The sequence below is a fragment of the Saccopteryx leptura genome, chromosome 3 (assembly GCF_036850995.1).
Source record: "Saccopteryx leptura isolate mSacLep1 chromosome 3, mSacLep1_pri_phased_curated, whole genome shotgun sequence".
NCBI lineage: Eukaryota > Metazoa > Chordata > Mammalia > Chiroptera > Emballonuridae > Saccopteryx > Saccopteryx leptura.
Genome location: NC_089505.1, coordinates 296,278,709 through 296,348,018, shown reverse-complemented (window position 1 = coordinate 296,348,018; position 69,310 = coordinate 296,278,709). Strand labels below are relative to the sequence as shown.

The 69,310-nt window shown below is 41.5% G+C and overlaps 1 protein-coding gene across 2 annotated transcripts; it reads right to left on the bottom strand.

The window, feature by feature from the left end:
• Window positions 1-8,630: 8,630 nt before the first annotated feature.
• On the bottom strand, window positions 8,631-37,745 carry SNX16 (sorting nexin 16). 2 transcript variants are annotated; one of them, XM_066378812.1, is made up of 8 exons: window positions 37,541-37,745; window positions 35,318-35,792; window positions 30,562-30,648; window positions 27,404-27,552; window positions 21,378-21,447; window positions 15,289-15,425; window positions 11,201-11,250; window positions 8,631-10,442 (listed from the first exon to the last, which is right to left on the bottom strand). In XM_066378812.1, exons 2-8 carry the CDS (start codon window positions 35,690-35,692, stop codon window positions 10,384-10,386), a joined length of 927 nt encoding a protein of 308 aa, XP_066234909.1. In that variant the 5' UTR covers window positions 35,693-35,792; window positions 37,541-37,745; the 3' UTR covers window positions 8,631-10,383. The 2 variants fall into 2 exon arrangements, with proteins under 2 accessions (XP_066234909.1, XP_066234908.1); XM_066378811.1 differs by having other exon boundaries at window positions 11,131-11,250; window positions 37,541-37,743.
• Between the last annotated feature and the right edge of the window lie 31,565 nt (window positions 37,746-69,310).

Sequence of the window (69,310 nt, the reverse complement as noted above, 5' to 3'; positions counted from 1 at the left end):
AGCTCTGGTCATCTCCCAGATGTGTGACTGTCACCGGGGGGTCTCCTGGGAAGCAGACTCGGATGGAGAGTCACGTACAGAAGACTCATTAGGAGCGTTGTGGACATTGACCCCCAAGGAAAGAGAGGAACGCTGAATAGGAGAAGCTGAGCTTAGCGGACTCAAGAGATACTCTGAGGTGATGTCTGAGAGGAGGCATCGCCCTGGGGACCCATCATTGAATGTGGCTGCCCTGGAAACAGGGCCTCGTCTTGGGGGAGGAGTGCCCCAGGCCATGGTCCAAGCAGACGAGGAAGTACGTCCCCCCGCGGAAGGGGTGTAGAAGGTACTCGACAGCTTCCACCAACGGCAACCTTAGGTAATTGTTGAACTTTGTTGACCATCATTTTCTTCATTTGTAAAGTATTAAAAAAATATTTATAGGGTCAACAGGAGGATTAAATCTAATGATATCTGGAGTCAGCAAATTGCAGCCGTAGAGGGAAGGGGTCGGCTGATGTTGGCTTGGTGGAAATTGCAGCTGAGAAAGAAGGGATAAAGAACAACAAAAAAATGCAGGTTTTCTGGCTTCTATGACGTGTTTTGACAACAGGGACGAATGTCCCATTCCCATCCAGTTAAGCAGCAGCTTTTCTAAGTTACCCGACAAAGCCCCTTCTCTCAGAAAGTAAAAGTGTCCCTCGAAAGGAGTAAAGGTAAAAAAGTTTTCATTGTTTTGCAAAATAATGTGACACAAAATTACAAAACCTACCACCTTTAGAAAACTAGCTGAAGTCAAACAAAATGAAGTTAAAGAATAAGAACACTTTAGGTAAAGGAAGACGGAGTACACGGGAATATGAAAAGCGTACCACAGGGAGCAGCTCAGCAGAACTACTCATGCTTTTTAGGAACAGGGACTTCCAATGCTGCGTGCCTGACATCCTCGTGAAGAACAGGTAAAATAATAGAAATGAAGGCATTGAAAACTTTGTTGCAATTCAAAAACAGTTGTTGCTGACACTTGGCCTTTCAGCTATAAAAATGGGTCAGGCAAGGAGGGTCATTTTCATGTTCCTCCCTTATGAAGGTAAAGGGGGAAATTGACCAAAATCCAATAAATGAAACACATGCCTTTTCACACTGTTTTGAGAGATACCCTACTTCAGCTGGGACACTTTCTTACATGAGACACTCACTCAAGAGACATCTCTTCGGGATAGATCTCTTCTGCGTCTGGCGAGCCTGTAAACCAGCCACCTGTTTCTTGAGACCTTGGGACTTGCACTGTGTGGCCTGACATCCCCCTGGTGGCCTTTCCCGGCACAGGACATGTCATCACGTGCTAACACCCACCGCGGCCACTAGGGAGAGCTGGAAGCTCACCGTAAATGCAAGTCCATGCAGCCTCTAAAAGATGCCAGAACAGTTTGGATTTCACTCATTGACGTTTTAAAATGGGACACTAGGCAACCAGGCAGTTCCACACGGTTTCACAGAGCCTGGAAGTCAGGTGTCTTTGGAATTCTGGCTTCTGCTTGATCTCATTACTCCCTGATACCAGTTGTGGGCCAGAAAGGCGAGGCTGCCTATGACAAGGCGAGGGTTGCCATGGCCCCTGGCTAGCCCGGCCTTCCTGAGTGCAGGTGCCATTCTGGGAGTACAGGTAACTAACTGGAGGTGCGTTGGTCTACTCTGGAGCCTACCGCTATTTGTCAAGGGATTTATAGGACCCAGAAATACTGCTCAGTCACTTGTGGGCAACAAATGTCTGCTGAGCCCCTGGTGTGAAAGGGCAGCACCACAGTGAAGGGCTGCTTAAAGTCTATAGGATGGGACTTAGAACAAGTGAGTGCAGCGCTGAGTAGTAAGTCGTCTACCAGGGCAGCAATTTTCAACCGTGTTCATCTCATAGCACACATAAAGTGAGATTACTCATAGCACAATTACTGAGATTCTGTGGCATACCAAAAATATTCATTTTCTGCTGATCTGACAAATAATATAGGCATAATTTTGACTCATTTGCTTCTGATGGCTATTGTTGTGGGGGCTATTGTCATCTTTTCATTTGACAATCTAAGGGAAAAGAGGTCAGTGCCCCTGACTACATAGTCAGGTATTGCATGTTTTTTATGTTTGTTTTTTTGGGGTTTTTTTTTTTGTGTGTGTGTATTTTTCTTAAGTGAGAAGTGGGGAGGCAGAGACAGACTCCCACATGTGCCTGACCGAGATACACCTGGCAAGCCCACTAGGGGGCGATGCTCTGCCCATCTGGGGCCCTTTCTCTGTTTCAACCCAAGCCATTTTAGCATCTGAGACAGAGGCCATGGAGCCATCCTCAGCGCCTGGCCAACTTGCTCCAGTGGATCCTTGGCTATGGAAGGGGAAGAGAGAGATAGAGAGAAGGGAGAGGGGGAGGGGTGGAGAAGCAGGGCACTTCTCCTGTGTGCCCTGACTAGGAATCAAACCCGGGACATCCACACGCCAGGCTGACGCTGTACCACTGAGCCAAGTGGTCAGGGCTAGGTATTGCATGTTTTAAAAATTCTTGCAGCATGCCAATTGAAAATTGCTGCACTAGTGGTATGTACACAGTGCTGTGGGTCTCAATTTCTGGGTGTCCCAAAGGAAATACCACACCCAGATATTGGGACACAGCATGTCTGTAGTTTAGGGCTCGTGGTGGCATCCAAGAGCAGCTATGTCGTGAAGGGCCTTGTTTGTTGCAGCACCCATCGAACACATGTCCTACCACTCAGGAGCTGGCTGATGTTTACAGACCGAATGCCTGATGTGTATGGAGTAGGAAGCATTGGGTCACTGAAAGCGATGCCTAAGGCTTCTGCACTCTTTCTGCAGATAGAGTCCAAGGCCAGCATAGACTGCTTTGTTGCCATTATTTTTCCAGAAACTTCATGGCCATGGGCAGGAATCTCAGCATGGACAGGAATATTGATTGAAGTTAAAGAAATTCTTATTCTGATATCTCAAAATGTATCTCTAGTGTATTCCTTTCTACACTTCAGCAAAAGCTTGTAAAAAGAAATGGAATAAAGTTACTCAAGTAATGTTTACTTTTAAACATTTCTAAGTGCAATTGAAGGAGGAGCCAAGCCACAGGGTGCATGGTATGTTTAGTCACAGTAAAAATAAATGTAGGAAGCGAATTCACATCACCTTCTATTCCTTGACAGCACCATCAATCAATATTATTTCTTTGACATATCTGAAAGGTGAAATGATCAGTTAAAATAAAGATGTTTCCAAGAACAAGTTTAAGGGAATTTGATGTCTGACCACAACGAGTTCAACTTCCTCGATTTCTCTATTTCTTTGTGCCCTTAGATAACACGTTTATTTTATGCATTTACGCTGGGAGTTCCATTTTTGACTTCCAGTGTTTATAAAACGATTTGCAAGCATCACCAATGAAACAAGACTTATTGGAAAGACTGCAGGAGCAGGCAGCTGAGACTTCCCTAATTAGGTTTGGCTTTGTTGTTCTAGTGAGAGAAGATGCAGGGGATATGTCATTTGCAGGCTGTGAGGTGGGAAAGGATTCAGAACATCCAACGAACCAAAAAGGCCAGTGTGGCTACTGAATGATAAGAGGAGTGAAGGATGAGGGCGAAGAGGCAAGCTCCAATTATGGTCAGTGTGGGTACATTAAACATATATTTCCATGAAAAATTCAAACAGGTTCCGCCCTCACTGAGTAAGGCTACACAAGGTAGGGCTATGAGTAGTTCAGAACTGCAGTCTCCCGACTGTGGCAGAATTATCACCTTTGGAGAACAGAGTATGGAGGGCATCTTCCCTTGTGCACAGAGAACTGCACATGGCCTCACTCAGGGCCTGCACACCCACGCTGACCCACGGCCATGGCGCTATTTCCAGGTCACAGGAGACACCAAACCCTCCGCTGAGCAAGTCACACGGCCTTTCTCACACACTCATTCCATGAACTGAGCTGGTGAGCAGCACTTTTACTATCCCCTCTTGAAATGAGCACTGAGGCCCTGAGGGGTGACGCGACCTCGCGAGGTGAGAAGCAGAGCCCAAATTCACACTCAGGTTTGTTCAATTTAAAAGTATATTCTCAGAACCGGATTAAGAGGCAAGTGAGCTTGGAAGGTTCCGCGGCTCCAAGAGTTGGAGAAAATGAGGAGACGGACAGGGGCTGTGGCAGGACGGGAGGCGGAAGACCTTGCCGGACTCATGGAGCAGAAGGTGGCCCCATGGCTGGCCTCACAGAGAGCAGCTGGCTGGGCGAAATCATGTGGAGAGGCCAAGTAACAAAGTCTGAGTTTTCAAATATGCAGAATTAGGAGTTATTAAGCAGAGGAAAAAACATGATATGATTTTGTATTTCCCCAAAAGAACACCATAGCTACTAGCATGGGGGACTGGAACACAGGGTGGCAAGATAGGGGCAGAGACATCGGTCAATGGACAGTTACAGCGGCTCCTTGGACAGATTTGGTTATTTGGACCAGGATGGTGGTGATGGTGACGGTGATGAAGACAATGAGAGAGATTCAAGGTGTACAGAAAGCCATCCCCTACCCTAGACTCCCACCCTCAGAATGCACACTGCGTTGGCCTGCCACAGTCTTCTATGTTCCCTGGGCGGCACACATGACACTATGGCGTCTGAGCGCTTGGGTTGGGTAGTCCTTCACAAAACATCCACACACCCCTGGGCCCCATGTCCCCCCTCCCAACCAGGAGAGCTGTATGGTCTCCAAGTGCATGCTTTGTTTCTGAATCTGTATACCAGCTCTAGTAAAATGAGTTCTTATGTAAGTTTACTGGGAGCACAGGAAACAATGAAGTGTGAGAACAAACAAACCATCATTTCTGTCCAGGTCAGATGTTTGGACAGACTTGGTAAAAACAATGGTGAGAGAGCAGTATAGAATTGAAACTGTGCTTTCTGTCGCCTCTCTACAGAAACCAAAGCGCAGAACCAGGAAAAGCACGTGGGTACGGTTAGCTAGAGCCACAAATTCTCATTAGTGAGGTGACACCTAATAGAGGCCTTGCCCTCTGTCAGAGCACTGCCACACAAACACGCACATCTGTTCCCTGAGGTACAGTTAAGTGCTAGAGGCATGTACCAGGGTGTCCACGGAGTTTGCAGCACTTTGGAGTTGGAGTTGACACACCAGGTGTGGGAGAAGGACCAAGGGTAACAGCACGCCACGTCACTCGTCGTGGCGGGAGTGGGATCTCCTGCTCAGCACGCCTGGATAGTCCACTTTTAAGCAGCAGTGAGAGCACCAGACTCCCACTTCTTTTTTTTTTTTAAAGATTTTATTAATTCATTATAGAGAGGGGGGAGAGAAAGAGAGAGAGAGAGAGAGAGAGAGAGAGAGAGAGAGAGAAGGGGGGAGGAGCAGGAAGCATCAACTCCCGTATGTGCCTTGACCAGGCAAGCCCAGGGTTTTGAACCGGCGACCTCAGCATTTCCAGGTTGACGCTTTATCCACTGCGCCACCACAGGTCAGGCCAGACTCCCACTTCTTACCACCTTCCCCTCCTTTGCATCCCTCTCATCTCTGTAAGTGTGAGGGACACCTGTCACATTCCCCACAGCGCTGCCCCCATGAAGCGACCAGCCTGTGTAGGAGCCACACCACCCAGCTCCCTGAAGGGCCTCTGAGCTTCTCAGGGACTTCCACTACCCAGGGCGGCGCACAGGGGGTGGTCGATGTTTCCTGAACAGGTGAAGGAATACGCTCTCCACTTCAGTCTTCCAAACTGAGAGACATCTGTGTACACATTGAAGGACGTTACATCTATCCTAGGCTGTGAGAGATGGAGTGTTTGTGTTCCCCCCAGACTCACACAGAAGCCCTGAACCCTCAATGGATTTGGAAACAGGGACTCTAAGGAAGCAACTGAAGGTAAATGAGGTCTCCGGGGGGTGCTGATCCAAGAGGGCTGGGGTCCTCCTGAGCTTGCTCCGCCCATGTGCCCTGGGAAAGCCCTCCCCCCACAGACAGCAGCCCTGCTGCCACCTTCATCTTGGACTTCCAGCCTCCAGAACTGTGAGAAAACAAACTTCTGCTGTTTAAGCCCCCCAGCCTGTGGCATTTCCTTAGAGCAGTCTGACTAGCCTACCACATAGAACAACAGATGGGTTTCTCTTTCCCGTCTGGTTTGCCAAAAGGAGCCCCAGAAGTAAGCAGTGACAGGCACGTAAAACAGACACTTCTGTGCCCTTTAGCTTTCCAGAAAAGAAACGTTCTCCTTTAACTTTGTTCTTTGCTAACACAACATACACTATCGTCATGGGGGGCGGGGGCACACAACCTGCCACCCTGATGCAGGGAGCTCTGTGTGGGCACAGCTAACACGACACCACCGGAGGCTGCAGTCCGGATTCCGTCCTCCCTCACCTGTCACACCCGTCTGCCAGGTGGCTGCTGCAGGCCCCCTGCACCGCACTGGAGATCAGGGCCAGAGAGCGGAGGCTCACAGTAGCATGCCAACCTTCCCATGGAAAAGCAAGTTGTTCCAGAAGTTTTCAGCCGACTCTGTCTCCCCAAGGTCACATCACAGGCTCAACCCTGGCTGCAGGGGCTGAGCCAAGTGCGGTTGACCGTGAACTGCGCGGGTCCACTTCCGTGCGGGGTTTTGTCCATAGCAGACCCTCCCTAGCCGTGTTTCACACGTGCAGATTCAACCAACTGCAGGACAGAAACGGTGCTTTCTGTCCAACCTTGCGCACCTGCAATTGGAAATGTGACAATACTTGTGACTCTTGGTTGTTTGAATCCGCAGATACGAAGGGCCCGCTGCAGACTCAGAAGTCACACATGCACTTCCGCCTCACTGGGTTTGAAGCACTGCATTGTCCAAGGGTCAAACTGTACTTACTGTCTCCAATTCGATTTTGGGGGCAATGTGAACATCTGCAGGGGTCGTCCTTGAGTCGGCTGTGTAGGATCTGGAGGCCTGGACCCACTATTGAGCCAATTCTAGAGTGTCTTTCAGTTATGGCTGTGGTCACCCCAAGGCAGGCTTACATTTCACACTTTATTTAGCAAAGGACTTGAGCCGCCATCTAACACTAATACCTCTTTGATTGCAGTTAGCTAGGCTGCGAACCTTATGTGAGGGTATTTTAAAGTCCTACCTATCCTTCTTGTATCTACAATACAGGCCTTCCATCTGTTGAGACTATATAGGCTGTGCTGTTTTTATTGTCATTTGTTTTGTGTGGGGACAGTGAGACTGTTCCACTCTGTCAGTAAGCAAGTGTGCAAGGGAGGTCTGTTCTAATATGCAGCTATGGTTAAAACCATCATCCGAGTTCCTCATGACTGTGTTCTGGCCAAGGACTTCTCCAGAGCTTCTGCTAGCTAGCATTTCCTACAGTGAGATCCACAGACAGATCTCACGGAAAGCCATCTTTTAAAAGAATAATTTAGCTTGGTGTGATCACTGGCATCGCCTATGGTGCAGTAAGCAAGTCAGTACACGCTATTACGATTTCTCACCTCAGTCTAAAATATGCAAATCCGGGCTTTTATCAGAACAAATATATTAGAACTTAAATAGGGAGGGAAACTGAAGTTAGGAGAAAACAAGATGGTAAAATAGTCACGTTTACTGCACAAAGCTATGTAACTCAGATGTTACAAAGAGCAGGCTACAGGTGGACTGTAATTGGTGTAGACCTGCCCAAAGAACACAAGTAGAGAAGACAGGAATGGAGTCTTTAACGTTTAAAAAGAAAAAAAGCCAATAGTTTAGGAGAAGCATGAGTTTCCCAGAGCTGAGACCTACGGGATTTTTTTCCTGTGCGATGTAGCCACCAGTCTTAAAAAACTCACCAGCTGGAAACAAAGCTCTGATGGCTGTTTTTGCTAATAGAAGCTGACAACATAGAAGAAAAGGTAATTAATTCTACTACCAGTCAAAACGTGGGTTGGAAGTGACCTCCTGGAGGGTAGGATTTGCATTTCTTCTGTTTCCTAGTTGGGAATAGAAATTGTTTTAACACAATCCAAAACCCCTCTGTTCCCCTAAATTACAAAATCCACTTCACAAATTATCCTTAGACCTAATGCTATTGTTCCCCGTGATGTCAGACCGCTGATGCAGACTACGTAGATACTTACCTGAGCAACATTTCCTAAGTAAGCGTGCTTTAAACAGCTAATATCAGTCTGGCAGACAGATAACAAAGTTTAAAATGCTAAGTTTTTTTTTTTAAAAAAGCTAAGTTTTATGGTTGTACTCCCTATAAGTAAACTTAATTTTAGAAAGGTTAAAAAATTACGCACAAATTTTTGTTTTAGTTCTGTTCAGTTTTTTTATTAATGTTGGTTACATTTGAAGCACACTGCATGTTTTCACAAAGTCTTAATATAAAGTGTCAACTTAAAAACTCATTCCACATCTGAGAGACGCAGCTGTCACCTACAACCAGATTTATAGTGATCGTGGGGATGGGGAGAATGTAGGACTTGCAGGGCTGGTACACAGCATCTCAACAACATGGCCACTGGTGTACTGAAAAAATAATTTATTACATGAAAATAATACTGGGAAAAATGCATTATAAAAGTAAAAAAGTAAATTCTAACTATAAATAATGGTGACTTTACCTAATTAACAAGAGTTTTTCTCCACCAATCCCAAACTTTAAATACCATCTTCTGAAAGGCCAGATTTTGAAAGTATATGGTTCACCTTAAAACAGCTATGTAGCATTATAATATCTGGACTCTAGCATATATAATCATGGTTTATTAAAAATTCTATTGATTAGAATGATTGTTCTTTTTAAAACTAGAATAATATTTTAGAAGAGACAGGATGACTAGTGTGCTGTGTCCCTCTGTCTCCCAGGACAGTTAGCCCATTGCTCGTACACTCTGTGGAAAGTATTCTGAGACAGAGCATACCTGTGGCATTTTGATGAAAATATAAAATTTTTGGTACTTTGGTAAATGCAGTCTTCTTTGTAGATCACAAGTTAACAGCCGTTAGATCTGTCAGTTTATGTGAGGAGCAGAATCTTAAATAAGCTCATCTTAACATGTTCATCAAGATACAGACACATGTTTAGATAGTGAAGAAAAAAAGTGGTGTTTTCTATTTTTCCAGCAAGTCCCCCTCAATTTTTAGAAAGTACATGTAGTTCAATATGCCAACTGGGATCTCAAAATGATAGCATGATTACGATGCTCATTAACAGCAATATGCAAAACAGCAGACATAGAAACAAAGAACATCACAATAGAAAACAGAGACAAGGCACTTCGATGCCTGGACACAAAGCTGAAACGAACACGCTCACGAAGCTGACTCGGAACCCAGGAGACGTCTGTAGAAAGTCACAGAGCAGAGGCACTACTTAATTCTTCCTAACTCTACTCACTAAAGATATTCACCAATTAAACTTGGCACAAAAGAGTTTAATTACCATAAAGTGCATCACTTGGCTAAATATATTAAAAAGAAAATCAGCCAGGAATAGATAATAACAACGTATTTATACATATAGAAATAAAAATGCAATGCCAGGAGTCAACATAGCTAGGAACTTTGTAGTATATATATATATATATATATGGCTTTTTATTTTTATTTTTTTGTGTAACTTCCTATTTGTTTATAATCTATAATATATATTCAAAAGAGTATGCCTTCATTAGCAAAAAGAGGTAGTATTCTGGAAAAGGCAAACTCACTGATTCTACAGGAAGAGGTTTAAGATAAATATTATGTGGAAAATAAACTGTAACAATAAACTGGGATATAGTATTTTTGTACTAATGAATTAGCTTTTAAAATAAAGGCTATTTTTTCACTTTCACTGTTATTATAGCTTTTTCAAATAGTTTTCCTTTGGTACTAGAAAGTTTTCTACTTTTAAATAGCAGTAACATCCTAAACAAACAATTTTTATTTACAGATGGTAAGTATGTCAATATTTAAAACTCAATTCTTTACCTCTGATTTAAGCTGTTAGTGAAACTCTATCATGTCAGAGGTTCAAAGAAGTATCTACAACCAGAAAGCAACATGCAGATTATTTCCATTTGACTGGTATAACTGGTGATTTAAACACACATTCATTTGGATCAATATACTGGTAAAACACCAAAATAATTTATGCACAGTAATTAAGAACGTGGGTCTCGATAACAGAACTCTAACAATGATTTTTTAGTGTACTAAATCCAAAGGTGAAAAAGATCATTAAAGCATTAACGAATCTATTTCCTAACCCAATAACTTAGAAAACGTTTCTCCATGTAAACTGTGACACGTGCATCCTCGCTGTCTCCCTCTCGCTGCCTGCTGCCTTTGCGCATCTGGCGACGCAGAGGTGAAGGCGAGGCTAGTCCCTGTCGGCGCTGTAGGCCACTTCTGCCACCTCTACCTCCGACAGGGGGCTTTCGGGCTCACCGGAACACAGGCATGGCTTGTCCTCAGCTCTGCAGGGAAGGAGAAACACAGAACTTTCAAGAATGGATGCACGCATTTAAAAAGCTTCTATGTTACGTAAAGAATAAATATTAAATGGGAAAATATTTGAATATTTGGTCAGAAATATTTTTCACTTGTCACTGTCAGAGAACTTTTAGAGATATATTTTTAATTCTTTCAGCTCTCCCAACAACCATTTGTCAATAAAAATCTAATTTATAACTACCCTTACGAACATAAAATCTATTGTCATGATTATAGCTTCACCATTACCACTAAAGTATTAATAATTAACTTGGACTTATATGCAATAAAAATTCTATGGGCTTTTACAAATACTATTTTCCATCATTCCTATCACATAGGCAGGGTGGTGGCTATTATAGTGTCCCACATTTTGAATGAAAAAAGAGTGACATTATGGGAGATTAAAGTAATTGTCAAGATTTACAAAATTAATTAATTGACTCAAGGCCCAGTTAATTCAGTCACAGTTTTAAATTAAGTATTAAGAGAACTCATAACCTAGATGCCAAAGGTTTGTTTTCAGGACAGCCTAGAATGCCTACAGCCCTTCTCTGTTGCTCGGCAGACTCATGATGCAATGAGTTAAGTTCATTAAGATCCTCTGAGTATTATAATAATTCCCCTGCAATTACTCAGATGACTAGACCACAATAGACTAAACCTACAAACCTGGATTCTTCATCCACAACTCCTTGCTCAGTCTCACACACAGGAGACAGCCCCTGCAGGACCTGCTCACCTTCCGTCCCTGACAAGGGCAGTGACTCGTCAGGTTCCAAGCACAGCGCTCTACAAGTAAATTACAGCAATAAGTTATTTTCTCACCAAATATCTTCCCGAATAAAAAAGCATGTTTACTGCTATGAATACATGTGGCCTTCGGAGTCTTCAGCTGTGAAGTCTCAGAGTAGTCACATAGCTAATCAATTGCTCACTGGGACTCAACAGAAACATTAGTATTTATGATTAATTTAAAATGATTTTAGCATCAATTTGATATATGCTGACAAGCAGGCAATACTAGAATTTTTGTTTGAAAATCTGGCATAAATGCGTAGGAATAAAGATAGCATTTAGGGATGACAAGATGGCTGCAGAGCAGGTGAACACTTCATTCACCTGTTCCCGGACCAAACCAGTTAAGACAGCCAATTATAGTACAACCAACCTGAATACCCAACTGAGGGCTAGCTGGACTGAGACATCACAGCCAAGGATTGGCGAAGCCGTGTGGAGACATGAAGGAAGGGTGAAGACACAGCAAGGGCTGGCGAGAGCAGGACTCCCTCCCTGAGGACCAGGGCTCTCAACCCTAAGCAGGGGTCCTGGCCCAGAGCAGTGCAGGCGGGAAGATGGGCCCGCAAAGCAATTGTTGGTGAAAACCAGAGGACACTGAGGTGGCCCAGGTGCCACCTACGCAGGTACGAGCCCTCCCGTTGTTCCAGTCTCAGCACGGGGAGAGCACTCTTCCCTCCATCACCGCTGCTGCTGGCGCAGCCCCTCTGCCGTGCTTGGTCCTGCAGAGAGGTCTGCAGGCTGCAACCAGCAGTGACTCTTGAGATGCTCAGGGGAGCTTCTGGGGGAAAAACCGACAGTGACTGGGCAGGAAGGCTTTGGAAAGAAAACTTGTCTCCCACATCTTGAGCTCACAACTGGCGCCCTCCCCTGCCCCAGGGGCACTTGGCTGAGTGCTCCTCATCAGAGAGACGGGAGAACGGCGCAGAGCCAGGACTACTTGGAAGTCTGGAAGGAGGGCCGCTCTCCACCGCCTCCTACCCTGTCCCGACCTGTTGGGACACTGGGCCCACAGGTGCGGCTGGATTTGCCACATGCAGAAAGACAGGAGAACAACCCAGAGCTGGGACTTTCTTCTGTGGTTCTGCAAGGAGAGCCACTCGACTAGAGGTGCATGGGGGGACTCTGGGGTTACGGCTCTGGTGAAAGACAGGGGAAGGGGAAGGGGACAGTCACTAGAGTTCTGTGCCGAGTCGTTCTCCAGTGCTGTGGTCACCATCTTTCCTGGGTGGAGCAGTCCCCTCTGAACGGCACCAGCCTGGGGGAAGCCAACTGCCCCACCCCGACTCCCTCTCACCCCACCCTACAGGAATTAGGCCCTGCTGCGGTCACAAGCCAGGGCCAGAGAGTGGAGGTTTGGACAGTCAGGGGGTGACAGTGACTTAGTCACCTGGCATTTCCTGTGAATATGACTGGCGTTTCCCCTTCACGGAGATTCAGCAGAACCACCCTCTGGGTGGCAAAGGGGCAGGTTGAGAATGGAGGCTCTGGAGTGGGGACCACACCCACAACCTTCTCTGAAGCCTGACAGGCATCTTCCCCTTCGGGGAGAGCCACCGGCCCCACCCTCCTGGCTCCACTAGAGGCACGAGCAGGCAGAGGCAGCTAGAGGCAGAGCTGGAGGTGCCTGAGGTCTTTTGCTGACCTGCGCCCAGGCCCAGTGCTGGCTAAAGCCAACCTCAGTGTGCAGCTTGGTCCTTCCTCTGCACCTAAGCCCAGGAGAGGCAGCCACAAACTGTGGATCGCTTGTAGCTCCAAACAGGTTGTGGAGGGCCAGTCACGGGCAGTGTCTCAAATTGGCCTGTGCCAGGCTCCCTCCCATGTGGCCCAGAACCATCACACCCAATGGCTAGATTCAGACAACATCAGAGCAGGATCCAATTAGTTTTATAAGCACATATCCAATGGGAGATCTCATCCGATGCCAAACCCACCTCCTGTGGTCAGCACCTGTGCTGCAGCTCACACGCTTTGATAGAGGTAGAGCCTCACAGTCAGCCAGCTTGAGGCTTAACTGATGCACAGCAGGCCAAAGCAATCAAGTCTCAATTACAACAGGAGGGTTCACAGAACCCATGCAAGGGTCATTTCTGGAACACCCAGCTTAAGTGATCAAGGAGTCTGTACCACTGGACCCAACAGAACAGTTACTATATAAGGCCACCCCACAAATACTGGGAATAATAACAGATCTGTCTAATATACAGAAACAAACACAAAGAGGCAGCCAAAATGGGGAGAAAAAGAAACAGGTCCAAATGACAGAAGAAATCTCCAGAAAAAGAGCTAAATGAAATGGAGATAAGCAATTTATCAGAGATAGAATTCAAAGTAATGGTTATACAGATGCTCAAAGAACAAAGTAGAAACTTCAACAAAGAGATAGCAGGCATAAAAAAGGACACAGAAATCATAAAAAGAAACCAGTCAGAAATGAAGAATACAATATCCAACATCCAGAATACAATGGAAGGAATAAACAGTTGGCTAGATAAAGCCAAGGACTGAATGGCAATTTGGAAGACAAGGTAGAAAAAGAAAAACCCAATCAGAGCAGCAAAAAGAAAAAAGAATTAAAAAGAATGAGGAGAGTTTAAGGGACCTCTAAGACAACACGAAGTACAAAAACACACATCACAGGAGTACTAGAAGGAGAGTAAGGGATCAAGAACCTCTTTGAAGAAATGGCTGAAAACTTCCCTAATCTGAAGAAAAAAGACAACCCCCTGAATGGGAGAACAAATTCCCAATATATCTGATAAGGAATTAATATACAAAATTTATAGCACTCAACACCAAAAAACAAACAAACAACCAACAAAACCACACAATCCAATTAAAAAAATGGAGAAACGACCTGAATAGACACTTTTCTTAAAGAGGACACACAGATATGGCCAAAAGAACATATGAAAAGTCACTGACCATCAGAGAAATGCAAATTAAAACCACAACAAGATATCTATCACCTTGCACCTGTCAGAATGGCTATCATCAGTAAACCAACAAACAAGTGCTGGCGAGGGTGTGGAGAAAAGGGAGCCCTTGTGCACTGTTGGCGGGAATGCAGATTGGTGCAGCCACTGTGAAAAATAGTATGTATAGGGTTATTGCAAAAAAATTAAAAATTGAACTGGCTTATGACCCAGAGATCCCACTTCTGGGAATATATCCTAAGAATCTTGAAACACTAATTTGAAAGAATATATACATCCCTATGTTCACTGCAGCATCATTTACAATAGCCAAGATCTAGAAACAGTCCAAGTGCCCATCAGTAAAGGAGTTAATAAAACATCTGTGGTACATTTACACAATGTAATACTATGTGTCCATAAAAAAGGAAATCTTACTTTTTATGACAGCAACCTAGAGATCATTATGGTAAGTGAAACATGCCAGTCAGAGAAAGACAAGCACCATATGATTTCACTCATATGTGGAATCTAATGAACAAAATAAACTAACAAGCAAAACAAAGACAGACTCATACATAGAGAGGAGGCTGACAGCTGTGGTGAAGGAGGGGGTGGAGGGATAGAACAAAAAAGAAAAAAAAACTACGGACACAGACAACAGTGCGGTGACTGTCAGAAGGGATGGGGAACAGAGGGAATAGGGGAGCTCACTGATGATGGATGAAGATATGATTTGGGGGTGGTGAATGCACAATATGGTATAGAGATGTGCTGTAGAATTGGCACCTGAAATCTGTATAATTATATTAACTAGTCTCCTGCTAATAAATTCAATTAAAAAATTAGGATGTTAAAAAAGAAGATACACCACTAAAATAGGTTAAGATAAATGTTTATCCTGTTGAACAGCTATAGGTTTATTATCCTGATGTTTCCCATCCTTCAAATAGTTAGTCTCCTAAATAGTCAAAAGACAATCTTAATCTACCAGCAAGTACGCCAAGAGTCTATGACTTCTGGAAATAGGAATTCCTAAATCTCATTAGAGCAGAAGGGGCGCTCGTCCCAGAGCACTGAGAGTGGACTGGCCTGGAAGCGCAGGGACCACACACACCTGAGCCTGCTCTCCAGCGCGTCTATGCGAAGTTGCTTCTCACTGAGCAGCTTCTTCAGTGACTCCACCTCTTTCTGTTTTTCAAGTAATTCTTTCTGAAAACGATAGTTTGTCTCCTCTAAAGTTTCACAGAAAGCCTTAAAACAAACAAGCAAAAATCATAGTCAGATAAAAGAATAAAATTAATTCCATATACAGTATCTTTCTCAAGATAGTTACAGAGGAGTCAAGGAACGTGAACAATCAAGATAACAAGTTTGCAACCTACATGCAAACACCCTTGTTTGTTTTCTGGTCTCTGGCATCCTGGCTTTTCGTCCCCACCCATTATCAGTGTATCTGAGGTGAACATGAGATGTGTCCCAGTGCAGAACAAAAAATTGCTAACAATCACTCTATGAGTTTCTATTCTCCTCAGTCTATTTCTGCCCAGTCCTTAACACCCTTTTGAAAAACTGAGGCTACTATTCCCTATGTATTAGTTAAGTAATAGTGGACAGAAATAGTAAATCCAAAAGAATCTACAAACTAATGTGAGATTTTACCAAGGAAGTGACATATTCAATAAACATACCAAAATCAATACTATAAGATATTAGAATATAATAAAAATAACTATTATGATACAAAAATATAAGAATGAATCCTATAGCTTTCCTTTGAAGTTTAAGGAAAAAAATTAAACCTTTATTAAAGGGCTTTAAAAAAAAGACCTAAGTAAGCAACATAGAAGGATTCATTACTATAAAGACAGTGGTCTTCAAAATTAATAAATTTATTATAATTCCAAACAAAATGCCAATAGGATTTTTCATAAAACTCGCAAGTTGATTCTAAAATCTATATGTAAGGGCATATAGCCAGCTTAAAGAAGAGTAAGGCAGGGAACTCTTACCATAGCAGATACAAAAATTATAAAGTTATAGTAATTGCCTGACCAGGGCATGGCACAGTGAATAGATCATCAGATTGGGATGCAGAGGACCTAGGTTCAAAACCCTGAGGTCACTGGCTTGAGTCCAAAGGTCGCTGGCTTGAAGTCCAAGGTTGCTGGCTTGAGCAAGGGGTCACTCGCTCTGCTGTAGCCCCTGGTCAAGGCACATATGAGAAAGCAATTGAACAACTAAGGAGATTAAGGAGCTGCAACAAAGAATTGATGCTTCTCATCTCTCCCTGTATGTCCCTATCTGTCCCTCTCTCTGTCTCTGTCACCAAAAAAAGCTATAGTAATGAACAAAGTATGAACTCAACAAACAGAGAATCTCAGTTACAAAAACAAAATGACACACACACACAAAAATAAATAAAAGAGAAATTCTGGATTTGAAAAGTGCAGTAATTGAAATGAGAAATTAACAAGAGGGGCTCAACAGCAGACCTGAGATGTCAGAAAAATAAATCACTGAGCTTGAAGATAGATCAATTCAGAAACTATACAACTTGAAGAACAGAGGAAAAAGTGATGAAGAAAAATGACTAGGACATCCAAAACATGTATGACAATAAATACAAGTATAAGGTCTACCGGAAAGTTCTGTCCATTTCTATCACAACAAGTTTCGACACATAAGCACGTTTATTTGGTGCATGTGTGCCTATTTTTATCACTTAATGTATACATACTGACGTAGCAAATTAACTAAAACAAAGTTGATTCACGTTAGTCTTATGTGTGAAGCGATAGTGTACCCATGGCTACTGATAAAGTTCATTTATGCCACTATATTGTATACGAATTTCAACAAGGAAGAAATGCTACAGAAGCATGTAGAAATTTATTGAAAGTGTTTGGTGAAGGTACAGTTTCTGATAGGACATGCAGAAGATGGTTAGAAAAATTCGAAACAGGTGATTTCGACCTTTCTGATAAGCCACGTTCTGGGCGACCATCTTTGATGGATGACGATGTTGTTAAGACCATGTTGGAGCAAGATCCTTTTCTGACAACATCGGAGATCGCAGAAAGGCTTAATTCAGCTCGGCAAACCATTTCGGACCATATTCAAAACATAGGATTGGTGTGGAAATATATCATTTAATAAAGTTTATTGATGGTAAGAAAAATTTGTATTTTGTTTTATTCCAAAAACAGACAGAACTTTCCGGTAGACCTTATATGTAAGTGTACAAACATATAGGTAATAGAAATCCTAGAAGGGTGGAAGAACAAAAATTATTTGAATAAATAATGGTCAACAACTTCCCAGGCCTGGTTCATCAAGCATTAATCTGCCAAATCCAGGAAGCTCAATTAGCCCAAGTATGATAAACACAAAGAGATCCATACCTCACTACATCATAATCAAACTGCTGAAAGTCAGAGCAAAAGCAACCTGGAAAGTAGCAAGGGCAAAACGACTCATCACGTACATGAGAACAACATGACTGATGGCTGACTCTGACCAAAAACAACGTAATCTGGAAGACAATGGAATGACACAAAATACTGAAAGAGAAAAACCTGTTAGCCAAACTACACTTCAAAATTTCTCAGTAAAACAAAGACTGAGAATTTACTGTCAGCAGACCTGCCTACAAGAGATACTACATGAAGATCCTGAAGCTGAAAGGATGTGATACCAGACGATAACCCAGGCCAGAGAGAAAACAGTAAATACAATATATGTACAAATATAGAAGATTGTATAAAATATTTTTCTCACTTCTCCTAAGTTCTTTAAAACAGTGGTCCCCAACCTTTTTTGGGCCATGGACCGATTTAATGTCAGAAAATATTTTCACGGACCGGCCTTTAGGGTGGGATGGATAAATGTATCACGTGACTGAGACAAGTGTCAAGAGTGAGTCTTAGACGGATGTAACAGAGGGAATCTGGTCATTTTAAAAAAATAAAACATCGTTCAGACTTAAATATAAATAAAATAAAAATAATGTAAGTTATTTATTCTTTCTCTGTGGACCTGTACCAAATGGCCCACGGACCGGGGGTTGGGGACCACTGCTTTAAAAGACAAACAATTGTACAAAGAAATAATTCCTATGCTATATGTTTATAACATATATAGATAAAAAACATGTAATAGCAGCAACACAGAGGGGAAAGGAAAAGAAGATACACTGGAGCCAAGCGTACAATTCATTGGAATTAAGTTTTATTCAGAAGTAGACTGTGTTACGATGCACACTAATACCTCAAGCAAACACTAAAATTTTAAACTAGAAAAATTTCCACAGAGGAACCAAAATGGCACACTTATTTATTTCACACAATATTAGGCAGTTAAGACCCAAGCAGATAAGACAGATAGAAAGCAAACTGCAAAATGGCAGATGTAAAAGGCAGATATGTCAGACTGAATAACAGACCAACACTGAGCGGAACTAGGTAGTAGCACAATTAAATATCTACAGGAACTTAACTAACAGACAATAGATAGACTTTAGACTGAAAGGCACAAACAGACCGAAAGGACGGGAAAAGATACAGCACTTAAACAGGGGTCAGGAGAGAGCAGTGAACAGGACTGTGTGGTGCTGACACGAGATCAATGGAGAACCTTAAAAGTCCAGAAGCAAACCCTTCTTTTTATGTTCATTTGACTTTTGGTAAAGGTATCAACACAAATCAATAAAGGGTAGTAGCACAATTAAATATCTACAGGAACTTAACTATTACCTCATATCTTACAAAAAAATTAGCTTGGGATGGGTCAGAGACCTAAATGTAGGAGCTTAAGTTATAACACTTCTGGGAAAAAAAGTAGAAAAAAAATCTTTGTGACCCTGTATTAGACAATGAGTTCTTAAGATACAACATTTAAAGGATAAGCCATAAAGTGATAAATTGAACTGCATTAAAATTTTAAAAATTAGCACTTCAAAAGACTATTAAGATGATGAAAGGACACATAAAGACTGAGAGAAAATATTTGTAAATCATGTACCTGATAAAGAACTTGTATCCAAAATAAAGAACTCTTTAAACTCAATGAAACAAACAGTCCAATTTAAAAAAAAGGGCAAAAAGCTTAAAAAGACAAAGAAAACATGAATGGCTAGAAAGCCCATGAAAAAGAGATCAACATAAAAAATCATTAAGGAAATGCAAATTAAAACTATAATGAAATACCACTACTCACCGACGGGAATGGCTCTAATCCAGAAGACAGAAAATATATTACATCAGTGCTCTAGGTTAGTGATTTTCAACCTTTTTACACTTGGGGACTGGTGAAAATATAATTATTTCAGGGATTGCTAAGGCAAAAAATCACCGAGCATAAGCGAATTCAACTAAGATCACTGAGTCTATAATCTTCATACGTCAGGATGTTTAACTTTCTCACAGACCAGCATGAAATTTCTGGCAGACCAGTCCCTGGACCAGTGGTTGAAAAACGCTGCTCTCAGTCATGCTCTGCAGCCTTATTATCTTCCACCACTCTCTGCATATACTGGGTGGAGGCCCAATGAAGGACAATAGGGAGTGGTAGGGATTGAAGAATGTTTGCTCTGGCCCTGGCTACCTGGCTCAGTGGATAGTGTTGGCCCAGTGTTTGGACGTCCTAGGTTTGATTCCTGGTCAGGGCACACAGCAGAAACAACCATTTGCTTCTCTCCCCCTCCATCTCCCTCTTCCCCTCATGCAGCCAGAGGCTTGATGGTTCCAGCGTTGGCCCCAGGCACTGAGGATAGCTCGTTGGTCCGATGGTCAGCCTCAGACACTAAAAATAGCTCGGCTGATTCGAGCATTGGGCCCAGACAGGGGTTGCCAAGTGGATCCCAGTTGGGGCACAAGTGGGAGTTTGTCTCACTATCTCCCCTCCTCTCATTTAGAAAAAAAAAAAGAATGCTTGATCTGTTGAAAAGGGCAAACTTAGCTCTCATCTTGAGACACTTGTGGCCTGGGAAGGGAGACTCAGTGACACCAGCTCTACCAATCTTTTAAGAGGAACTGGGATGTAAATTTTAAATGTAAGATCACCATAATTTTTCAAGCCTAGAAAAACAGAAAAAATATTTGTTGGGAAACTGGAACTATCATCATTAATGGGAATGTAAAATGATAGTCATTTTAGAAAGGTTTATAAGTTTGTTTAAAAAGTTAACATGATTTGCCATATAACCTAATATTTCACTCCCAGAGGTCAACCCAAGAGAAATGAAGACACAGGTCCACACAAAGCCCTCTAAAAGACTGTTCCTAACAGCACGTTTACAAGAGCACAAAACTGGAAGCAAGCTACCGTCCCTCACTGGTAATGGGGTGCAGAAAATGTGGCCTATGTGTACGATGACAACCATTCAGTAACAAGGAGTAATAAAATACTGACCGGTAGCTGTCGGGTGAGGAGTGTGGACCGACTACAAAATAGCTGTAGGATTTTTATCAAGGTGATGGGAATTTCTAACACTCGATTATGGCACAGCTCTATAAATTTAGTAAAATTATTGAACTGTACATTTATAATGGAATAGCAAATAGCAAATTTCATGAAGATTTTACTTCAATAAAGCTGTTTTGTTTTTTACACTATAGTATTCATTCTAACTCAGTTTAATTGAAAACATTACAAACCTAAATCTGTTCCATTTAAAGATCATTAAACATTTGGGAAAATAAAACTTACAAAGAATCCTAGCTAAGCTATTATTATCAAATCTGTTTTGATAATCTAGCCAACTGCTTCACGAAACAGGCCACTTTAACACGTCAATTAGTGTAATCTGAGCAGCATCAGGCTCGAGCTGAACTGATGACAAGACAGTAACTTCCACCTCTGAAAGTAAGTCTTCAACTTGATTATAACTGTAGGGTCTTTTAAATGTAGGAAAATAAATTCGCAAATAATTTTTTTTAAACAGTACAAATAAAGAGAACAAAATGCAGGATTTAATTTTAGTTTAACTGACTACATGACATCTATGAATTTTTACTTTTCACTGAACTAGGTAATGTATTTCACTGAAAGAAACCTTTAACTCAAACGTTAAAAACTTTCTGTACAAAACAACCACAGTCTGCAATTATTATATTTTGCTATGCACTATTTTGTTCAAGGAACAACGCAGTTATTGTACTGAATTATTTGTCCCCCTTTCCATCTGACATATAATACAGCACTCACCCTGCTTTCTTCCAGGCTATCAAATGGACCTGGTGGATCGTCCAGACAAAGAAATTCTCTCACTGCCAGGCTTTTCAAAGGAAAAAAAAATTAGCTGTGGTACAAGTAAGTTTACAAGAGATTGCAAAAAGCAAAAGTTACCTTGAAGCTATACAGTGTTTTAGGCAAGTTGGCTGCTGATCTGGCAAAATAAGTTGATTTATGTGGATTCATACAAGTTACCAAATAGAAACATAAAATACATAGAAGACACAAAGATTTTAAATTATTTTCTTAAGATCCTATAAACATTAGAGATGGAAAATTTGTATTACATAAAAACTACAAGACATACAATAATTCAGAATAATGGTACAGAGACCAATCTAAATGGCAAACAGACACTTTATGTTTCAGTGTTAAACTAGTCTAAAAATGTCCTTATCACGAAGAAATACTACTTCTAACTTCTACTTCATTTGTTTCTTCTTTAAGAGATGCAGCCAAAGTAACTGAAGAGTATTTACTCTGAAAAAATTTAAAGATTTTTCTTGCCAACTTTTTTATTATATTAATTTACTTAAATATTTTCCCTGGAGAGATCAAGGGAAAACTCTTGACTATCCCATTCCTGAATTACCATAGATTTTGAAGTAATGATATTGTTATGGTTATTACTTGCAATTATCAGAAATAGGTTAGTAGAAAATTAAACTCCCTTTTTACAAAAATACTCCACTCTCTAAAAGCAATTTTGGACAGAAACAACTCTATGTGCATGTTAAAACATAAATGTGGATATTTAATTTGTTAAGGTGTAAGAGGACAGAAATATAACTTCTTAATGTACTACATACATAAAGGAGATGTCAATCTAAGATGAAAAGGGAATGGGGACTTAGGGTTCAGACTGGGCCTGATCGGTTGATGACAATAGGGGATGGTCATGCAGAGAAAAATGGGATTCCCAATGAAATCTTCCCAAAGAAAAACAATATGAGTTAATATAGAGCAGTGGAGTCAGGAAAGCAATCCAGATCCCAGAGGAGCAACTTTCTGGACTATAAAATCTTAACAAAAGGAGTATAAAGGACACATATTCCCAGAACCAGAAAAACCTGTGCTCATATTCATGGAGCAAATAGAGATGGGAGGGATCTAAATGGTGTTCATAACCATAGACTAATAGAGAAGGTAGGATCTAAATGGTGTTCATAACCATAGACTAATAGAGATGGGATGGATCTAAATGGTGTTCATAATCATAGACGATGGGAGGGATCTAAATGGTGTTCATAACCAGACTAATAGAGATGGGATGGATCTAAATGGTGTTCATAACCACAGACTAATAGAGAAGGGATGGATCTAAATGGTGTTCATAACCATAGACTAATAGAGATGGGATGGATCTAAATGGTGTTCATAACCACAGACTAATAGAGATGGGATGGATCTAAATGGTGTTCATAACCATAGACTAATAGAGATGGGATGGATCTAAATGGTGTTCATAACCACAGACTAATAGAGATGAGATGGATCTAAATGGTGTTCATAATCATAGACTAATAGAGATGGGAGGGATCTAAATGGTGTTCATAATCATAGACTAATAGAGATGAGATGGATCTATTCAATAAATGGTGTTCAAACCACAGACTAATAGAGATGGGATGGATCTAAATGGTGTTCATAATCATAGACTAATAGAGATGAGATGGATCTAAATGGTGTTCATAATCATAGACTAATAGAGATGGGAGGGATCTAAATGTGTTCATAATTATAGACTAATAGAGATGGGAGGGATCTAAATGGTGTTCATAAACATAGACTAATAGAGATGGGATGGATCTATTCAATAAATGGTGTTCATAACCACAGACTAATAGAGATGGGATGGATCTAAATGGTGTTCATAACCATAGACTAATAGAGATGAGATGGATCTAAATGGTGTTCATAACCACGGACTAATAGAGATGAGATGGATCTAAATGGTGTTCATAACCACAGACTAATAGAGATGGGATGGATCTAAATGGTGTTCATAACCACAGACTAATAGAGATGAGATGGATCTAAATGGTGTTCATAACCACAGACTAATAGAGATGGGATGGATCTAAATGGTGTTCATAATCATAGACTAATAGAGATGGGAGGGATCTAAATGGTGTTCATAAACATAGACTAATAGAGATGAGATGGATCTATTCAATAAATAATGTTCATAACCACAGACTAATAGAGATGGGATGGATCTAAATGGTGTTCATAATCATAGACTAATAGAGATGAGATGGATCTAAATGGTGTTCATAATCATAGACTAATAGAGATGGGAGGGATCTAAATGTGTTCATAATTATAGACTAATAGAGATGAGATGGATCTAAATAGTGTTCATAACCACAGACTAATAGAGATGGGATGGATCTATTCAATATATGGTGTTCATAACCACGGACTAATAGAGATGAGATGGATCTAAATGGTGTTCATAACCACGGACTAATAGAGATGGGATGGATCTAAATGGTGTTCATAACCACGGACTAATAGAGATGAGATGGATCTAAATGGTGTTCATAACCACAGACTAATAGAGATGGGATGGATCTAAATGGTGTTCATAAACATAGACTAATAGAGATGGGATGGATCTAAATGGTGTTCATAACCATAGACTAATAGAGATGAGATGGATCTAAATAGTGTTCATAACCACAGACTAATAGAGATGGGATGGATCTAAATGGTGTTCATAATCATAGACTAATAGAGATGGGATGGATCTAAATGGTGTTCATAACCATAGACTAATAGAGATGGGATGGATCTAAATGGTGTTCATAACCACAGACTAATAGAGATGGGATGGATCTAAATGGTGTTCATAACCATAGACTAATAGAGATGAGATGGATCTAAATGGTGTTCATAACCACGGACTAATAGAGATGAGATGGATCTAAATGGTGTTCATAACCACAGACTAATAGAGATGGGATGGATCTAAATGGTGTTCATAACCATAGACTAATAGAGATGGGATGGATCTAAATGGTGTTCATAACCACAGACTAATAGCGATGGGATGGATCTAAATGGTGTTCATAACCACGGACTAATAGAGATGAGATGGATCTAAATGGTGTTCATAACCACAGACTAATAGAGATGAGATGGATCTAAATGGTGTTCATAACCAGACTAATAGAGATGAGATGGATCTAAATGGTGTTCATAACCAGACTATAGAGATGAGATGGATCTAAATGGTGTTCATAACCAGACTAATAGAGATGAGATGGATCTAAATGGTGTTCATAACCACGGACTAATAGAGATGAGATGGATCTAAATAGTGTTCATAACCAGACTAATAGAGATGAGATGGATCTAAATGGTGTTCATAACCACGGACTAATAGAGATGAGATGGATCTAAATAGTGTTCATAACCACAGACTAATAGAGATGAGATGGATCTAAATGGTGTTCATAACCACGGACTAATAGAGATGAGATGGATCTAAATAGTGTACATAACCACGGACTAATAGAGATGGGATGGATCTAAATGGTGTTCATAACCATGGACTAATAGAGATGAGATGGACCTAAATGGTGTTCATAACCATGGACTAATAGAGATGGGAGGGATCTAAATATGGTTGCTGGAACCATCCACAGCATGCTTTCTTATCCCTTTAACATGTTTAGTAAAAGGATACCCCAATACCTCCATAAATAGGGAATATTCCATCCTATATTTGAACAACTGAAAGTTAGAAAATTATTTCCTTCATTGAGGTGGAACTTTTCTCCCAGCAGCTTCTATTCATGAGTCTTAGTTCTGCTTTTTGGGACCATTCAAAATAGATAAATCTAAGTCCTTCTGAATATGATAACCCTAAACAATGTCAACAATGGTATATTTCCTTTAACCTCAAGTCTTCTAAGAAGCAATAATAATACACTATCATTTTCTTTCTCTCTTTACCTTTTCAGGTCTCAAAATTAATTGAGTACTTAAAGCCCATAGGGTCTCTGCATTCTTAAAGCCAACATTTCCCCCAGCTTTTCTGAGGGATAATTGACAATTACAAATTGTACAACTGGATTTGAAATATGCATACACTGTGAAACATGAACTGCAATCAAGCTAATTAACATATCCATCATCTCACAATTTCTAACATTTTCAAAGTATGTTGCATATACAAGGCAACATATCCTATTTAATTTTCATAACAATCATGTAAAGTGATGTCACCATTTTACAAATGACAACAAAGTCCAGAGGGATGAAATGACTCCCTCAAAGTCATACAATGCACGTGGCAAAGGCAGTTTTTAAATGTCTTGAGAGTAAGCATGTGCCTTCTTCTACCCTTAAATTCTTCCCTCTTCTATTTGGTTCCTTTGGACTCTTCCCTTGCCAGTCACATCCCTCTTACATTAACCTGTTTCCCTCTTTAATCAAGGCTTCTTGAATGACGCAGGTGGTCTGACAGCACAGACAATAGGACCACCATACACACTCTTTTGATTTAGATATTATATGATACTTCCCACCCACTCATTGTTTATATTGGAAAACTATCTGTTAAGCAAAAATGAGCTATGGGAAATAAATTGAGATTGAGAAGTCAAAAGTTTGGATGAAACCCTTTTAAGATTGACAAGGAAAGTCCTAAGGAGCGCAGGGAAGGCCTTAATATTTTCAGTGTATGGCGACCCAGTGTGAGACACTCAGCCTGTGATGACCCAGTGAGACATCACTTTCTGAGGGCTGGTACCAGATGCTCTCATCCTTTAGTAGCATCTTTATGCTCACAGATTACTCTAATTACTGGAGTGCTGCTGCTGGAAAGAAACAGTGGGTAAGGGAATTCATGTCTCTTTTTATACCTTTGGTTTACAGGAGAAATACAACCTGAGTCCAACAATGACCCCAGACTTGGGTGCTGATGGTGCAATGAAGAAAAGGGGACAGATCTGAGTGGAATTTAAAAGGTAAAGAAAGGGACAGGGGTTCTGAGTAGATAATGCTGCTGAAAATTGGGGCAAATGTAGAGAGTGAGCTTTTAAGTTTGTTTTAGGTTTCAGGTCACTATGAGATAACAGAAGATGTCAAGGAGGCAACTGCCTGTATGAATGTGGGGTTGAGAGAAGGGGTCAGGCTGGTAGTTCCACAGAGGAAGATGAGCATGGGTCAGAGGTGTCAAGCAGCTATCAAGCCAAGGAGGTGCACATTAAGAAGCAAGATGAATCTGCACAGTATGTGTGTAATGTACAACACAGGCCAGGCCCTGACTTAAGCGGTATACAGAAAAACACTAGGGAAAAAGGGTAAAAGAAACGAGATGGTGGTTTTCTCGTTTTCCATCCTATGTAAAAAACTACTAAAGACAGTTACAGACATAGGTTCCTGCACATGCTATTGCTGCCTTGCAAATAAATGTCCTCTACTAATGTAATTTCCAAAATTAGATATCTAGCTGACATTAAATTATAAAGCAATTTTCTTGTGAACATATGTAAAAGCAAAACCATATAGATCCTCTCTCCCTTCTAATGGTTTTTGGTATTTTCATTTTACCTTCTATATGAATTAATCCAATTTCACAATATTCATATTTTGCATTATTTTGAAAAATTATAGAAAATATTATTCTCAAAATTATATAGTGTCATATTAACCAAAAATCTGGTATGAGGACCACTTTGTTTAAATAATTGCTAAAATACTAAAAACTGAAATCAAACTAACTGTTGAGTGGTTTGAATAAATGGTACACTGATTTTTTTTAACTTTGCTGAGGTTTAAAATGTGTTAATACAAATCAAATACCAAATAAAGTTCTTACTGAAAAAAAGCAAGAAAATTCCACAAAGTGTTTGTTAGAGAACAAGTAATTATACTTGTTTTACAGTTTTTGTTCACCTTGAATAACTATGGTCTCAGATTTATTCTTTGGTTTCAACTAGTTGCTGAAATGCATTTACAACCTCTTATTTCAATTTATTACATACCAGTGAGCAATGTCCTTGTGAGCTATTAAATTTTGAAGAAATGCTTGTAATCCTAATTGTCTATCTTCTAAAAAGTCGGTATTGTAATTATCTTTAAACCAGCGTTTTGGTGGAAGTGCTAATCGAAAGCCTGGAAACATCTCTTTTAACTGAAAAAGAAGAAAAAAGAATATACATGCTTCAACTCCATTATATCAGTTCCACAAAAATCTATCCCGTTGACTAGTACAATTGTTCATGAACAAGCTTAAAACAAAGAATTAAATCCAGCTAAGCTTTTTATTTTTTATACCTTGTTTTACTTCTTCTCCCAGTTTTATACACAAGAAGTGAAAGATGCTCCACCTCCTTGTCAACACTTACATTGTCTGTCTTTTTAATGTTAGCCATTCTAGTGGGTGCATAGCAGTATTTCACTATGGCTTAAATTTGCATGTTTCTGTTGACAAATGATATTAAATATCTTCTCATGTGGTTACTGGGATCTGCATTTCTTCTTTGGAGAATCATCTATACAAATCTTCTGAACCCTCACATTTTAGAAAAAAATTGGGTTATTTATGTTTTATTATTAAGTTATAAGAGTTCTTTATATATTATAAATGTCTTTTGTCAGATATATGTATAACAAATATTTCCTCCAAGACTGTGGCCTGACTCTTGAAGTCTCAACAGAACATATATTTAAAATTTTAATGTTATCTAATTCATCCATTTTTGTCTTTTATGGCTTATACTTTTTTAGATCCTACTTACTTCAAGGTGGCAAGGGTATTCTTCTATATTTTTTCCTGGACTTTTTATAGTTTTAACTTTTACATTTTGGTTTATGATCCATTTTGCATGTTCAGCTTAAATTTCACTTTCTTAGGGAGAAACATTTCCAACCTCATAGGCAGGCTTATTTGCCTCTTTATACACCCTGTTCAAGTGACTCTAACAACACAGTAACATAGAACAGCCAATCATTACGCATGGCCTATGGCAGTGAGGATGGCTCATCTCTATTCCCCAGAGTTGGGGACTCAGCTGGTCGATCTGAAGTGGGAGCTGAAGTTCACTCCCACATACGTGTGGAGGACGATGATGGTGGCCAGCTGCAATCATAGCTGGGGTGTCCACCAAAAACTAAACATGGAGTGCCCTGGACTTGCTCACAGCACAGAGTCTGGGTGTCAAGGGGGAGCAACCCAAAAGAAAGAGGATGGAGCTCTGCATTCTGTGTGACCTTGTCTAGTCAGGCAGCACTATCTCCTCCATCTCACTGGGTCCAAGTTCACCCGGGTTCAAGGGGGAGGGGAAACAGATTCAACCTCTTGACGGTCATTGGCAAGATTGGAAAAGCATATGGGACTGAAAATATTGCTGTGAACATTTTTAGAAAAGACAATCTACCACAAATTCTTAAATTCTTAATTTATTTTTAAATGACTCTTATCACAAGTCAACATTTACTTAATTTTGGACTCTCCCACTAGACCAGTGATTCTAAACCTTGGCTGCACACTGGACTTGCCTAGGGAAAATTTAAAGCTATTAATGTCATGTGCCACCCCTGACTGATTTGGATTTAATTAGCTGCGTGTGGCCTAGGCACTGTAATTTTAAGTAGCCTTCCAGGGAAGTCCTACGGATAGCTGAGGTTGAAACCATTCTCCCGTGCTGAGATGCTTCTACCCTACTCTAAGCTGAAGCCTGCAGCTCTGGCAGGCGCCTGGCTACTTTATAAGCCGTCAGTAACAGTCTAAGTTCTCTAAGTGGGTGAGTAAGATAAAATGTACATCGATATTTGTTTTTAAATGTAAAACTAAGTATCATAAGGTAAGAGAAAAGACTGACAAAAGGGTAAAATTCACAGGGCAAAATGTTAAGTAAAAATATAAAATACGTTTTATCTATATTTTCACAAATACATGAAGATAAAATAAACAAGACAAAAACTAGAAAGCAACTTGGACAAATGAAAACCCTAATTTGATTTCAAGATATACTAGATATTTTTTGCCTTGGAGTTTTGTTATTTAATGTGTTGCAGTGAAAATAATAAAAGCCATGAAGAGGAAATAAAAAATCTTTTTATTAATTTTGAGCATTAAAATTTAAATGTTCCACATACACATATCCACATGCATAATTAGATGTTTCTCCTTTTAAAACACTATCCTCAGAAGAGGATGTTGTCTCATAACTCCTCACAAAGTGTTCATAATATAGGTACTTCATAATGTAGATTATGGGAAATCAGTAACTTTATTTTGAACAAAGTACAATTTGGAAACTATACAGTAGCTTAAAATAATAAATGCTAGTTTTTATGTTTTATAACATTAAAACATTTATTTCTGCCAAAATGACATCATAATAGGCCCCTGATGCTTCTATAAACAAGCCTCCAAAAAAGATGACCCCATGACTTTTGTCCCTGGTGTTGCTTCTGTGATTTCGTTACCTTTAACAGCAAAAGGGATTTTGCAGATGCAATCAGGGTTACTATTGGCTGACCTTAAGACAGGGAGATTATCTGTGCGAAGTCTAACTTATCACAGGAGTATTTTAAAGGAAAGCTTCTTACTTTACTGGGGCTGGTGGCAGAAGTCAGGGATTTCAAGCATTGAACTTGATTCGCTGTTGCTGGCTTTGAAGATAGAGGGGCCCTGAGCAAGGCCTGGGGAGTGGGAATGAGCTAGGAACCACCTGTGCTGACACTCCGCAAGGACTCAGAGACCCCGTCTTACAAGCACAACAAAGTGAACTCTGTTAACAGCCTGAACAAGCCTGGAGACGGACCTCCCCAGAGCCTCCAGGTTAAGAGCACAGTGGGCCAATGGCTGAATACTGGCCAGGTCTGCCTCTCAGTAGCAAACCCGCTGAGCCCACCCGAGGCACACTGCTGCACACAGTGCATTTTCATTATACTGGTGTGAATAATTTTAAGTTTCCCACATTTTTATTTTTTGTTTTCAGAAAAAAGAAAGTTATGGGTAAAGATGGGACTTCAGGTTATTAAAATGAAACAAAACAGTGAATTTTCTTAGGAACTAGCAAAGGTTTGACATCGCTCAATTAACAAGAAAGAAAAAACACAAATATAACAGCAGAACAGTCAGGGAAAAATAATTCAAAATTGAAAAGTCGGTTAGATTTGGTCAAGTACTCACTTTATCATTTAGCCTCGAGAAGTCAGTGTATCTTCTGAACACCACCCAGCTTTCCTCCGGGTTTTTCTTTACTAGTATTTTATATACCTATGACAGGGGGAATTAAAGAAATATAAAAAATATTTAAAAATTCATATCAAATACTTAAAAAACTTGACAATCTAGATCAGTGGTAGTCAATCTGGTCCCTACTGCCCACTAGTGGGCGTTCCAGCTTTCATGGTAGGCGGTAGAGGAGCAATCCAAGTATAAATAAAAAGATAGATTTAACTATAGTAAATTGTTTTATAAAGATTTATTCTGCCAAACTTAGCAAATATTCGACATAAAGTACTTGGTAAGTAACTATTATTATATGCTTTAACTTGCTGTAACTGCTTTATATATTTTATAAAGTAAAGTTACTTCCCTACTTTATAAATCACCATTACTGTGGAACAGGTGGGCAGTTAGAAAATTTTACTAACAGAGATACAAAAGTGGGTGGTAGGTATAAAAAGGTTGACTACCCCTAATCTAGATCATAACAATTACTATGTTAAAAATCAGAACCATGAAATATACAAATAATAGAAATAGGCACCAAAAGCAAAATTTTTTCCTTAAGACACAAGACTATGACAAATTTGAGAGAAAATGTTTTTTTTGGTGCAACTAACAATAAATGAATTCATCAGTTTCCAAAATACAGTCGTCCCTCGCCATACTGCAATTCACCTTTCCTTTCCTAGTCTCACTGTATCGCAGATTTTTAAGTTGTATATTTCTAATTTTGTTATGGATTTTTTGCTATACCGTGGGATTTTGTGGTGGTATATAGATTTTTTATATATTTATTATTTTAATTATTTTTGCGGTAAAATAAGCAGAATAAGTGTGGGAAAAGTCAGTAACAGTGTGGGAAAGGTTTATAAGAGTGTGAGGAGGGTTTAAAAAGCCTTAAAATATATATAAATAACAAGATAAATCTAAAGTCTCTACTTTGTGGATTTTCACCTATTGTGGGGGGGTTCTGGAACCTAACTCCTGTGATAGATTAGGGACTGCTGTATATTTTATGCTGTATGTTGTAAAACTGATAGAAGAATCACTTATGCCTGAAAAAGCTATAAAAACTAGCCACTCTCGTTCTGTACAATCAATTTAATTTTTAAAAATACTATACGGCAAAGTTTTGAAATAAATTTAATGTTTCAATTTTCGAGGCTAAGATACAAGCTAAAAACTAGTCACATTAGATAAAAGTTTACATTTCTATAATTATGCACTATTATCTAGCACAGGGGTAGTCAACCTTTTTATACCTACTGCCCACTTTTGTATCTCTGTTAGTAGTAAAATTTTCTAACCACCCACCAGTTCCACAGTAATGGTGATTTATAAAATAGGGAAGTAACTTTACTTTATAAAATTTACAAAGCAGAGTTACAGCAAGTTAAAGCATATAATAATAATTACTTACCAAGTGCTTTATGTTGGATTTTCACTAAGTTTGGCAGAATAAATCTTTATACAACTTACTATAGTTAAATCTGTCTTTTTATTTATACTTTGGTTGCTCCACTACCACCCACCATGAAAGCTGGAACGCCCACTAGTGGGCGGTAGAGACCAGGTTGACTACCACTGATCTAGCCTATTGAATAGAAAAACTTGTTTGAAGCATGTCAATATTTTAAAAAGTTTATATAATAAGAAAAAACTAGATTCTATTTTTTCATCAGTATAATTTTAGAATTTATTATGAAGAAGTATATTTAATAGAATTTCAAAGAAACTGATAGTTTCCAGTATAGTGTTTTGGGCTAAGCTAAATACATGGCACTTATGAAGTACTTAGTAACATCTGCTGGATGAGTGAAACTCTTAAAAAAAGAGTAACTTGTCAGCTATGCAACTTTTCAACTTAGCCCCAGAGCTGCACACCAGCCACAGATGGCTCCTGAACACCAAATGGCTGTGTGCTGTGACTGCAAAGGGACTGCGGACCACCCTTACCACTTGATTGCTCTTCCTCCCAGACTCCTCTCTCAGCTTTTATGGGGGAGAATCACCAAAGGTTAACGATGAATCCTTTATTTTTGAAGTAAAACACAAGTAATTTATCTGTGTGACATATAAAAATGAGGAATAAGATCATCTGGATACCCTTCCAAGTGTCCATAAAGTCCTGATCTAAGATAATCATAAAGGGGATCAAAGGTAATAATGCCTGGCTCCTAACAGGAACTAAAAATACATTAAATTGATGAATAAATGAACAGACTAATCTCCTATCTGATGTTTACCTCTTCCTCTAGGATGTCTTAGAAGACTTTGTGTACCACTGACTCACATTTGCCTATGAACTTGGCATCTGCACGCACATCACCTCAATGAATATTCATTCCTTCTTAAGGAAAGTAGGTCAAAGCAAGGAAATGAACCACCAGGTTATTATAATTTTGAAAATCTCTCTTTAAAAGGTCAGCTTCATGCAGATTTCTCAACAATCATCACTTTTATGATAATTTAATTGTAAAGATAGTCTCTTCATAAATTTTTTTTTTTTTGTATTTTTCTGAAGTTGGAAACAGGGAGGCAGTCAGACAGACTCCCGCAAGCGCCTGACCGGGATCCACCCGGCATGCCCACCAGGGGGCGATGCTCTGCCCATCTGGGGCGTCGCTCTGTCACATCTAGAACCATTCTAGCACATGAGGCAGAGGCCATAGAGCCATCCTCAGTGCCCAAGGCCAACTTTGCTCCAATAGAGCCTTGGCTGCAACAGGGGAAGAGAGAGACAGAGAGGAAGGAGAGGGGGAGGGGTGGAGAAGTAGATGGAGATGGGCGCTTCTCCTGTGTGCCCTGGCCAGGAATCGAACCCGGGACTCCTGCACGCCAGGCTGACACTCTACCACTGAACCAACTGGCCAGGGCCCTCTTCATAAATTTTTTTTCAACTATTTTTTTTTTGGAGGTCCTTCCCTAGTGTTGTAAATCTGCAGCATGAAATAGCATAACCATATAAAATTTACTTCAAGAAAACACAAGAGAAAGAACAAATTATTTCAACTGATAAGTGAATTTAGCAGAGTCGCTGGATACATAAACATCCAAGTCCAATACGTAAACCAGCAAAGATGAAATAAAAAACAGAAAAAGATATTCAGAACATCAAACAGCATCCATACTGAGACATCAGTCTAACCAAAAGATGTAAGATCTCTGCCCTGAAAACTACAGGACATCATTATAAACAGCAAATGACTAATGCAAAGGACTAAGGTCACAGATTCAAACTCAGTATTGTCAAGTGTCAGTTCTCCCCAATCAGCCTGGAGTCAATACAATCCCAATGCAGAAGGTCAAGAGCAGTCCTGTGGAACAACAACAAAGCTGGAGTATGTAGGCTGCCAGATATCAAGACCTATCAAGAAGTTTTAATAATTAAGACTGTGGAATTGGTAAATGAAGAGGAAATGGAACAGAAAAACAGACCCATACGTGTATGGTCATCTGATTTATGTCATGGGCAACACAGTGCACATGCAGAGGCGAAAGAGTGGTCTTCTCAATAAAAACCTGATCACTTGATCTCATATAAAATCACTTGTCTGTTTCTTCACACCATAAAAAAAAATTAACTCCACATTGTTTACAGATCTAAATATGAAAGGTCCAACGATAAAGCTTTTAGAAGAAAACAAAAGGCATTTTTAGTGGGAGTAGACAGATTTTAAAAAGTGCTGACCATATAAGAACAAGTTAATAAATTGGAATATATTAAAATTAAGAACCTTTATCAAATTCATCATTACTGAAGTGATGATGTAAGAGATGATACTCAAGATACATGTCCCGAAAGGAGACTTATATCCAAAATGCACAGAAAACTACAAATTAAAAGTGGAAAATTTTCCCCAGAGAATAATATTAAACAGACTCTTCACAAAAGAGAATATCCAAATGGGATAAAATGTCTTCAATTTAGTCATTAAGAAATGCAAATTAAGACAATGTGACATATCACTCTACCTACTTGAATAACCAAATGAAAAGATGGAAAATGCCGTATTTTGGGAAGGTGTGGAGTACTATAACTGGAACTCTCACATTGTTCACAAGAGTACAAATCGGTACAACCACTCTGGCACATGGTTTGTATCTTCTAAAGCTGAGTATATGATCTGACAATTTTGTTCCTAGCCAGATATCAAATAGAAAGGCGTCTGTGTGTTTACTGAGTGACAAGTACTAAATGGTTCACAGCGGCAGTATATGTCAGAGCTCCAGAGTAGAAATTATCCAGGGGCTCTTCAATAGAATGGACAGAAATTCACGTAAAGGAATAGTAGCAGTAATAAGAATGAGCTACCTACAATTACATGCAAGGTCAAGGACAAGTCTCACAAACACAATGCTGAAGAAAAGAGACCACACCCAAAAGAGTACATACTCCATGTGTCTATTTATGTCAAGTACAAATACCTGTACAGGCAAAATCCCTGTAGGCTGTCAGGACAGCGGTACTGACTGAAGGAGAGCATCGTGGTGGGATGGATGCCAGTTTCATAGAATTGTCTGGTTTGTGACAGGTCAATCAGGTAAAACAAAAGCTTACTACAATGACAGAATTTAGAGTGTAAAAACCACTTGGATTTTATCCTTAAGAAATCACAAGTATATGCTAACATGAATACATTTGACACAAGGTAGACTTCAGGTAGGTCAGCCTTTCACCTTCCATGGGTGTGCAGCAGAAGTCAATACTCACAGTGAATTTAGCTCGCTCTTCCATCACCTCGTAGCCCAGAATGGTAGGTGTGGAAGGCCTGTCTTCCAAACTCTCTGCTTCAGGATTCTGTTCTTCACTTTCTCTTGGTCTAGTAGAATACTCAATGGAAGAGTGTGCATTTGTAAATTTAGTCCTAACCAGGGGGCTGCTACACACGGATGAGGTGCTATCCACTTGATTAGGTACACTTGTCTGTTTCAAGGTTCCCATATTTGAGTCTTCTACCTGGCCTTTGGAAGAGTTTGAGCTTGTTGAGACACTCCCAAAAGAAGAACTTCTTTGACTTCTGTTAGTTGTAAAGCTGGAGGCAGAGTTCCCTATGGGCATGGGAACGGGGACGTAAGGAGTTGCCATCCTTTTAGGGGCTTTGCCACAAACCTGCACGCTGCTGAGTCCACACACTTAGATAAGAACTAATGCACAATCCATTATTTTCTTCTTGGGAATTTGCTACCTAAAAATGAGAAGAACATACTGAAAGAATGGTCTTTAATTTGCAGCAGTATCCAGAAGAAAACACAATGCTCATACCCATTTCTTTTAATTTTCCGACACTCATTACTTTATTTGGAATAAAACACATCCCAAATCTATTCTTTTAATTGCAAAATATCCTCTCTAGGAATTCTCATTTGCAAGAAAAAGAGAGCAGAACTACTCCAAACCTTTTTTGTTGACACTCATGTTATCCATTTCCCTCACTCTGAGATACATTTTTTCTTTTTCTTTCTTTCTCTTTCTTTCTTTCTTTCTTTCTTTCTTTCTTTCTTTCTTTCTTTCTTTCTCTTTCTTTCTCTCTCTCTCAAGCATTAACTTGTAGTTGTGGCACTTTAAGTGTTCATTGATTGCTTTTCATACATGCCTTAACCAGGGGCCCCCAACTGAGTCAGTGATCCCTTGATCAAGTCAGTGACTACTGGGTCATGTCCATGATCCCATGCTCAAGCTGGTGAGCCTGCACTCAAGCCAGTGACCTTGGCGTTTCGAACCTGGGTCCTGGACGCTCTATCCACTGCGTCACCACCTGGTCAGGCTCTTTGTGATAGATTTCTGTAATGTTCATTTCAATCTTCCTGATGCTTTATTTTCTGCTTATAGTCCTGATAGTACTACATACAGTACAGGGAGGGAAGGAAAATTATTCACACCACCTTCTGATTTAATTAGTGAGACCAGAGGATCAACCAAAGGAATAACAGTGAACCAGAAGCTTACGGAATATGCTACAAATATCAACAGCTTTTAAACTAGCAGTTCATTAAGTCCAGGATCCATCACATTTGGTGGTGGTGGTGGTGGTGGTGGGAGAAGTGTCCAAATTAATAAAATAAACCCCAATGAACTTACCTCCAACAGGATGAAATAATTAAAAGTTTAAGTGTTCTTCCTAGTTTCCAGACAATCACTGATTGATTCTAGGCCATAAACTGAGGGTACTTAACAAACTCCTTACAACTCATACTCTGTAACTCCTGTTGTCAATAGGGCTAGTTTATCTTATCTCAGACTAATTTCATGATAGTACGAAGAAGAATACTTTCACCGCTGAGCGTTTAAACAATAAACTGAGAAAAGGTGGCAAGTACAGCCCCTTGGCAGGACCCAGCCGCAGCTACGCCCCAGCGCGCGTGAGAACTGTGGGAACCGGGCGGCTGGCACTCGCAAAGATGCTGAAATACGAGTTCTGACCCAGCACGTGGCTCTGGGCAGCCTGCCGCGTCCTGAAAGACTCACGACACTTGACTCACCACCGCCCCGCGGCCCCCCAGACATCTGTGACCGGGCGCCTGAAGTCGCCCTTCCCACGGCCCGCGGAACCGCTGCCGGAGGCCGCCCCTCGGCACCCCCCCAGAGAGGGACGCCCCCGGACGGACCGACACCCAGGCACACGAGCAGCGTCTGCGCCGTCGGCCCGGAAACCCTCGGGCGGGTTCAGGCCGAGCCTGAGCAGCACGCCGGCGACAGAGGTGGCAGCGAGAGAAGCGCGGGCACCCCGGGCCATCCCGAACCCGCACCGTCCTCGCTGAGCGGGCGGGACACCCCAGCTCCCGGGATCCCCGGACCCACGACGGTCGCTCGGCGCCCCGCGCGGTGGGCGGTGGGCTGTGGGGGCCCGAGGACTGGCGGCGCCCCTTCGCCCTCGAGCAGAGCCCGCCCGCCCCCCGCGGGGTGCAGGTGTCACCGCCAGCCACCCTGCCCTACCTGAGCCCACTCGGTGGTCTCGTCCGAGCACACTTCCAGTGACGGTTAAACTCGACTCTCCTTTCCCGCAACTCCTCCACCCACACGCCTGAGCGACCTCACGTGACCCGCCGCCCCAACAGCCGCGGCTCCGCGCCTCCGCCCGCCTCTGCGGGTGAGCGGACTCCGGGTCCCCGCGCGGCGGAGCGAGAGGCGGGGCGAGCGCGCTCCAGGAAGTGACGTCACACAGGGCACCGCCTCTGGAGGAGTTGATAGGAGTTAAGTCAGGGCTGTTTGGCAGCTGGTTTGAACCTAGTTTTGTGGTAAGAATTCTCCTTTTTCCGCCTCAGGTTTATCCGTATACATTTTTGAGAAACTCAGGCTACAGTACTTAGTTTGCCATCCAGGTGATGAGAAAGCGACAGTTCCTTGGAGGAACTAAGGCCAACGGAGGTAGGGCTCCTTTTTTTTTGCATCATGGGACTTGTAGTTTTCATCAGCTTAGGCTAGTTCTAATAGGTCATAGATGATTTTCCAGAAATAGCAGCGCTTTAAGGCCTGACAATAGATTCTTGGAGTGGAAGGACAGAATACTGCCCTGCAGCCTATTTGTCCTACGGAATTCACAGGTTATTGTGGGCAGAGAACTGAAATTCTTTAGTGCTTGTTTGTTTGTTTTCCAATGAGTTTTATCTCAAGTGATCCAGCATTGGGCTTGCTAGACTTGCACATCTGAAGACCTGTAAAGTTTTCAGAAAAATCGTTCTTTGATAGTCAAATACCAAAATTCAGACCAGTCAACAGGTCTGTTTATCATTAGAAGTGTGCAGTTTGATGTAAAATTCATCTCATGGTTTCCAAGGCTTTGTAATATTCCCAGCTCTGGAAAAAAAAAAGATAGTTATTTCATAATGAACGTAGGAAGATAATCTGACTTCTGTCATAATGATACTTTTGGGTTATAGTATTGTTTTTCCACTGTGAATAAGACATAAAAAGAGAATCTAGCCCTGGCCGGTTGGCTCAATGTCTGCCCCGCTTGTGGAAGACCCGCGTTCGATTCCTGGTCAGGGCACACAGTAGAAGCACCCATTTGCTTCTCCACCCTTCCCCCTCTCCTACCTTTCTATCTCTCTTCCCCTCCCACAGCCAAGGCTACATAGGAACAAAGTTGGTTTTGGTGCTGAGGATGGCTCCATGGCCTCCTCCTCAGGCGCTGGAATGGCTCTGGCTGCAATGGAGCAAAACCCCAGATGGGCCGAGCATTGCCTTCTGGTGGACATGCCGGGTGGATCCCAGTCAGGCACATGCGGGAGTCTGTCTGACTGTCTCACCGCTTCTAACCTCGGGAAAAAATACAAAAAAAAAAAAAAAAGAGAGAGAGAATTCTACAGAAACTAAACGAAAACATGAGCTAGTTTGGGTAATAGACCTGGCAGCCTTGGCCTTGAGGTGACCCTCGCATCCCTGAGTTCTGTAAGGGTATAGAGAGAAAGAGAAAAGAAAAAATGAGCCTTGGAACATTTCCGTCATTTGTGGTCAGGGCTGGAGGTGGTAGCAAAAGACACCTGTGATGAGGAAAAACTGATAGCCCCATATCAAGGATGCAAAGGAGAATTAAACTTGAAAAAAGTAAAAGTGTACAGATATTCCAGGAGGATGATAATGATGTAGAAAAGGTCCCTGAAATTGTCCAAGAAGAACTTTTTTCACAGATTATTGAAAAGAGCATACAGGCTATACATACTATATGTGTCCTTTATCTTCAGAATATCTGCTACTAATGAAGTATAGATTTTACTTTTAGAAAATGAACTGAACATCTTTTTTTAAAAATTAAAATTGTTTTAACAGTTGTGCTAAATTGACATATAACATTGGTTTCAGATGTACAACATGATTCTATGTTTGTATATATTGCTAAATGATCACAATAAGTCTAGTTAATCTTCATCACCACACATAGTTACAGACATTTTTTTATATGATTTTTAAGATTGACTTAGCAGCTTTCAAATATCTAATACAGTATTATTAACTATAGCCACTATGCTGTACGTGACATCCCCAGCACTTATTTATTTTATAATTGGAAGTTGTACCTTTTTATCTCCTTCACTCATTTTGCTCACATTCCACACCTTGCCTCTGGCAACCACCAGTCTGTTCTCTGTTTCTTTTCTTTTCTTTTCTTTTTTAAGTAAGAGGTAGGGAGGCAGAGAGACAGACTCCCGCATGTGCCCCAACTGGGACCCACCCCACAACGCCCCCATCTGGGGCTGACGCTCTGTCTGTCTGAGGCTGCTGCTCCATTGCTCAGCAACTGAGGTGAGGCTATGGAGTAATCCTCAGCGCCTGGGGCCAATTTGCTGGAACCTTTTGAGCCATGGCTGTGGGAAGGGTTGAGAGAGCAGGAGGGGAGGGGTGGAGAAGCAGATGGTCGCTTTTCCTATGTGCCCTGACTGGGAATCGAAACCAGGACTGCCACACACCGAGCCAATGCTCTATGTTGAGCCAACTAGCCACAACCTCTAGTCTCTGTTTCTATGAGCTTAGCATTTTGCTTTGTTTTTTAAATTTCACGTATAAGTGAGATCATAAGGTATTGGTCTTTCTCTGTCTGACTTATTTCACTTAGCATAAATGCCCTCAGGAACTGTTCGTGTTGCCCCAAATGGCAAGATTTCATTCTTTTTATGGCTGCATTGTATTTGTTGTGCATTCATGTGTGTATGGGTGCATGTGTGTATGTATCACAATTCCTTTATCCATTCATCCGTTGATGGACACTTAGGTTATTTTTATAGCTTTTCCATTTATTGGCTATTAAATGTATTGCTGCAGTGAACATGAGGGTATAATATATTTTTTTGAATTCATGTTTTTCTTTGGATAAGTGAAAATATTGGATGCTACAGTTATATTTTTAGTTTTTGAAGAACTGCCATATTGTTTTCCATAGAGGCTGCCCGTTTATAACCCACCAACAGGGCACAAACACAGTTTCCTTTTCTCTACGTCCTCACCAATACTTGTTAGTTCTTATATTTTTGATAATAGCCATACTAAAAGGTATGAGGAGATATCTTATTGTGGTTTTGTTTGTACTTCCCTGATGATTAATGACATTGAGCATCTTTTCATGTACCTGTTGGCCATCTGTAATGTCTTCTTTGGAAAAATATTCAGATTCTTTGTCTATTTTTTTAATCAGATTTTTATTTATTTATTTATTTTGCTATTGAGTTGTATATACTTTGGATATTAACCTCTTATCAGATATATGACTTGCAAATATTTTCTCCCATTTAGTAGATTGCCTTTTCATATGTTGACAATTTCATTTGCTGTGGGGTAGCTTTTTAGTTTAATGTCATCCTGCCTGTTTATTTTTTTTTGTTGCCTTTGCTTTTGAAGTCATCATTTTTTTTGATGATTAAAAAAATCATCGCCAACACCCATGTCAAGGAGCCCACCACCTATGTTTTCTTCTGGGACCTTTATGGTTTCAGGTTTTATATTCAAGTTTTTAATTTCTTTTGAGTTCATTTTAAATATGGTGTAAGATAGTAACCTACTTTCATTCTTTTGCATGTGGCTATCCAGTTTTTGCAACACTATTGAAGACACTGCCCTTTCCCCATTGCATATTCTTGGTTCTTTTGTGGTAAATTAATTGACCATATAGATGTGGGTTTATTTCTGGGCTCCTGAAAATCTTTAATAATCAAGAAAGAGTATCTTGGCGGTTGTCAGAATAAAAGTTGCGTGGTCACAGACCATATCTAATGGCTAGTCTCTGTGTATGGAAAGTTTTAGTTAAGCTTGGATGCCTCTATACAGGGCACACAGTCAACTTGAATTATATACATTTTAATTTGTAGAGTAACATAAAACCCTTTTTATGACCTTTCATTATTTTAATGTTATATAAAATATAAACACCTAGTAGGATATTTTAAGCCCACTAAAGGCACAATTTTATGCAATGATATATAGATATTGGTAACTGGAGGGAGGTGGTTTTAGGAGAAAGGTTAAAAAAAAATCAGAGCAGAAAAATGTGTGTGCAATAGGCAGACATTTCCTGAGGTAGCTTCCTGCATCCCAACACGTCCCCCTTCTTCAGAACTGGTCCCTTTTCTACAAGGCAGGGCTCCTGAAGGCCATGTGTGTCATTGTGTCCAAAGGATGTTCTCTCCTAGGAATTAAAACTGGGGTAAGGTGTGGGGAGATACAGGCTGGAAGCCACAGGAGCTAGAGTTAGACTTGAGAAAGTCCGGTGAGATGTTCTGTGGAGCCCCACTGCTGAAGTCCCAGGAGCTGATTCGGTCCTTCCCTGTTCTTCTTTATTTTGGAGTTCATGAGATGGCATCGTGTTCTGTTAATAGATTTGCTTTTTGCTTAAATCCAGCCAGCGTTGGTTGTTTTACTTATAACCAAAAGCACAACTAATACAGCAACTTGGAGTGTGACAAACTGAATCTGAGTTGTAAAAGCTGATGAAATGCAAATGATTTCCTCTCAACAATTTATGGCTAACATCACATCAAAAACAACTCTTGTCAGCTCTTAGTTTGGTATCATTTCATAGATTCCCTAATTTGTGTATGTTGCTTTCTGTGGTCAGTGTTCCTATAATCTCCACATTCGGGTCTGCCCTCCACGTGCCCTGTTTTCCCACTGCTGTAAAATTGTGAGCATTCAGAGAGGGAACTGCAGCAGTCTCCTCTCTGAGTGACAGAGGTGGCCAAAGTAGTCACAGGATGACAGGATAGCCAACTCCATTGCAATGGATCTGTGACCTATGCCATTTCCTAAATCTAGGGTAGCAATGGCATGGCTTCACAAGTATGGATAAGACACTGTACTTTGATGAGCAAATTTCCACTCATCATATTACACAAGGCACATTCTGAGAGCATGTGCAGAAATCCTACTGGAAATATAACAAAGCAATCAAATCACACTTATAATCTTAGAATTCAAAGGGACTATCATGATCTTCAGGATATGCCTCCCTTTTAGAGCTAAGACTACTAAGGAAAACAGGCTAAAAGGTCCGCCTGTAATCACAGAGCCAGTGCACCTTTGACTTCCAAACTATAATAGTAACCTTCTCTCTACTCCCAATGAGACAGGCTTACTGGAGCCCTTCTGCACTTTCGTTTCCTAAAGGCCTTTCAGCCCTTCAGTAGCGTCTTGCCAAAGGTACATTCTCAATTAACACTTGATACCTGGGAAGTGCTCATGACTTCAGTGCGAAGGGTTGTCGGCAAGTAAGCTTTTAAGGGTTGGTAGGAATTGGATGAATGAAGAGGGAGGCAGGACACAGTGGGAAAAGTCACCTACTTGAGAGAGGATGTAGCTGAGTGTGGGGTGTTGTGGGGCTGTGAGGAGACCGACCTGATTAGACTGAAAGGCATTTAGGTGGCACTGGAAATAGAGATACAAGCCCCTCCTCTTTCCTCAAGTCCATCTCACATACAATCTCATCTATAACACCCTCCAGATTTCTTCGGAGGGAAGTAGGTGAGCCCCTCCACTGTGGTCACATTGTATCTGGTTTAACAACTATGTTGTTAGTACTACATGCGTGTACAGCCTGAGGGCCAGGATCAACTGTGAGATATCATGTGCTGACAGTACCTTCCATGGCACCTGGATAAGGCAGGTACTGCATGTATAGTCACTATAATTGCTATTTCTTTTACACCCGGCTACTCGTTTACATTTCCTATACGATCCTTATAGATCTTTGCATTTTTAACTCCTAGTGTGGAGAATAAAATTCAGATTCTTTGAGTAGGCCTGTGTATCCCTTCATGATCTGACTTTTATAGCCTATTTATTCCAGATTAATTAATTAGTTAATCAATTAACCAGCTATTTATTGAGTACCTGTCACATGCAATGAATCTCAAAGTCCAGCCATGTCAACTCTTTCCCGTTCTGAGCCCTTCATGTGTTCTCCTGCTAGCACTTGTTGCTTTTGCCCAGACATCTACTACTTCTCCCATCCCGATTCTGAGGCTCAGCTCTAGGTGACCGTCTGTCCAGAAGCTTGTCTGAGTCCCCTCTACCCTGTCCTTGCAGTCCCCTTGGCGTGCTTCCACTGTGGCCTTCCTCCGGTGATGTGTGTTCATCCCCATGGGTCTGTCTTCCTCTCTAGACCATGTGCTTCTTGAGGTGAGACCTAGGCTTTTTCTTCTTCTCCGCTGGCTGGCGGAGCCTCTAGTCTATGGTAGGGCTGAGATGAGTGAATTAATGACTAAACATGAGTGATGAACATTTTCTTATTGGCTTAGCTTGGTGGTTTTATATGAACACACACACACACACATTCTCTGTGGAATTTGGTTTCACAGAAGCATCAAGTGGGAGCTCACTCTATGAAACAAGTTAAGGGAACCATCTCTGGTTGAGAGCAAAGGTTCCTTCATTTACTCAGCGTCACCTGTAGACCATGGACGAGGTAGACGGTGTCTGAGATCCACTTAGGATCTAATGTTTTGTGAGATTACGTGTCTAATTTGAAACCTGACGTAGGTAATTGAACAAATATCACAGCCTGGTTAGCCATGGTAAGATCTAGAAAAGGCATTAGGTAGAGTAAAAACAGAATGAAAACAAACAAAAAATGTCTGAACTCCTGAAATTAAACGGACCAACGAATCTGTAATTGTACATTTGTCTTACCTTAATTAAGCTTCCGGTATGCTCCAACACTTGGTATAGTCATTGAGAAGGACTTCTGTTTTCTGAGGTTCCAGTGCCCAATTCCCATATCCCAGTGGGTAAGAGATCCTTCCAAAAGAAAAAAAATCTCCAGGAGAAAACTCCAGCCTTGGAAGAAGTAGCAAGTCCTCATTCCATCAACACTGGGACACTACTCTCTGCCAAGGAAGGCTTCAGCTCTCTGGGTGACCTCTGGGCTTTTGTTTGGATTACTTCTGACTTTTTTACTTCTATAATATGTGACAAGATATAGTCCTTTCCCATAGGTTATTGTGAAAAATAAAAAAAGTCATGCTTGTTAAGTGCTTAGTACAATGCTTGGCAAAATGAACAAGCTATTGAATGAGCTATTATTATTTGTTGTGTTCAAGCATTTTAGACAAGATAGACAATATTATTAATAATGTAATAGATATTTGTTGAATGGATGAACAGTAGTTAACAGAACTGTGCTGTTGATTTTAGGTGCATTAATTTAGTTAATCCTCACAGTAATCCCACGAGACAGGGGCTATTATTATAACTGATACTTGACAGCCACATCTCCGAGAGGCTGTCGAGACTGTCCTTTTTATATGGAAAGTTATTCTCTGAGAGGTTATCTGGGTCAGTAAGGTTGGGGCTCAAGCCCAGTTCTGTCTGTGAAGCCCGTGCTCAGATTTCTGCTCCAGCATGAACTCTCTGTCGTTGTAGCTGGAGCCAGGCCCTCAAAGAGCCACAGTGGCAGGACGTAGGTTGAAAATGAAGTCTTTAGACTTAGGTCCAGGAATTCCTGGGTTCCTCTTCCCCTCTTTTTTTTTTCTTTTCTGAAGCTGGAAACGGGGAGAGACAGTCAGACAGACTCCCGCATGCGCCCGACCGGGATCCACCTGGCACGCCCACCAGGGACGACGCTCTGCCCACCAGGGGGCGATGCTCTGCCCCTCCGGGGCGTCGCTCTGCCTCGACCAGAGCCACTCTAGCGCCTGGGGTAGAGGCCAAGGAGCCATCCCCAGCGCCCGGGCCATCTTTGCTCCAATGGAGCCTTGGCTGCGGGAGGGGAAGAGAGACAGAGAGGAAGGAGGCGGGGGGATGGAGAAGCAAATGGGTGCTTCTCCTATGTGCCCTGGCTGGGAATCGAACCCGGGTCCCCCGCACGCCAGGCTGACGCTCTACCGCTGAGCCAACCGGCCAGGGCCCCTCTTCCCCTCTTAACACTATGTAGCTAGCCAAAATGATTTCACTGCTTTTTTTCTTTCTCTTTGACTATTACCTAGCTCGAGTTTAACATATGAATCTTAGTGTGACTCCTAAAATGATTGGTCTTGATAAACCGATGTTCTCCTGTGCCTGTTCCATCCTCAGCTTCTCTGTTGTCATTCTGATTTGCTCTCTGATATTGGTTCTGATGTGTCACTTCTTCCTTGTTGAGAAGCTACATGACCAGAAGGATTGGGAAGGAGTTAACCCTGCGAAGTATGTGTCTGGAGGGAAAGTAAATGGTGGAAGAGGCGTATCCAGGCAGGAAAGGTGTGGAAGATTTTATGTAGAGACTGCTCAGTAAGGAGAGACAGTGTTCTTTTATGTGAATCAAATGACCTCCACCCTGCAAGCAGCCAGACCTTCATACTCATTCAACAAATATTTGTTGTGTGTCTACCAGATGTTTCTGCTCTAAGCCTACAGGAATTAACCACTAACAACATATGCAAACCCACCCTTCTCATGGCATTCACATCTGGTGAAAGTTTATGCAGAAACAGACAATAAACGGAATACATGCTAAGAGTTGAGCTAGGTACATGTTCTTTGAAGACACTAAAATAGAATGACATGACCCGAGTGGCTGGGCCAGGGGAAGTGTGGCAGCCATAGGTTTGGGCATCAGATCAGACCTCTCCAAGAGTGTCCTGAGTGCAGAGATTTGAAGGTCTAGAAGAAGACAGCTTTGCAAAAACCAGGAGGGAGAGCATTCCAGGACAGTGGCTTCACATGCTCTGCAGGAGGAAAAAGGAAACGAGTGAGCAGAGCAAACACTCCCTTTTCCTTCTGAGAGCTCCAGTTTCAGGAATTTAGATGCCAGATGTGTCTCTAAGTACATATGATCCAAATGTCTCTGGGACATTGGATTTTAACATTAATACCCAAATCTTGCTAGTTTCAAGCTCCCACTTTATTTAAGAAATTCTAGTCTCTTGTAGATTGTCCTTCTTCCACATATTCTTCGAGTCCCTGAAGGACATCTTCTGTGAATCCGTGCTGGTTATCACTCCCTGTCGCTGTCGCTGCATGAGTTGCGGTCACTGCTTTGGCTGCTTGCCTGGACAGCTCCACATGGGCCTTTCCATGAACAGAGATTAGATATTCAGGTTCACTGGAGTCAAACGCTGACATCATAAATACAAGCTGGGGACCTTCCAGGGGTGCCAGCCGCCTCCCACTGCCGAGTGGAGACCCACAGCTGCAGGCTGATGCCTGTGGAAATGGAGAACGTGCTTTCTTTTTGCTTGAATCCTGAAGTGTCACAGAGCTCACCAGTCCTCCCTTCCCTCAGAGCACCATGCTCTGCAGGTGGCTGAGTTAGCACAAGCTCCTGGCACAGCTCTGCACTGGACTTTGTTGGCTGCCAACTTTCTGAATCTCTTTCTGTCCCAGGAATGTCCCAGGAATTCCTGCCCCATGAGTCTTGGCAGTAGGTCAGAGCCCACTTCCCACTATGAAATTCCGGATTGCTCTATATTTGATTTCTCAGCTCCCCTGTAGCCAGGGTCTAGATGTGCTCGCGGTGTTGCTGGCCATATGAGTCCTTACCTGCCGTGTTGGTGGTCCCGCACAGGTGCTAATGCTCAGTGGTAGTGGTATCTCACAAGACTGGTTTTATCGTTCGGTTTTAGGCTTTATTCCTGGCTGCATTGTCCCCAAGCTTCCAAGAGGTTCTGTGAACTAGTTTATATCTTTTTAAAATTTCTTTATTCTTAAATTGGACAGTCACTCTTGGCTGCTTGCAGCTAGGTGAGTGAAGTGTAGAGTCAATAGAAATACCGAGAAAAGGGAAGGACTTGGGGGAAGGATTCTCACCTTCTCTTCAATTGGATATGACAAGGAAGCCTTTGGCAGTCACCTTGCAGCTGCAGGGGACTCATTTTAGGAGGAAGCCCATATGAGGATGGCAGAGGGAAGAAGAGTAAAGCTTCTTGGTGCTGTCACTGAGCCTTTGATTCTACTGTGCCTGGTGTCTGCTCCACTTCTGCACTTGAGATGATCTGAGATAATACATTTCCTTATTGATAAGCAAGCTTCAGTCGGGGTTGTCGGGGTTACTGTCTTTACTACAATACCTACAAATAATAATGTCTAGCCTATATTGAGACCTTAAAGTGTTGCAGGTACTTTTCATTCACTAACACATTTTCATTGAGCATCTTGTCACAACAACACACTGTTATGTATGGAGCTGGATGTATAGACACACACACATATATACATTTATACATATATATATGTGTGTGTGTACTATGTGTGTGTATAGATATAGACATAAGCATGCACATGGATATAGATACAGGTACGGGTATTGCTATGTATTTGGCTATGGATGTGGGTATAGATATGTAGGGAAAGATGTACAACTAGTGATAAGTAAGAGTTATCATTTATGGCAGCAAAATCCCAAAGCTGAAGTTACAGGTTGCTGAGTTCTCTGTGGTCTAAGCATAAGGAGCCAGCAGTCTTCTCCAAAATTCCTATTGAGGCATGCCAATGAATCGGTTCATCGCCAACAGCACCCAGGTCACATCGAAGAGGCCTGGAGAGAGAGGGTGGCTGCCCTTTTGGTGACTGCAGTGTGGATGAAGAGGCCGTTTCTTTCCCATCCCAGCAGCTAGCAGCTTAACCAATGATTTCTTCACCTGGTTATCAGGATGGCCCGCTCCTCAGCCTGGAAGGTGCCCTGTGCCCCTGCTTCTCTCATTCAGCCCATTCCACATTTTAATACCAGACCCTGATTTAGTTAGTGTGACCTGGGGGAATAAATAATAGAAAACGTGGCTCACACTTGCTGAAACATTAATAAGAATATGTGTTGGCAAGGTTATCTGAAAATCAGAAACAGGACAGATTTTGGGTTCGGGTAATCTGGCGGATTGACCCTTTGAGTAGTATGAACGTTCATGTATGTCCTCGTGCCTCCTGACCATCCAGAGTACGATCATACATGTACGATGGCAACATTAAGAAAAGGCAAATGTATGTTCTTCTTGTTTCCATGAATTGGTTATCAAAAAAACATGATTTTAAGTTAATAAAACTGTAACTGGAACTAATTTCATTTTTTGAAAAAAAACTCCTGGGGGTCAGCGAGCATAAAAGTAACTCACTACTCAAAGGGTTATTGGTTCTGTTCCGTGTTCTGTGGTACTGAGCTAAAGTAGATGTACAGTATAGGATGGGCGTCAGGACTAATCAAATAAATATGTTTTCTTGTTTATTTTTGTGGGAAAAGTAATTTCCATATTGATATTGCAAACAAGAGTCCTGAGATTCATCCCGGTGCAATTGTTTAGTCACAGGCCCAGCAATTCTCTAGTGTCTGTCGTCAGGAGGAATGCAACATGGTTGCTGGCTTAGGTCAGCCAAGGTCTAGCCCTGAGGTGGGAGATTTGAGTCGGCTTGACTGGAAGTACACTGGTTGCATGGGGGATGGGGTATATATCTCAATACAAGTCTGGATGCAGTTAGGAAGGGAGAAGGGAACATGGCTGCTGCAAATCTATCAATAACATTCTCTATAAGGAGTCATTGACATGGTGAGAGATTATCAATGATGGGGACATATGCACATCCTAGTAAGAGACAAGACAGAAGAACTTTGATTCTTGTTGTCCTGATTAACAGATAAAGATGTACTGCTTTTAAAGAAAAGTTGGGATGGTTTTGAAGAGTTCTTTGTCGAGATGATCAGCTTATATTTCCCCTGGGGTCTGTATTCGTTTGAGGAAAGTGAGGTTGGGTGGTGACTAGTACAGATTGGAGAAGTGTCTCTCTCTCCAGCGACTCACAGGAAGGGGCATTGGCTTCACTGATGGCTTAGTGATAGTAGCATCTGCCTGTGGACCACAGTCCAGTAGGGGTAAAGGTCAGGGTGACCCCCAGCCTGGGTTTCCCTTCCCTAGAAGTGAAGGGATGCACTTTGTGGAATAGGAAAGGAGGAAGCAGACTGCTTTGGCTTATTTCCAGTAGCTGCTTGAATATCCCTCCTTGAATGTCCCATGAGCACTTTACAGGTGTCACTTCTCCTGCCTACTGTGATGTTCCCTTCTCCTCTCTACTTTGGTTGGTGATGGTATTCCTGCTTTCCTGTGACTTCTCAAGAAAAGTTGAGAATTGTCCCAGAGTTTCTCTTCTCCCTTCCTTACACCCTGTCAGAAGCAATCTCTGTCAATTGTTTTATAATATGTTTCAAAACTTTCCTCTCATCACTACAAACACCTTCCTGTGAGCACCTACCTGTATTGCCTTGGACCGATACACTTTGCCTCAGACCAGCCTCCTTGACACGACATTTGTTTTCCACCTTTGCTACAAGAATGGGCATTCTGGAACACAAATCTAATAATGAATATAATAATGCATTATAATCACCGGCTCAAAGTCTTTTATTCTTGCTCAGTCACTTATGAGATAAAACACAAACAACCCGTTAGCCTGGCAGTCAGCACCCGAGGACCTCTCTGACCTGGCCCCTGCCTACCACTCTGGCCTCATCATTCCCAGTTTCCGTTCTCTCTCTCTTTAGTCCCCATACTAGATGAATCCTGTCCTGTGCTGTTTTTCCCCTGTCCCCTGAAAGATTCCATTCATGAAGTTCACACTGTAAATCCTTCATGTGGGTTTTTGTAACCTCCCCCAGCTTAGTTGGCATGTCTTCCTGTGTGCCTCTATTTGTTCTTTGTGGATGTTTTGGCCTTTATCACACTGTGTTGAAATTGTTTCCATAAGTGTTTGCCCATTCATTCCACTGGCCCACATTTCTTGAGTGCCTTGTATGTGTGAAGCATATATTCAAGTGCTGGCCATTTAAAAAGAAATACTTTTTGCTTACTGACTTCCATCAGCAGTGAAGTAGAGGTCGGCATTTAAATCCATGAGTATGAATGTGTTCTAGAAGCTAGGATGGCTCTCTCAACGGGGCACCTGCTCAGCATAATGAAGAGAGCGGTATCTTGGGGCTGTGGAATAAGTGTCAGGTTCTCAGAAAGTCACTCTAGATATGTGGCCTCATTTATTCTTTTTGCCAGAAACAGATATTTATTGAGTACATATGGTTGCCACACATGAACCCAGAGAGTAATCATCAAACCAGAACGAGTTACAGATCTCACGGAATTGATGTACAGTGGAAGGAGACAGAGCAGACACACAATTGCAATGCTGCAGAGTAAGCACTGTAACGGGGTGACTTGGCGGGTGTTCCCTCAGAGGAGGTGTGCCAGCCCAGGCTGCAGGTTGGGTCATCAGTGACTTCCTGGAGGAAATGACATCTAAGTTCAGACCTGAAGGATGATTAAAAGTTAGGCAGGTGAAGGGAATGGGGATTGAAAATGGAGGGAGGGGAGGTGTTCCAGGCAAGACTATTTTCTAAGGTCTGCAGGTGGAAAATAGAATGGTAGGTCAAGTGTATTAGGAACAGAACATGAATATATGAATGTGTGCAATTTTCCATATGCCCTTGACTTTCAGGTGGAAAGTCAGTCTTGCTTGTTAGGTCTTCTGCATAATCTAGTAATGAGCTGATGTGTGTTTTAAATAAGGAAAGCAACTGACATGGGTGGAGACCGCCCTTACTCAGCAAGTTTTATGTTATGCTTCCCTTCTGAGGAAGTGTGAGGACTCTGGGAGCCTGAGTGTGCTCAGTGGTCTGGCTGCCTGAGACCATCCTAGACTGGAGTGGGAGACGGGGGCCAGGACTGGCAAGTGATAGGACGGGAGAGAGTGGAGGGTGCAGCCACCTGAGTGTAGGAGAACCTGGTGGAGGTGTTTGCCTGCTGCTCAGGGTCCTTCAGGGGAAGGAAGTTGTGTAAGGGGAGTGCTCAGGCAGCTTTCTGTCAAATTCTGTGACATATGTCACCTCTTTGAGACCCTCACAGTTAAGATCTACTCTGCCTTTCAAGCTTTCAGGTCCAAGGCTCACATTCCTGGGGTTGGAACACCACGTAGAGACTGTACTCAGTGGGGCCCTGGGAACACTATGAATTTCAGAAGGAAGTGTAAGAAAAGAAACAGGAAAAGTTCACAGAGCAAATACCACAAAGGATGGAGCAGAACAGGTGGAGGAAGGTCAAGTTTCAAAGGGTCTTAAAAGTAAGGAGCTTAGAAATTTGCTGCTGGGAATAGGCAATGGGAAGACGGGGAAAAGAACGCAGGGTCAGATTTCTCTGTGGTGTCCAGAAGAAAAAGAAGAGAAGCAAGGCTCAAGGAAGGGTGAGGCTTTGCCAGCATATGGAGCAATAGTTAGAGGGCAGGTGTTGTCCTGATTTTGCAGAAACGGAGCAGAGTTCAGGGAGGTGTTTGGCAGTAGGCACAGAGCATTGGGATCCTGGACCATCTGGCTCCAGAGTCCATGACTTTTCTGAGTAGAACATACTGTCCCTGTATGTTAAGATGAATTACTCTCAGAAGGAAGAACCTAGGTCTTCTTGTCTGTGGGTTACAGTATGTGTTCTGGTTAGCTATGACGAATGACTGACCATGGGAAAACAGTGACGTAAAGCAATGATGTTTATTTTGCTCATACATGTGCAGTGTGAGCAGGGCTTCAGACAGACAGCTCAGCTCTGCACCGCTTAGTGACACCTGGGGCGTGTGAAGGTGGGAACTGGAATCCCTGTGGCTTTCGTATGCATGCATGCCAGCTGGTGCTCTCATCGCTTGGAACCTTAGTTGGGGCTTAGTTGGGCCCAGATGTCCAGCTTTGTGATGCAGATTCCAGAGGTACTTCACTGCAGCCTCAGCCTTCCCTGGTGGCAACAGAGGGTTAGCGGTGGCCACCAACACAGATGCACCCAAGAGTGGGGCAGCCACACCCAGCACTGGCTGTCTTTGATGTTAATTGTCCTTATTTATGTCTAATGTCAGGTCCCCTTACAAGTTACTTTTAAGTGTTGTTATTATTATTTGTTCTTAACTGTTAATGTGAAAGGAGAACACCTCTGCATGGCCTTTCTTTGTGTCCTGTTCTTTATTTCCTCACAACATAGTAATTGGCTTCCAAGGGTGAGCATCCTAATAAAGAGCGGACCAAGATGTGGGTTTTAAACTGGGTTGGAAGTCACTGCATTCTGTTTGCTGGGGAGCTCATATGTAAAGACAAGCGATTCCACTTCCCCTTTTGGTGGGAGAAGTCAAGGAATTGGCCCATGTGATTTATATCCAGTGCCTCCTGATAATAGCAGACACGTATTAAGCACTTAACCATAGCAAGCCCCCTCTATAATTTTTACTTACACTGAGTTATTTGATCCTCATAACAACCTTGTATTATACCCACTTCACATAAGAGGAGATCTAGACACAATACATTAAACATTTTACCCCAGATGATCCAGATAGTAAGGGGTAGACCACCATTGGAATCTGGACAGTCTGGCCCCAGGGTCTGTGCTCTTAACTACTCTGCTGTGTTGACTGTTGCAGAATCTGGAATATAGTCTGGGCCAATAGATATTTGTTGAATGAATGAATGCTTTGCTTTCTGGAATTCCCTCGAACTCTAGGGAAGGCATTCCTTAAGTGAATGACTTCAAATGATTTTATATTCCACCCTGAATCCAGTGTTGAATGGGGGATGATAGACTCCTGTGCAAGTGAAAAAAGAAGTATTTCTGGATTTCCAAGAAAGTGATGAAACTGCCTTTCTTTTAGGTGGTGTGTTAATGTACCACATTCTACTACAGTTCCTCACGAGCCTGGGTAGCTTCTAAATAGACATGTTATGGTGACAGCCTCTCTCTCTCTCTCCCTCTCTCTTTCTCTCTCTCTCTCACACACACTGTCTCTCTCTCACTCTCTCTCTCTCACATGTGCGCGTGCACACAGACATAGACACAAGCATTAAAGGAGCATTTTGTTGTATGTTATATTGTGCATAGATTTATTTTTGTCCCCAAACTGGCTTTATATCAATAGTATTTACTTTTCCTTTAAAAGAACACACAAGAGATAATATATTCTCAATGGAAAGTGTTTCTTTGAAAGCTGCATATGTGATACAGTTAATTTAGAATCTAGAAAGAGCCACCTTGTGGCAAAATTTAGCATTTCACAGGTATATATTTTTAAAGAAAAAATTTAAAGCAGCTCAACAAGAAATCCATTGGATAGCAAAATAAAATAAATTGATATTATATACTTAGCATGGTTTCTGAGATATATAGTTTGATATTAACCTTAGCAAATATTATCCAAAGATATTTGTTGAGAATTCCAAAAGTCTAGAATAAAATATACAAAAGATACTACATACAGTAATGAATTTATATTTAAAATGCTCATTTCAAGGTTCCACTTGTTTCCTGGTACACCCAGTTTTAGCACTAATTTGAACCTTAAATAATGAAATGGAAAAGATATATTAAATTAGTTTCTCTTGATATTAAATTATAATTAAATTTTATTATATATTTTATCATCTATTTTATGTGGCTTATGTTTTATTATATATAATACAGCTTACATTAAAAAAATTTGTTAATTTTAATGTGGTGACATTGATCAGTCAGGGTACCTAGGTTCAAAGAAAACATCTCCAGGTTATTTTGACATTTGATTATGTTGCATAACTATCACCCAATATATAAACACAGCCTACATTTTATATATTTTAATATATTTACATAGAATAAATTTTTATAATGTATCAGTAATCAAGAGTACTAAATTTTCTCTTTGGTTTAATTATTATGCTGACCCCTTCACGATTTCTTTTAAATTTCTTTTTTGCAGCTTGGCAAGTCACCAAATTCTCTTTCTCCCAATAGATCCCCATGTTTTCATGTTTTTTAATGAAATCTCTCCATCTAGTGGGATGTGGTAGTAAATTTGCAAGTCTCAGTGAGTTCCCCTAAAGGACAGGACACTGAGGTCTGAATCCTCCACTGTTAGGGAGCTCCCCTCCTCTTCCCCTCTTCCACGGACACACTGAACACTTGCTAAGAAGTTAACTCAGCATTTTACTCTCTGCCCTTCCACTCTCCTGCCAGTCTTCATATCCTTCATTCTCGGTGGTGGTGGGATCCAGACAGGTGGTGATGGAGTGAGTACTGGTGTGGAAATGGGGCGGGGTGATCTGGAATCTAGAGGACTGTGGGTTGGGTTGGGTTAGGTTGGGTTGGAAGGAGAGAAAGGGAAGACAGGGACATGCTTCTCCTTACGCATACATTCCTCTCTCTCTGGCTCCTGCTTCCCTTTCCATTTTCATGTGGTTCTGTGGGTCTCTCTGTCCCTAGTTTGTTGGCCTTCTCTTCACTTTCAGAGTCATCTTCAGTTTGTTTTTCATACAGGGTGTAGGGTTTTAGTTGTACTTAATGAGAGAAATGGGGGAAGTAGATATACTATTTTCTTCTTGGGAGCAGAAGTATTAAATGACTTATTTTTTTTTTCAATTTACTCTTGATAAATCCTTTTTGTTGATCTGTAAAAAGTAGGCTCAGATGGGAGGAAGTACTGAACCAGAAGATGCTAGAAGACCAGTCAGAAGTTGTTTCCATCACACAGTGAAGAGGTGGTGTGGGCCTCCGTGAGGGTAGTGGTCGTGGGAATGGGGGGAGTTTGTTTCTGCTTACATGACGATACATCCTTGGTAGCTGTTTATTTATTCAGTTGTTTGTTGTTGTTGTTGTTGTTTTTCATTTCATCTAGCATGTATTAACTGAGCACATAACAGGTACTGGAGCCTGATCTAGACATTGGTCAGCAACATTAGTATTATTCCTGACTCTTATGGAACTTATTAAGTTGAAAAGATATAGGATAAACAAGTACTTGAGACAGTGCTGTGAATGAAGTGAACAGTGCTACAGTAGAGCACAGCATCTTAGTGGTGTAGTCCGAGAAGACCTCTGGGAAGGTGATAATTGATGTGACTTGGGAACAGAGAGAGGGAGCCAGGCGTGTGGAAATCTGGGGCTTAGAAGTGGAAAGGCCAAGAACCGGATCCGATTAGCGGTTGTGAAAAGCAGTTTGATCATGAGACAGAGATGGCATGGGGGCTTGGACTTTGGTGAACACTTGAGTAAGCAGGGATATATGACAAAATGGAGTTCATCTTGATGGGCCCTTGGGGCAGGTGTACACTCAGCTCTTGGGCTGTGAATACGGAGTACTTTCCTGTGCAGTAGGGGGTTTTCAGAGCTTCCTCAGGCAGCATGAGCTGTGAGGGTTGGAAGGGGTGTTGCTCATTCAGGATCACTGGGGATTTGGTCTTGAGGGGCTCCACGACTCCCTCGAGCAGCAGGCGTGGAACTTGTGCAAAGCTTATCCAATTCTTTTCATTTGCACTATCTCTTTCTACCAGAATCACATTTTAATTGCCTTGTTTAGCAAGCATTTATTAAGTTGATGTGAACGGCATTCTGTGCACTGTGGTATCTGCACCCTTATGGCAACACCATGATGTGTTAGTTTGTTCATTGACTGGGGATAAGGCAAAATGGATAGACCTGAAATACTTTGTTGGCTGACATGTGTACCGCTGTTCAAACTGATGATAGGAGGAGATAATGGAAGTCACTGGAGAAAAATATCAATGTGAATTGAAGATGCATGAATATACAGTATAATTGTTTTAAATTTTGACTAAAACACATCCTTATGTAAGCAATATAGTAAGGGTTTTGGGAAGAAAAAAACCTAAAAAAAATAACAAAAAACAAACAGGACTTTCATGTGTTCTACCTTTAGAGTGCAGATCTCAAAGGGTAGAGAGTATGGAGAATACATCCTTGAGTAGTGCCTACACAGCAGCTGGCGTGACAGGAGCTGGGTAAAAGTCTGTCCAGTGAATGAATGAACAAGTGAATGATGAACAGAAAAATGAAATGTTTAAGCTGATGCTCTGAATACCAATGAGCAGATTTCTGATTAGACAGTGCTCATTTCCAGTAGTGAATTTGCGTGCATGTGTGTGTCATATTATACAAGTACATACTGCTCTAAATAATAACAGAAAAACTAGAAAGCAAGTATATCACAGAGATGTTTTTGTCTATTTGGCCCAGTCTCGGCTGGTCCATCCGCTCCCTTCTTCTCTTTTAATTCTTGCCTTCAGAGTTGAAGTTCACAGCAAGGGATTAGAGATATATAAACCACTTGTTAAAAGCCACCCAGTTGCTCACTCTAAAGGTTTGGTTAGTTCTGGCATATCTGCTGGGTGCAGTTTCAGAATGTGGCTTGGCTTTTCTGCCAGGGGAATGGAGCAGAGGATAGTTTGAGAGGGACTAACACAGTAACAGTAATTTCTATTTAGTATCTTCAGGGTGCCTGGCACTGTACTAAGTGCTTTATTATTATTATTATTATTATTATTATTATTATTTTTAGATTTTTTAAAATTCTTTGCTTTAATTTTTTAAATTTTTCTTTTATTAATTTTTAGAGAGGAGAGAGAATGAGAGAGTGGGGGGGAAGCATCAACTCCCATATGTGCCTTGACCAGGCAAGCCCAGGGTTTTGAACCGGCGACCTCAGCGTTCCAGGTCGACGCTTTATCCACTGCGCCACCACAGGTCAGGCAATGCTTTATTATTTTTTAAAATGCTTATTTATTGATTTTAGAGAGAGCAAGGAGAAGGGACAAAGAAAAACATCAATTTGTTGTTTTACTTATCGATGTATTCCTTGGTTGATTGTTGTAGGTATCATGGCCAGGAATCAAACCCACAACCTTGGCATATCAGGGCATTGCTCTAACCATCTGAGCTACCCAGCCAGGTTTAAATGCTTTATATTGTCCCATTTAATCTCAAAACAACCCTGCAAATACTGTTCTTGAATCTTTTTCTCCAGATGAGGAAATTGAGTGTTCCAGTTCCTGTATCTTTATATCTGAACAACCGTTTATTTACTTTTGATTAGAAATTCAGACGGAGTCGCTTGTCTCTGCACAACACTGAGGCTCAGCTGGAAGACTTGAAAGCTGGGTCCGCTTGCTAGACTAGTGGTTGGTGTGATGGATGCTGAGGACCTCTGTATGACATTTTCACACGGGCTGGTTTGCACTTCCAAAGAGCATGGTGGATGGCTTTCAAAGGTGAGGAGAGAGAGAGAGAGAGATATCACTTTTATGACTTTTGGAAAATACAGTTTACCGCACAGAGAGAGGCTCACAGAGGTTAAATAGCTCTCCCAAACAGTTAGAAAGTGGAGCAATCTCTACAGATGATTAGATTTACTTGTCTTTAACTTTTTGTACTTGACCCCGAATCACCTTGCATACACAAGATCAAAATAGATACAGCGGCCCTGGCCTGTTGGCTCAGTGGTAGAGCATCGGCCTGGTGTGCAGAAGTCCTGGGTTCGATTCCCGGCCAGGGTACACAGGAGAAGCGCCCATTTGCTTCTCCACCCCTCCCCCTCTCCTTCCTCTCTGTCTCTCTCTTCCCCTCCTGCAGCCAAGGCTCCATTGGAGCAAAGATGGCCCGGGCGCTGGGGATGGCTCTGAGGCCTCTGCCTCAGGCGCTAGAGTGGTTCTGGTCGCAACATAGCGACGCCCCGGATGGGCAGAGCATCGCCCCTGGTGGGCAGAGCGTCGCCCCCGGTGGGCATGCCAGGTGGATCCTGGTCGGGCGCATGCGAGAGTCTGTCTGACTGTCTCTCCCCGTTTCCAACTTCAGAAAAATACAAAAAAAAAAAAAAATAGATACAGCATTGGCTGGTTCGAAGACCTCTTTCTCATATGTCACTTCATCTACCTATTTATCCATTCATTCATCCATCCATTCATCCATATCCATCCATCCATCCATCATCTATTATATCATTTGTAATGTCAATATAATTCCTAACTAAGATTATGTTATTTGTCATATGCTATTTTGCTTTTACTCTTAAAAATGTATCTTAGAGATCTTGTTGTGTAAGTACATGTGAGTTTATCATCTTAAGTCGCTAAACAGAACCTGTGGTGTGGGCGTGCTGTGTTACAGTGAAATAATTCCCTACACATGGACATTAGGTTGATCCTATTTTTTGTTGTTATTGAAATCATAGGTAATGGTGTAATGACATACTTGTGCATAGCAAGCATTTCCATAGGATAGATTCCTGAAAGTGAGTTACTGGGGAAAAGGTTATGTTATATTTTTTGTTTTGTTTACAATTTTGATAGATACTGGAAAATTACTCTCTAAAATGGCCATGTGGATACAATCCTACATGCTTCCCTACTGCTTTTCAGTGCTGACTTTTGATGTGATCAATCTAGGGAAATTCTAGCATAGTAGATTAAAGAATCCTTGTGTTAATAAAGTGGGAATTTTAAATTGGCATCTGCTTTTAAATTCTTACTTGGCCACTAACTAGTTTTGTGATCTTGGGTCAACGAGTTGTTCTTTTTTAGTCTCAGTTTCTTCATCCATAAAACACAGGCAATGCTAATTACCTTTCTGAATGGTTGAGCAAAGTAAATGAGATAGCTGTATCTGTAAAGTGCTTGGTGGAATTCTTGGAACTAAGAATTTTTGTTAAATTATCTTTCCTTACCTGCATCAAATTTTCACTGAAATATATTACCTCAAAATATAAGCCCCATTTTGGCCTTTCAGTCTTACTACAAAGGTAAGCTTGATTGCTGCATTTTCAGAAGAGCAGCATTTCTTCTGTAATTATAGCTTAACTTTAAATATATATATTTGGAAGAATGCATTTTGATTTTGCTGACTTTAAAAATCTACATACTTGGCATAATAGTTTTAAAAAAGCTTCCTTTTAATTGTTCTCTTTGATCATATAATAACAATCATTGTTTCTTGATACATTTGCTTCTTTATATATATATATATTTTTTTTTTTCTTTCCTTTTTCTTTTTCCAAGTGAGAGGAGGAGAGATAGAGAGGCAGACTCCCTCATGCATCCTGACCAGGATCTACTTAGCAACTCCTGTCTGGGGCTGATGTTCTGCCCATCTGAGACCATGCTCACAGCTATTTTAGTGCCTGCAGCAGAGGCCATGGAACCATCCTCAGAGCCTAGGGCCAGTGCACTTGAACCAATTGAGCCATGGCTGCAGGAGGGGAAGAGAGAGAGAGAGAGAGAGAGAGATAAGGGGAAAGGAGAGAGGTGGAGAAGCAGATGGGCACTTTTCCTGTGTGCTTTGACTGGGAATTGAACCCGGGACATCCATACTCTGAGATGACGCTCTACCACTAAGCCACCTAGCCAGGGCCACAAAATATATTTTAACAGTGCTATATCAGCTAATCCTGGAGAAAAATTATAGTTTAGCTATGTTTTCTTTTCACAGCAGATGTACTACCTCAAGGAAATGTTTTTAGAAAGCTGGAGTTTCTACCCCTTAATGTAAAATGTTCCCAAGAAAAAGATAAAGGACAACATTAAAACTTCACAATTATACTATAACCCTTGATTGTGTTTCCAGAAGCTGCCTGGGCTGAATAAAATTATTTGGTTTGTAATGAGTTTTTGGAGAAATGAAGAGAATGGTGGTATTGGAAAATGAAGTATGTCTCTTAATTGAAAAGAGACTATGATTGTTTCTTCCCAATCTAAATCAAATTATTATGACAGTGGTTTCAAGCAATTGCAAAGGGGAATTAGTCTCTGGAAATAATAATTTCATTATATAACCTAAAAATATAAGTTTAAAAAACCCGTTAGTTTTCTTTCTGCTGAAATAAATGATTTGAAAGTGAAAGTATTTTTATTGTTGTTCATCTGTAGAATTTTATTATTTCCAAAATAATATATAAGCATTAGAAGACAGGTGTCTTATTCTTTACTGGAATGTTCACTGGGGCTACCATAAGCTATAAACTAACTAGGCAAAGGAAGCGATATTATACATGGTATAGTGTATATATATATATATTAGGGTAAATAAAATGTTTATGATTTTTATTTATTTATGTGTTTCGGGCAATTACTTTTTAAATTTACTATTTGAGATGAATATAATTTAAATTTTCAAGAATATAATTTGCATTTTTATATTGCACACACTGACACATACATGATTTCAGTGTACAGAAAAACACTGCATTGGACGTGGGTGCCCTAGATATTGATGTTTGTAAAGGAAACACAATACATTAATTTTCCTCACATGCTGAGAGAAGGAATACTTTCAACTCTGTGTTTTCTACCTTTTAGGGAAAATAATCTCCCCAAATTTCAATACTCACTAGATCTTCAATAATGTGAAATACTACCTAATTTTAAGCTCAAGAACAAATACTAATTGTCCAAATCCAGATGTTAGAAATCATTACTAAAGCCTTCAATCAGTTCCTTTTCCCATTTACTGGTACATAGACCATAAAAATCATTATTCTGACAGAGAGCCCTTAAAATCTTAAGAGTCTTATCTTGCTTAGGTTTCCACATTTTGGAAGCTGGGAAATTTAGTTAGACAATGTAATAATCCTCATCTGCCTGTCTGTCTATCTGTCTGTCTATCTAGTTAATATCTATCTATTCTGCCCATCTATCCATCCATTCCTCATCATTTTACCTTTAGTATATATACTGTGTCCATTCCATTTCTTTTCTTTTTCAGTTTTTAAATAACATAGTATAGATTGGACTTTTAAAATAGAAGCATTTGGGATCAGATGTTCATAGAAATCACATCATCTGTTCCCTTTTGGATAGTTGTAACTGAGAATTTTTGTTTGTTTGTTTTGAACTGAAACATATGCCCACCAGGCTCACCTTCACTAATGAGCAGCAGGCCCGCTCTTTCCTGAAACACAGATCTTATTTTAGCCTTCTGTGCCTGCTTCTTGTCATCTCCATCCAGCTCAGCCCTCTCCTGGGCTTCCACCCTCATCTTCGGAGCTTTGTTCTAGACACATATCCCTAAACAAGAAACACCTGTACATATAAATATATGTTGTACCCCTTCTTGGTTCCCTTTCCTGAATATTAACTTGATTATCTGCAAATATTAGTGGCAAACAGTTCTTTCAAAATGGAATTTATTGGAGTTACTGGTTAACAAAATCATACAGGCCTCAGGTGCACAATTCTACAACACATCATTGGACACTGATTGTGTGTTCCCCACCCCAGGTCAAGTCTTCTTCCATCACTGTTTATCACCCGTAAACCCTCCTCCACGTCCCTGCCCCAGCAGACAGTTTGTAAAGATGTCACTGATGTGCAGAGTAAAGGAAACCAATAAAATAAACTTGAGATTTATAAACCAGTGTGATTAAAACAACCTCATTAGTCTAATTCTGTTTTTTTTTTTTTTTTCCGTATGCTCTTCTCAAAGATAAATCTTCTGAAAACATGCCTTGTTCAAGTGAGTATCTCAAAACCCTTCATGAACTCAACTCTGCTTAGAGAATGAAGTATAAATGCTGTCTCAGGCTATGGCAGACCCTTCAGTTCATCTCTCCTGCTTCATCTAGAGCTATTCTCTCATCAGAAACTTGACCAAAATTCACCTGCTTGTTGCTCCCTCATGAGGAGCATGCGGGAGGATGGCCTGGCTGTCAGTGTTCGGACCCTCCTCTGCTACCTTCTTATAGTGCAGCTTGGAGAAATTAGTTAAACCCTCTGGGCCACACAGAAAGAGGACTAGGTATAGTATCTATCTTTTAGGGTTGTGAGGAGTAAAAGTGCTTCCATATGTAAAGACACAGAAAGTCATGCATGGCACATGGAACGCATTAACTACGAATCAGCAAAAATGGCAGATATGCCTCATTGAGTTTGTGTTCCCAAACCATCCCTTCTTCCTGTCAAATCATTACTTGTTTCTCTATTTAAGCTCTCCCATTCTTCAGATCTAATCTCCTCCATCCTTCAGCGATGTCTCCTCCATACTTCAGTGATGTCTTCCCTTCTGAAGTTGTGTTTCTTTTCCTGTGTCATCACGGTTAGGCTGAGTCAGGGGGACCACGGTATTTATTATCCAAGCCAGGGCTCTTCTGATAGCAAAAATGAACATTTTTGGTAATCACATGGGGGCCACTGGCATAAACTGGGATTGACCTGGGCAAAGTGACAGCTGGTTACCCTATGAAGAGTGGAGCCTTAAGTTTTCAAATCTGTGGTTATCAAACCAAAGCAAACTTTATATTTACATGCAAATTGTTTTGGCAAATTGCCCATCAACTTAATTATCTGGAAGTGAGGTTCATCAAAATGAACTCAGCTGCTCTGGCCATTCCCAGAGTAAGCTCCTCATCTGTTCAGGCACAGACCCCTAAGTTTCTTCCATCTTTTCTTCCTAAGTTCTATCTTTTTCATGAGATCCTCAAGCTTCTCCTGTCTTCCTGACCACTGATCCTGAGGAGACAGCCACTCCTCCTGGTGCTCCTGCATTGCCCAGCCCCACTACCTCCCTCTCACCGCCACACTCACATCCCTCTCTCGGCTTTGGAAAGGAAGAGCTGCAGTCCCTTGTATTACTCCTTCCCCCAATGCATGCACCAGTCCTTTCTTAATGATCCAGAACACAGCTAAGACCACTATAATTCTTCCTTAGGTCTTTACTGATGCAGAGAAAAGGGTTTGAAGTCACAGAATTCCTAACCATTGCCCCACCCTTTGTGCGCACTGATGGTCACTTCTAGGATTGCACTTTGCGTTGGTTTCAGCCTGTCTCCTCTGACCAGGAATTCTCAGGCATTTTTATGCATCGAATGCCTCTGCCCAGAAAGGGATAGTTGTTAAAACAAACAAACAAATGCACAAAAAATAAAACACAAAAAAATGAACAATGGACCCAAGTTAGAGTCACTTGTGCTAAGCCTTATGTTAGCAAACCAAGACTTCGTACCTAACCTAATTGTAGTTTCATTCTCTCCCAGGAATGTAACCTTTAACCAGTCAGTCTGGAGCCACCTGGTCAACCCTAGTGAGGTAATCTGTTGGCTCAACCCCTGACTTCCCCGAAGGAAGGTGTCCTGGTCTGAGACAATCCACCCTTTGCCAGAATGGCATCTTTCTGCTGTAGAAGTCTTCCATTTTCTACAGCTCCTTGGAGCTCCTTTCTGTTTCCTGGATGGGGTGCTGCTTGACTCAGGAATCATTAATAAAGCCAATATATCCTTGGATTTGCTCAGTTAAATTTTTTTAAGCACAGGTTTTCTCTATACTCAGGTTTCTCACCACCCACCCTCTGATTTAGCCTCTTACAGGATGATTGGCAGTAGGAAAACTTCTGTCTGGAGAAACTCTACTCCAATTCTCAAGGATGTGGTCTGGTTCTACTCTCTTTTTTTTTTTTTTTTTTTTTTTTTTTTGCATTTTTCTGAAGCTGGAAACAGGGAGAGACAGTCAGACAGACTCCCGCATGCACCCGACCGGGATCCACCCGGCACGCCCACCAGGGGGCGACGCTCTGCCCACCAGGGGGCGATGCTCTGCCCATCCTGGGCGTCGCCATGTTGCGACCAGAGCCACTCCAGCGCCTGGGGCAGAGGCCACAGAGCCATCCCCAGCGCCCGGGCCATCCTTGCTCCAATGGAGCCTTGGCTGCGGGAGGGGAAGAGAGAGACAGAGAGGAAAGCGTGGCGGAGGGGTGGAGAAGCAAATGGGCGCTTCTCCTGTGTGCCCTGGCCGGGAATCGAACCCGGGTCCTCCGCACGCTAGGCCGACGCTCTACCGCTGAGCCAACTGGCCAGGGCCTGGTTCTACTCTCTTGTTAAGATAATCATAATAACTTGACATTGGTATATTTCTCCAAAGCTGAAATGGTTAGCTTTTTTCATCACCATCTGTTATACAGTGTCTGCTACTTTGTTATTTGTATGTTCAGGAATGTGTGTCATAGCCTTTACTTGACTGTGTTAACACCTTGGGAGCAGGTGTTTCCTTTGCCCAGCGAAGTTCCTGACACAGAGACAGTGCTCAGTGAAAGTCTGTGGTTGACCAGTGAGGTGCTAACGTAAAAACGCTCTTACTTCATGAAATATCTGCCTGACTACGTAGTGGTGCAGTGGATAGAACATTGGACTGGGACACGGGGACCCAGGTTTGATCCCCGAGGTCACCGGCTTGAGAATGGGCTCATCTTGTTTGAGTAAGGCTCACCAGCTTCAGATCAAAGTCACTGCCTTGAGCAAGGAGTCACTTGGTCTGCTGTATACCCCCAGTCAAGGCACATATGAGAAAGCAATCAATGAACAACTAAGGTGCCACAACAAAGAATTGATGCTTCTCATCTCTCTCCCGTGCTGTCTGTTCCTATCTGTCCCTCTCTCTGTCTCTCTCTGTCTCTGTCACAAAGAAAAAGAAATCATGAAATGTCTATCCCTTCCTCAAGTACTGTTTTCTGCTTTGGACAGTAGTTCATGTACAAGAACTTCCTGTGAGTCCCTGGGTTCTCCTGGCCAAGCTGAGTTCCTCCTGGCCTGCTGAATGCATTCTCCTCTGGGCCACGGTGCCTGCCCTGTAACACAGCTTCCCTCCTGGGACAAGTCAGTCTTGTTCTCGGCATTGGGCTCGGGCCAGCTCAGACGTGAGTGAAAGGAAGGTTTGTTTGGGAAGCGAAATCCACAAGAGATACCTGTCACAAAATCAGAGATACTAGTGCTGGACTTGTGGTGGTTTGCCTTAGAAAATACCTACCCCCCCCCCCAGTGTTATCTTGTTCTGAACAAACCTGTCAGTAAACATCAATGGCCTGCTCCTACTCAGGCAACTCTTCAGCTGTTTAACTCAGAAATATTTCCCTCAAGTAGTAATTTTCTTTTTTTCAACTCTAGTAGCTTTCACATAATGATATATTATCTTCATCAGCCAACACTTTCAGTGCGAGCTCCATTAGATAGAAAGCATGACACTCAACAAGGAAGGTCTTCCTCTTTTATCCATGTGACATTTCTTTCTATCACTCATGTCTTTGGTACCTACAGGTAACCACAGAGATGTACTCTCAGATTTTGACCTTTGTTGTACACACCGAGGACAAAGAAAAAGGTAAAACATTGGGATTAAGAACAAATTGGTTGATACAGATAGTCATGAGGATGTCAACTACAGCACAGGGAATACAGTCAATAATATTCTAATAAATATATATGGTGTCATATTGGTATGAGACTTTTGGGGATGATCACTTAGTAACTATATGATGTCTAAGCACTGGAATATACACCTGAAACTAGCATAATATTGTATGTTGGCTCTAAGTGAAAAATTAAAAAAATGATTAGAAGAAGAATAATGTTGGTGGGCAGCTTGTAGTCTCCTCTGCTATGTTCACGTTCACCCTTCTCACACACAGATCAAGCTTGCTCCCTTTTGGAGATCCATCTATTCTAGAAGCCATTTCAAATATTAAATTTTGAAAATTCAACACCAGATCAAGTGGCTAATGATGTACTGATAGACTTTGTGATGAACCCTGTAGAATGTTGAGAAAATTGCAGAAGTCACATTGCAAGAGTTCGTTTCCTAAGGAAGAGAGCCCGTGACTATCAGCTGGTATTCTGAAGCCAATGGCCACAATACCGTGTTCAGCTCTTCCTCCAAATGCTAAAAGGGATGACATTTCAACCAGCACCTGTGATGATTCATTCTACGTTTTCAACTTCTTTAGTACATAGCCAATGGTTCCCTATTCTTGGCATTAAGCCAAAATATTTTACTCGTCTGTCAGTGGGCACAGCTCACCATGCCAATAAAATTGAACAGCAAGCTCAAACATGAGGAAGGACTAATCCCTTTGCATGCCTGCCTCCTGCCTTTTCTGGTGCCAAGTGACGGACACATTCTTGCTCTGTGAAGTCTGAGCTGCATCCAGACCACAGTGTCTTCAGAGTTCTCGGAGGTCTGCTCAGCAGCCTACCACTCACCCCGCCCATCGGAGGCTTTGCTTCCTCTATGTTAATCATCTGTTACCTTCTCATTGCTCATTTATCAACCACCTACCTCTCTTTTATTTAGATTACTTTCTGTCCCTGGGCCATAAAAAGGAATGAAATCTTACTATTTGGGAAAACATAAATGGACCTAGAAGGTATTGTACTAAGTGAAATAAGTCAGACAGAGAAAGACAAAAAATAAACAAATAAATGAACAAACAAAACAGAAGCAGACTCACAAATACAGAGAACAAACTGATGGTTGCCGGATGGGAGTGGGGTGGGGGACTGGGTGAAAAATGTGAAGGGATTAAGAAGTAAATTGGTAGGCCTGACCTGTGGTGGCGCAGTGGATAAAGTGTCGACCTGGAAATGCTGAGGTTGCCGGTTCGAAACCCTGGGCTTGCCTGGTCAAGGCACATATGGGAGTTGATGCTTCCAGCTCCTCCCCCCTTCTCTCTCTCTGTCTCTCCTCTCTCTCTCTCTCTCTCTCTCTCTCTGTCTCTCCCTCTCCTCTCTAAAATGAATAAATAAAAAATAAAAAATAAATTAAAAAAAAATATTTAAAAAAAAAAAAAAAAGAAATTGGTAGTTTATAGAATAGTCACGGGAATGTAAATTATAGCACAGGGAACATAGGGAATGATAGCATAATAACTGTGTGGGGCCAGGTGGGTACAGGAAATATTGGGGGGTGTTGGGGGAATCACTTCATAAGTTATATGTGATGTCTAATCACTATGTTATATTGTTACATACCTAAAACTAGTATAATGTTGAATGTCGACTATAATTGAAAAATAAATTTAAAAAAGATTACTTTCCAAAAAAAAAAAAAAAGGATAAACACTAGCACTTTATCTGAACAGAGAATGATGGAAGGGTCCGGTCAGGTAGCACTAAATGAGAAGTTCTATCATCATAATTTAGTTTTAAGGAGGTTTTAAAAAATTACTTACTACTTTTAATTAAATATATTGAAATCTACCGAACAATGGCAGCTCTATTTTTATTATCTTACTTGCTGCTATATAATTTTAATGCTTTCCATTTTTGTTGAGTGTTAAAGTTTCTACCTGGTTCGCAAAACAAATAACGAAATCACAGCTTGGTCTTTGGTCGTAGGTTAATGATACTAATTATTTTATACTTTATGCAGTGTGCAATAAACTCAAGGAAATTATACTGGCAAAATATGGCAGTTGGCCTGAGAAATTACTTAGTGTTTGTAGGGGATCATTGAGAGGACAAATAACTACCTACCTCTTTTCCCAAGGAGCAAGGTGATTGAAGCCCAGATATTATCTTTATTCTACATAAAGGTAGTATTTCAGAATGTGGCCTGTATTGGCATACAAATGTATTTCTTAACGTGGAGTTGTGGAATTAGGCCAATTTTCTCACCCAGTCGTAACTGTTAGGATCGGGGCTGCCCCTGCACACACACTACAAAGTGGAGGGCGGGAACTGGAGCTGAGCAGACTGCCCACTCCCTGCAGGCGGGCCTTCCTGGAGAATGAAAGGGTAGAGGAAGGGGCTTCCATACCACTTTCTGCCTTCAGACTAATCAGTCCTATAAGCCATGTGGGGAGTGAGGGGTGGAGAGAGGCCAGGAGTGTTTTCCTGATGAGGTTCAAGGAAATATCAGGAGTGGGCAGGAAGCATCTGTCACCACTAAAGTTTCCTAAGGATCTTCACTCTTAATCCGCTGGGTTTAACTACTGACTCTCTGGTCAACCAAAGTGATAGCCAAGCTGCTGGGGAAAGGGGGCTGCAGCGTCTCAGTGTGAGCGTCCCCACTTCTCTGAGGCTGCTCTGGAAGCACCGCCCCTGCCACATTGAGCCCTACTGGGCACATGGGCAGGCAGTGAGTCCTACTGGGCACATGGGCAGGCAGTGAGCCCTACTGGGCACATGGGCAGGCAGTGTAGATTTTATACCCAGAGGGCTCTAAAATAGGTCACATCACCAACCAGTTAAATGCACTCCTCCCGGGCCACTCTGCATGCAAGGCTGAAGTTCACTTCCATGTCACTTCAATCCCAGGTGTATCCGAGAGCATATCCAAAAGGGCCTATCAGAGGTCCTCCAGAGACAGCAAATGACAGGTCACCAATGCAGTCCCTTCTTATGATCAGATTCCCAGGGAGGAATTGAAGCTGTCAACTTAATTCCCTTTTTAAGTTGTATCCCATGTTTAAAGTTTCTGTTGTAAAAGGCCAAAAAGAATGTAAGTCCCAAATCAAGTTGTAGCAGGATGCAGATGTACACTCAAACTGGGTGAAGCATTCATACTGGTGCAGACAGGGTGTAGGGACGCCAGCAAGGATGGACAACATTCTGGGGTTATCAAGAAGGAGTAGCTGTCACCACCCTAGGCCTGAACAGCCATGGGAGGGAGAGAGCCTCAGAACCTTGAGGAAGGGGCTGTGTGGAGAAGCTGCGTTCCATGCAGGGATGCAGCCAACTAGTAGCAACCTGGGAGGAAGGAACCCAGGAAGAACCCCTTCCCCGACTGCATCTCCCTGCTGTCCTGTTGGGTTTCCTGCTGCTGGGACCCAGTGGGGAGCTATCAGAAGGCAGGAGCCTGTGTAGCCTCTGGGGCACAGAGTGACCAGACTGATCTGGAAGAGCTCATACATTCAAGTTTAAGAAAAAGCGTGAAGGAAATGAAGTCCAAAATCAAATTTGGTTGCCCTTATGATATCATGCCAAAGAGATCTACCATATTTCCCCATGTAGAAGACACTCCCATGTATAATATGCACCTTAATTTTGGGGCCTGAAATTTTAAAAAATTGTATTACATAAAGTTATTGAACTCAAGTTTTATTCATCATAAAATTCATACAACTACTCATCACTGTCAAAACTCCCATCCATTAGCTTGTCCTCATCTGTGTCTGATGATAAATCACTGTCTTCAATAATGAGCGCAAAAGCAAGTGCAAAAAGCAGGAAATGCAAGTAAAAAAACTATAACAACTGTATAAGACACACCCAGTTTTTAGACCCCAAATT

Bases quoted from the DNA above. Each gene is read 5' to 3' on its own strand.
- SNX16 (XM_066378811.1), bottom strand. From the start codon at position 35,692: ATGGCAACTCCTTACGTCCCCGTTCCCATGCCCATAGGGAACTCTGCC. The intron at 27,553-30,561 runs GTGAGTACTTGA...CTTCTTTTTCAG, and splicing joins TCTCGAGGCTAAATGATAAA to TTAAAAGAGATGTTTCCAGG. The intron at 15,426-21,377 runs GTGAGTGCTGTA...GTTTGTTTTAAG, and splicing joins ATAGCCTGGAAGAAAGCAGG to GCTTTCTGTGAAACTTTAGA.